At 42.2% G+C, this 72089-nt stretch overlaps 2 protein-coding genes across 3 annotated transcripts in view; both read right to left on the minus strand.

The window, feature by feature from the left end:
- Positions 1-8572: 8572 nt before the first annotated feature.
- On the minus strand, positions 8573-49465 carry EDC3 (enhancer of mRNA decapping 3). 2 transcript variants are annotated; one of them, XM_063449305.1, is made up of 8 exons: positions 49397-49465; positions 38712-38897; positions 27747-28045; positions 21689-21796; positions 21135-21488; positions 15890-16043; positions 13563-13780; positions 8573-9717 (listed from the first exon to the last, which is right to left on the minus strand). In XM_063449305.1, exons 2-8 carry the CDS (start codon positions 38873-38875, stop codon positions 9383-9385), a joined length of 1632 nt encoding a protein of 543 aa, XP_063305375.1. In that variant the 5' UTR covers positions 38876-38897; positions 49397-49465; the 3' UTR covers positions 8573-9382. The 2 variants fall into 2 exon arrangements, with proteins under 2 accessions (XP_063305375.1, XP_063305377.1); XM_063449307.1 differs by lacking the exon at positions 21689-21796.
- Positions 49466-70999: 21534 nt separating this feature from the next.
- Positions 71000-72089, minus strand: part of LOC134603392 (cytochrome P450 1A5) — an 11547-nt gene continuing 10457 nt past the window's right edge. Inside the window, exon 7 of the mRNA XM_063449308.1 lies at positions 71000-72089. This exon is cut by the window's right edge and continues 109 nt beyond it. Within this exon, the coding sequence (XP_063305378.1) occupies positions 71895-72089 (195 nt within the window). The 3' untranslated portion in view covers positions 71000-71894.

Genomic DNA, 72089 nt, shown 5'->3' on the forward strand with positions numbered 1-72089 from the left:
TGATCACTCAGTCATCAGTGGTCAGCCAGTCAGGTCACTAGGTACTCCTTTGAATGTACTGCTATATGATCCGGTCAGATAGGCAGGTCACTGGGTAATCCTTGAATGGGCGGGTAATCCTTTGAATGGGCTTGAATGGGCTGCGCGCTCGGGACGTACGTGTCCCTTCGATGGCCCCTGTTCTCTCCGTCCTATTGAGAATGCAGGTATAATGGTTTATATGTGTTTGAAATTGGCGGCTAATTTCCGCCGCGTCCATCCCATGGACCTACTTCCGCATTCTGACGTCAGCGTGCGTCATGCGTTTTTTTCAAAACAAACTTTATTGTCCATAACTTTTATACACATATAAACACCATAGTACTTTAAACCACCATGCAAATAGCTTTATACTGAATGACTCCACATAATGTTTTATATGCAATAAAGAAAGCATCTAGAGGGAGCCTAAATGGTAAATACATTTTAGTCAAGTTGAACAGTTTATAGACTTTAGTGGTAATCTATGTACAGAGGACAAAATAACTAATGAGGGAAAACAGAGAAAAGACTGTCAATGCAATATTTAGCTAAACAGCATATCTAAATGGCACCATAACCACAACCAATAGCTTTAAAATAAACTCAAAATAGTATAGATTAATAAAGAACACAAAAAATGATAACAGAAAAAATGGAGAAAAGATATTTGATAATAAAGAACAGAAAGAATTCTTTCCAAGTAGTCTCTCTAACTGTTAACCACTAATTTTAAAGCTCACCTGTAACAGATGATCAAGGGTAAGAAACTGCAAAAACTCTGTAGGTATAAGCCAGTTAAACCCCCAGCTATATGAGAGAAAGAAATTATAATTTTAAGAAAAAATATGTTGATAGAAAAAACGTATATACACTAAAATATGAGTATGCAACTCACCTGTCTCACAATGCCCCACAGTGCCCCCGGGCCATGTGTGTGAGGGACCCTGTGTTGCTGGCAGGTAGCGGACCCGATTGGGGTCAAAGTGTTGGCAGGAAAGGGCATCGGACCATGATTGGTCAAGGAGAGCCTCTGTAAGGAGCACAAAATCATAGAGCAGACAAAAGTGAAAATATGAACGTCTTATAAGAAATGTTTGAGATCGTAATCTTCATTAAGTCCTAATGGTGACAGAGTCTCCAAGGTACTTATCCATTTGGTTTCTCTCTGAAGTAAGAGCTTCTGTCTGTCTCCCCCCCTGCGTAGGGGTGGGATTCGGTCTAAGATTTGAAACCTCAATTGGTTCACATTATGACCATGCATTTTAAAATGCCTGGGTACCGGAGCCTCCACTTTGTTATGTTGTAATGCTGCCCTAATGCTCCTTTTATGCTCCCCTATCCCCATGTAAAAAAATCTTTAACATAAAATTTTTTACCTGACCTGGGATGAACAAAATATTCCCCCTTAATCACGCTGTTGCAGTGTGAGCAGTTAAGGCATGGAAAGGTACCCTTCTTGGGTTCAGAAAAGAACCTAGTTTGTCTCTTAGAGCTGCCAATATCTGACCTTACTATCATGTCTCTCAGATTCGACGCCCTCTGATATGAAAAGAGCGAAAAGAGCGACCCAAGAAGGGTACCTTTCCATGCCTTAACTGCTCACACTGCAACAGCGTGATTAAGGGGGAATATTTTGTTCATCCCAGGTCAGGTAAAAAAATTTATGTTAAAGATTTTTTTACATGCAACTCAGACTTTGTCGTATATGCTCTTAAGTGTCCCTGTGGACTCTTATATGTGGGGGAGACCATCAGGCCAGTGAAAGAGCGGATAGGGGAGCATAAAAGGAGCATTAGGGCAGCATTACAACATAACAAAGTGGAGGCTCCGGTACCCAGGCATTTTAAAATGCATGGTCATAATGTGAACCAATTGAGGTTTCAAATCTTAGACCGAATCCCACCCCTACGCAGGGGGGGAGACAGACAGAAGCTCTTACTTCAGAGAGAAACCAAATGGATAAGTACCTTGGAGACTCTGTCACCATTAGGACTTAATGAAGATTACGATCTCAAACATTTCTTATAAGACGTTCATATTTTCACTTTTGTCTGCTCTATGATTTTGTGCTCCTTACAGAGGCTCTCCTTGACCAATCATGGTCCGATGCCCTTTCCTGCCAACACTTTGACCCCAATCGGGTCCGCTACCTGCCAGCAACACAGGGTCCCTCACACACATGGCCCGGGGGCACTGTGGGGCATTGTGAGACAGGTGAGTTGCATACTCATATTTTAGTGTATATACGTTTTTTCTATCAACATATTTTTTCTTAAAATTATAATTTCTTTCTCTCATATAGCTGGGGGTTTAACTGGCTTATACCTACAGAGTTTTTGCAGTTTCTTACCCTTGATCATCTGTTACAGGTGAGCTTTAAAATTAGTGGTTAACAGTTAGAGAGACTACTTGGAAAGAATTCTTTCTGTTCTTTATTATCAAATATCTTTTCTCCATTTTTTCTGTTATCATTTTTTGTGTTCTTTATTAATCTATACTATTTTGAGTTTATTTTAAAGCTATTGGTTGTGGTTATGGTGCCATTTAGATATGCTGTTTAGCTAAATATTGCATTGACAGTCTTTTCTCTGTTTTCCCTCATTAGTTATTTTGTCCTCTGTACATAGATTACCACTAAAGTCTATAAACTGTTCAACTTGACTAAAATGTATTTACCATTTAGGCTCCCTCTAGATGCTTTCTTTATTGCATATAAAACATTATGTGGAGTCATTCAGTATAAAGCTATTTGCATGGTGGTTTAAAGTACTATGGTGTTTATATGTGTATAAAAGTTATGGACAATAAAGTTTGTTTTGAAAAAAACGCATGACGCATGACGCACGCTGACGTCAGAATGCGGAAGTAGGTCCATGGGATGGACGCGGCGGAAATTAGCCGCCAATTTCAAACACATATAAACCATTATACCTGCATTCTCAATAGGACGAAGAGAACAGGGGCCATCGAAGGGACACGTACGTCCCGAGCGCGCAGCCCATTCAAAGGATTACCCGCCCATTCAAGGATTACCCAGTGACCTGCCTATCTGACCGGATCATATAGCAGTACATTCAAAGGAGTACCTAGTGACCTGACTGGCTGACCACTGATGACGGAGTGATCACTGTACATTGAGCAGGAAACTTTCAACACCTCTTTTCATCCCCTTTCAGGACATCACCATCTGCAATCTTCAGCATCCTCCTACCACGGACACCATACAGCTACTGATACATTGGTGAGATCCATCCATTATAAAGTGAAACATATAGTGCACTATATTCTGGACTACTATCTTGTTAGGACTGCATTATTTTTTTCTATTTTTTTCTCTTTTTTTGATTTTTTCATTAATTTTTCGTTTCATCACTACTTTTTTCTACTTTTTTCTACTTTTTAGATTTTTTCTATTTTTTCATTTTGTCTCTCTTTTTTTATTATTCATCATTTTCATCATTTTTTTCTTATCATTTTTTCTCAGTGTTTTTTGGATCATTACCTATTGTACATTGATGTGTATATATTATGAACTTTATTACAGACGAAGGAGGGTCCTGTGTGTGTATATATATGTAAATAGTTTGAAATGAGTGTCACTATGAGGATATACTATTACCTTTATGAATTTATTTAAAACTTACACAATAAATATTTTGAATTAAAAGCGTGATTAGCAATAAGCTTTATTGCCCAAATATCTTTTTGAGTGCGGTATTCATATTTGTTTATGATTATGATTAGGAGGTTATTGTGGGGTTAAGCCTCGAATACCTGCACCTTGCGTAATTGAGTGCCAGCACACAGCGTGTTTTTGTACAGGGAGCTATAGTTCTCACCCGAACAACCTCATTAAGCTGAAGTTGTTCAGGTGACTATAGTGTCCCTTTAAATGAAAATCTTGAGCGGTAACTGGACTCAACATCTCAAACATGCTTGGCTGCTATTTATAGGTGTTGACTATCATTTAATCAGAAGATGTAAAGGGAACAGTTCCTCTACAAATGTACCACACTGTTTGCCAAAGACAGTCAATATGGATTGAGTTCTGCCATTGGTGCTCTGTGTATGTTAATATTAGCAGCTGAGAATCTGCCCGGGAGGAACAAAGTGCATGTGTTTGGTGGTGATGTGGTCATATTAAAGATGTTTTCACTCTGAAAATATACCCATTTTAATATTGGGTATAGGAGTTTTATTGTTTGGTTAAAAGTACTTATAAGGTAACACTAGTTTATGGATATGGTATAATGCACTAAACTTATGTCTGAATTGTAAGATGCATCTATAGGTCACTGCCTGCCAGTCATATGATAAATGCTCAACAAAGTGGAACTAACAGACCGATATGATCCTATAGGGCTGGCTACTTAACATCCAAGTGTGCAGACACCTGATAAGATTTGAATTGATTTTTCCCCTTGATAGTTTCTCAAGAGAAAGTTCTCAACCAGTTTTTTATTTTTTCATTGTGCTATACTGTTTTATCACCCCACCATGCCAGCTGATCAGCCTAGCACCCATCACTTGTAGCTACATCAGGCTCTGCCACCTCCAACTTGGATCTGATTCACAACAAACCTTTGTATTCTGTCTTGCTGGCTTGCTGACAAGTTTCAAAATATCAGGTGCAGGATCATATTTAATTCTGCTGTACACTCACACACCCCCTTCCCCTCACACACACCCTTCCCCTCACCCTCACCCAGTCTCCACTCATTCAAAAAAAATCATATCAATTAAACTGTTAGCAGGTTTTCATCCCACACCCTGCATGACTCCTCTCCTGCAACTGTCAAAAAAATGACCTATTAACCCCTCAGCGAATATTTTTCTAACATCTTACTTCGTACCCCTACTTTTACCCTTTGTGTCACTATACCCCACTACCTCTAGAATGTAAGCTCATTGAGCAGGGCCATCCACCTCTCTGTTCCTGTACGTCGAGTTGTCTGGTTACAATTAAATGTCTGTTAGTCCACCCCTTGTACAGCACCATGGATTCTGATGGCGCTATATAAATAACAGTTGCAAAATAACATTGTCCACAAAATGCCCGAAACTGTAGCATTTTTTTTTACTGGCAGACTGATGTCTCCAATTATAAGCAATGTAATCCTAGTCATATCTTATATTTCCTTTCCGAATGTTCTGTTATCGTGTGTGTGTGTTTTTATATATAGACACACACACACACACAGCCCCTCACCCTAATAACTCCATAAAGGAGCAGTGATGTAATAATACATCATCCTCTCTGAGAAGCATTGCCTACTGTTTTGACTAAGCATTCAAACAAGTAACAGCTGGGAAATTAAGAACTTTAATAAAATACCTAGGGGACATTCAGTTATTGGAAAACTCCAATCACAATAACTACACAGTGTGCCATAGTGGTTATGGTACCCTGAGAACCCTCTTGCTGTAAGTAGGCAGTTTGACTTTTTTTTTTTTAACCAGAGAGCCTCGCTTCCTATAGGTAGAGATGGTGCATGGTGTGTGAGGGTGCTTATAGTATTCCATTAACCTCTAAAGCATTTATGCAAGCGGAGTCTTAAAGGGAAAAAATACATTTACGTGCATAGAATATGCAAAGTTATGGTTTTTAAGCTCAGAAATCCTCTTCTGGCAGCAGCCTAAAAATGGACACTAGAAGCTCCAAAATTGCTTTAGTTTAATGAAGCAGTTTGTGTGTATATAAATTATGACCCATGTAGTCTCCTTGCTCTATTATCTGCCATGTTAGGCAGATAAATCACTTTTTTGTTTCTGTTTATGCAGCCCTACTAACACCTCCCCTGGCTTTGACTTGCACAGTCTGCATGGGAAATGGTTTCATTTTCAATTAGGGGTGACCGCACAGTGTGTTTACTCTAGACACCTTGGTAAGTTAAAGGAACACTATAGTCACCTAAATTACTTTAGCTAAATAAAGCCGTTTTAGTGTATAGATCATTCCCCTGCAATTTCACTGCTCAATTCACTCATCACTTTGTTTCTGTTTATGCAGCCCTAGCCACACCTCCCCTGGCTATGATTGACAGAGCCTGCATGAAAAAAAACAAAACTGGTTTAACTTTCAAACAGATGTAATTTACCTTAAATAATTGTATCTCAATCTCTAAATTGAACTTTACTCACATACAGGAGGCTCTTGCAGGGTCTAGCAAGCTTTTAACATAATTAGGGGATAAGTAAATCCTAATTAAACAGAACTTGCAATAAAGAAAGCCTAAATAGGGCTCTCTTTACAGGAAGTGTTTATGGAAGGCTGTGCAAGTCACATGCAGGGAGGTGTGACTAGGGTTCATAAAGGGATTTAACTCCTAAATAGCAGATGATCGAGCAGTGAGACTGTAGGGGCATATTCTATACATTAAAACTGCTTCATTAAGCTAAAGTTGTTCATGTGACTATAGTGTCCCTTTAAAATTTAATCACAAACAGGAGGCTCCTGCAGACTATTAACCCCTTGTGGACAGAGGCAATTGTACAAGTTCTGAACCAAAACCAAACCTGGAATTTGAGCTATGTGTCTGTTCAACCATAATTTACCTCTTTTATAGTCAATGGATTCTAAAGTCAACAGAACCACTATAGCTTTATGTAGTGGTTCTGGTAGCTATAGCATGTTCCTGAATTTTCAGAGGAGAGGCAGTTTTTTTTTGTTTTTTTAAGATTGCCTAGTTAACACCTCTAGGTGCACTCAGACTGCCACTAGAGGAGGTTCCTGTGTCGCTGAACATTCCCCAGAGAGATGCATTAATTCAATGCATCTGAGGAGATGTGTACTGGCAAGGCATTTTGCTGCACATTTACAATACCCTGCGACTGATTATGTCAGGAATGGAGGAGGTGGCAGCTCTAGGGAGACTAGCTCTAAGTGGTTGAAAAGATAATTTAAATCCTTTCTTCTCCATGGAGAGGGGGCATTTCTGCCCCCATACTTGTATATCATTTTGTTGAGAAATTTGGCTTTTATTACACATCAAATATTTACATATGAAACAATTTAATGGGGTGGTTTTAACACTAAAGGTTCAGGAATACAGGTTTGTATTACTGACCTTATAGTGTTCCTTTAAGTGTAAATGTCATACTGTTCATTTTTCCTGATGAAGAAAAAAAACCTGGTGGCTTAACAGTGCCACCATGGCCCGGTTTTATGGGGTTTTGGAAAGTTACAGGGTCAAACAGTGCTTGCAAATTAAATTATCTGGAGTTTCTGCCTGGGTTGGCAGGCCTCCCACTATATAATCAAGTTACAATTTTTTAAATATACATATATACACACATATAATGAATTGTTATAACATTCAGCAAGAGGGGTACGTATGCTGGCTCCAGGATGGGCAATGCTGCAGGTGGTGTGACTAGGGCTGCTTAAAGTGATAACTCCTGAATGGCAGATAATGGAGTCAAAACCATTGTATTAAGCTCATGTTGCGGTGGTGCTCAGTGTCCTTTTAAATATCTGTGGCTTTCATACTAAGCATACACAAGGCAAGTACCATGTAACTTTCCAGAAATAAATATTTAAATGACCAGTAAAGTCACCTAGCCACATCTTAATGAAGGCTGGGCCCAGTCATTTTAAGCGTGCAATTTATTTATTTTTTGAACTGAGGTTTACATGACAGGGATACATCCACCTCTTTTGGCAGTCTTCCTGAAAGCCAGTTGAGGTGCTTTCTCTTCCAGTACCAAAAAAAGCCATGGACCTTGAATCAAATGCTGCCGACAGCTGTATTTGGCCACACATGCCTGGTTCCAATCCATGGCTTTTCTATGAGAACCTAGATATCAAGGGAGAGGGCAGCTAGAATGGTGACATTAGTGGAGGAGTGCCAGCACTGGAAACTAGCAGATTATCACTAAAGTGAGAATTCAAAGTAATTAAATTTAGGGTAAAAGGAGCAAATACTGAAAAATTATTAGTCAGCTATGCTTCCAGTTCAGCCTCTCTGACCTTAAATTTGAATTTCACTTCAATGATTACCCACCTACAGTTAGTCGCTAGACTAAATATATCAGCACATGGGGGTGGACAGAAGGGAACCTTAATAGTCTCAAAATAAAAGTTTTATAGCAGCTTCAGGTTGAATGGGTACATATGATATCCGTACAGACTTCCGACATTTCCCTTTAATAAATCTATAAGATGGGAAGAGTTATATTCAAGCTTCAGTGAGACTACAGAAAACATGCTTCAGGTTGAAAATGAGCACGTGCTTGACTAAAGTTATACGAAGTAATGTGGAGCTCTATAAATGCCAAAAATAATAACACCTCAACACTAAAATAGGTACTAGATTTAAATAAGCCAGTAGGGCCTGCACATGAGAACTCCTTGAGAAATGGATGGAGAGAATAGTTGTGTGTGACTTACAGGATGTGTGCAGTATGTTACAGCAGGTCCCCAATCACATGGACTTTGTCTTGGTAATAAGTTCAGACTAGTAAAGGACACATTGACATAATGATTCAAATAGACACTTGGATTAGACGATACATTGTTCTGGAGTTAAATATGAAATAACTTGATACAGGTAATTCAGAGCCCTATCCTGTTTATTCATTAAACAATATTGCAAAATGTAGGCCTTTAAAACAGCTGTGCAGCAAATATATTTGGAGGAGGAGCTTGCTGAAGCATTGTGTTCCTTTCTCGCTCTTCCGCTTTGGAGGGACTTGATTCCGTATCGAACTCAAGTTAATTTGTCCGGCAAGGCATTTTATAGCTCAGCTATTTTAGCTAGACACCAGATTTTCAATCCTCTTCTGGGAGTATTCTGAACAAACCTTCAGCTTCCTCAATTCTAAGCATGTTCAAGACGACCCCCATTCCCACCATCCAAAACAAAGCCAGCAACACAGAACGGGTAATGACACAAAGTATTTTCATTTGGTAAAGAACACAGCAGTTATTTCTCAATCCTTCTAGTGCACCGCACAACCCTCGTGCAGGGTTTGAGTATACAGTGAGGACCGTTGAGTTGCATGATAACAGGCATTGGTTACTAAATAGAAAATGCATGAATAACGGGAATTGACAACTAAAGTAATACATGACATCTTTCACATCTCACTGCTAGATGCATGCTTCCTCTCAATAGAGAGTAATCACAGAAAAGGAGGAGGGAAAAAAATTCAATAAAAAAAACCTGTTCCCTAGGTAGTCCAATGCATTTAATACCAGTGTGTCAGTAAGACTGTAGGCATGTATTGTTCAGATAAACATAAGGATCACCATTGGTGTTTAAAAAAAAAAAAAAAAAAAAAATTTCGATGGCAGCTGTGCCCATCTTCTTAAGGCAACAGTGTCAGTCTAGGCATGCAAATCCAATAGATTGTGCCACCCTTAGATGGAATGCAATGGAATCACAAACTTGCATCCAAATGGCGAGTGGTAGCTTATTCCCACCTCCCTGAACACCTTCTGAGGGATGCCAATATCACAGAGGTACACACGTCCTGCCTGCTCCCCCAGTGCCAGAGGGAGGCCCAGCTCCAGTGACCACTTGGCATGTATACCTTGCTCTTGATCATTTACAGGAGGGTCAATGCTAAGCACAGGTGCACGGTTGCCATTGGCCCAGTCTACCGCTGCTCGGTACCACGGCTGGTCACGCAGGAAAGCATTTTCATGGCAGTCCAGACAGTTTATGACTAAATCCACAGGGCAGTCTGGAAGATCTAGATAAAAAAAAATATATATATATATAAGTTACAAGAGAGGATGACTCAGTTGGTACTTTAATAAAATGCATCCTTCTGATATTATTAAAGGTATCACACTATAAACGTGGGAAGCATAATATTGTAAACATCTTAGAGGATTGTAGATTCATACATATATCTTTAAAATAAAAATATCACAACACAAAAAATCCCAATGTAAAATACCTCCACGCAAGAAAAATAAAGAATGCAAAATTAGATTTTTGTGGCAAAGGAAGCTCTGTGTGGAGATCTAGCTCCCCTGCCCTGCATTGTATTGAAACACAGTAAATCATTGTGACCGAGTACAGAGCAACCAAAGGTGGCTACATTTACCTACATTGATGGAGGATTCCTCCCAACCCCCTTTATTTTAGGTATGAAGGGATTCACAAAGATTATAAATGTCAATATGTAGTCATCTTTAAAGCAGTTCTGTCACTTTCTGGGGTTTTTGCACAATCCAGGTTGGTGACATTCTTGCTTGGGAGAGCAGCAGAGACCATGCTCTCTTGTACATGCACAGGAGTACAACTCATTAATGAATGAGTTGTATTAACGCCCACTAGATGGCAATGCTGTGCCATTACCACTTAACCTTAGAAGCCAGAGTGATGCAGAATCACGCTCAGAGTCTATATAGACAGTGTTTCTAAATAATGCTCACATGTCACAGGCAAACCAGTAAATCAGACCAGTTCTAGAACTTAGTGGTACACTCAACAGATAAGAAAAAACTAAAAAATAAACAAAACTCCCAGGTAAGCAGGAGAGGTGTCGTATACAAACAAATGACATTGAAAAAAAAATAATTGTTTGATATAGTTAATGTGGAATGCTTTTAGAGGGCCTTCTCTTCCATCCATTTATGTTCTCTTTATTTTCTTGTGGCCATTTTCAATCTCTCTGAACTTTTTACTTTCAGGCCCTTTTATTGCCTTTTACAGTGTATAATGTATACACACTTTCTTCACAGCAGTCACCATTCTCACAATGACTTACAGCGAATGAGTGGCAATTGCGAAGCTCTAGTGCAGCAATGACATTCAACATCTCCACACAGAGACGCTGAACACTGCCCATGATTGATTCAATGTATCTCTATGAGGAGTTGCTGATTGGTGCACAATTGGCATGTTTTGAAGTGCATGTGCAATAGCCTCAATGCTTCCCTGTAAAAAGCACTGGATTGGCTGAGATGAAAGACTATGATAAACAGCCCAGGAGGCGGAGTGTGTGCAGGGAAAGCCGCAAGGAGTTCTTCACGGCGTTGGAAAACCATGAGCAAAATTAAAATTTTCCACAGGTGGGAGGGCAAGACACCTAAACTGTGTTTTCCCACCTTTAGTGTCAGGAATACAAGTTTCTATGTCTGACACTAGTGTTCCTTTAATCTATTTGTCATCACCAGTGATTTCATATAAATTGTCTGGAATATCATACGGTTTTGCCAATGTATATCTGTGTACATATAACTAGAAATTATCCCTTGATGTGCCCTTACAGTATTACAATATTGTGTTTGTTTCTGGTTATATTTTAGGGTTATGGTTACTTTGTTATATTCTGTGATTTGACATATGAGACAGAGAAGTCTAAACATAGGCACCCTCCCCTTTCCTTTTTTTTTTTTTTTTACCGATGTCCCACATCTTGACAGGCCTAGACAGGTTGTTTGAGGAATTCTGAGCCAGGCTTATAGGCAGCATGGAAGCAAGAGGTTAACCACCAATGCTTACCCGGCATCTTTCCTGCCTGTCGAGCTCTCGCCGCAATTGGGAAGCTGTATCTCACAGCTGGCAGAGTGTTTGGCGCGGACCGAGGCATTTCGACCGCAGCGAACTCTGCCCCTTCACCAACGCCAGTTATACAACCCGAGCACCTGTGCAGCAGGATGCCCCACATTACAAGCCAAGATCGGACCACCCTCATCTGCCCATCGAATCATCATGCCCCTCTGGGTAACATCATTGCGTCAGACTGATTTATGCCCGGCAGGCATAGGCTAGAAGGACATATTGCTGCACCACCTGAAGCAGTCTCCACATTCTTCCCAACATGGAACTCTGCCACTGGTGCAACTCACCCACTCATAGCTTACAATGCCTTCAGTTTCAACATGCATTCAATTTTAACATTGTTTTATCATATATGATGAGCTTTAGCAGTCTACTCGTTTATTGTTAATCCAATATACAAGCATATTCTCTTACTCTGCTTTCCCCCCAAAAAATAGTGCAGTATTTCAGATATCTATTTCAACATTCCGTTTAATCATTTAATTGCAATGACTATTTTTGCAGTGCAAGGTAAACAGAGAAGTAAAGAATTATAACAAATAAAAATATGGATGGGAAAACATTTTTTTCCATAATGCACATTTTTGAGGTTTATTTTCGTGTTTAGTATCCCTTCCCATGACTAACGAGATAATATCTTATTCTCAGTGCACAATGGTATTCATACCAGTTTCACATGTGGCCTGAGTTTAACAGGGATCATTATGCTGGTCTGTTGGTGAATAAAGGAAACACGTGTAATTTAATTTTCCCCAGTGAAGTTAAATAGATTTAAAGAAGAAGATCTACAATATTTCACAAATCACAACAGATTTCCAAGCTTTTTATTTAAATTAAATCTGCAATGTAAAAGGAGAGACATTTTTAAAAATAAATAAATAAAGTTAAACTGTTTGCCAACAAACCTTGCATATATTAGTTCCTTAAGGACGCATGGCGCAAGATTTGTAGTATTTTTCCAGCACTGACTGACTGTTTCCATGCTGGCAACTGGGAACCCCAGGTATAATTGGGCCAGAATTTGTGACCCCAGTCTGACCAATGCTCTGCTTGCAAAGCTCAAAGTTAGAACTGCAAACAGGCATTTATATGGGATTGTTACCAGTGTGAGCAGGGAAACCCAGGTATTCCTGGATACCTGGAGACATTTCTTTAAAGACCCCAGACTTTAAGAGCTGCAAGCAGTGCTTAAAGTCAGCATTATATCTGTAGGGCTTTAACTCCATAGAGAACGATGCAGCTGAGCTATTAAGCTTATGGTTCTTGGGAGACCCCCTAGGGACTTAACAAACCTCAATGTTATTTTAGTCACTACTGAGGGGGTGAGTTCTGAACCTGTCTCACAATGGCGCTGCCATCTTTCTCTGGCAGGTTCTTTTCAGCACCAGGAGCCGACGTCATGCTGTGATCTTGCGAGACCCTCCATAGATCGAGACAATTCCCTTCAGCCATCACTGGTGAAAGCTGTCAGGATTGACACTGTAGCTCCCCCAGTGTCTAAGAAAGGCAGGCATAGGAAAAATACATAAGACAAAAGTAGTCCATACTTTGTAGTATAAATTTTTACTTAGAAATAGATAAAACATAAAAAAGTAGGAAAGAAGAAGTGATTGGGAAAAGGAGTTTGTACCGATCGCTTACTCACTAGGCAAACAGCACCTACCAGGCACACAAAACATCAGCAGTGACAACCCATGGAATGGGTCTCCACAAATGATACATCAAACTCCAAATTCTATATAACATGGCACACTGACACCTGGATATGTGTTAACTAGAAAACATTTTACCCAGCGGTACAGCAGAAAACACTTGTTTCTGAACCGGTGAATGATTTATGGATTACAACATCATCTTCAAACCTTTAGAGAACAAAATACCTATGGAAATTACTTAAAGTATGGAAGGAATGAAAATAAACAAAAACACCTTGGATGAACTTGGCAGTACAGGTAGATCAGATTATAACCTCTTCACTAAAACCAAAGCATTACAGAAAGAGTAGCACAGCTGTCCACTAACCTTTGACATTTGGCACTTGCTTGCCCTGAGTCTGACAGAACAGATTTAACTCGTTTGTCACAGGTTCCAGCATCTTCACGAAATTTGGCAGAAAGAGGATGATGTCTACGTCGTGGTTGGCCAAATGACGTCCACAGCTAATGCCCTGTGCCCCCTTTACATGGGGTCCACAAAGGAGAGCAACAGTAGGTCTCTGGTGCACATTCTTAGGGTTTAGCCTAAAAAATAAATAAATAAACAAACAAACTGTGGTGATCAAAGCAGTTCAAGATTCTAACTCAGAAGAAAAAAAAAAATCCACCGAGATTAACATTCTTTAAGTGTATGTTTGCACATGTAAAAAGTGACGGTCCTTTTCCTGAAATCCCGAATAGCAAAGAAAGGCTGATGGCACTATGGGATAGGACAGCATATAAATGTGCCCAGAGTTGGGTGGCCAGTATGTATATTCATTTCAGATTAGCAGTAAGGGGTTGTGCTGTAGTGGTTGGAATAGATCTGTTTTTGTCCGAATGGTTTCACACAAACTGGAGGAATGGTGCCCAAAAAGCTCTTTGCATTATATCTGCTACAATGAGCTGTAGTACTTAGGGGCTTAGAGTACCCTTTTAAAGCAACTGTTACAGTCTGGGGTCTTTGCATATTTTCTTACAGCGAGGTGGCCGTGAGGTGCACCTGAATCTGTCATGCGTGGCCGCAACCATGTGCCCATGTCAGTGTTGTACTCTGGAATATGCATGAGGTCCAAGGATAATCCTGCAAGACACTCCATAGAGCATGCCCTTTTCCCTAAGTCAGTGACAGATTGTGAAAATGACATGGAGGGAGGGATCCTTAATGGCGGATGTCAGGTGCAGTAAACCCAACTTTAAGTGTTTTTTTAAGCCCTGAATGCATGTCACCTCTCCATCCACCTGGTTATATATTTATTTTTTTAAAGAATAAATAAATAATATAAACATTTACAAAAAAAAAAAAAAAAAACACGCTGCATATAAACTATATACTTAGAATTTAGCATCCATGTATTGGGGGGCAGGGCAACAAAAACACAACACTGGATAGGAGGAGAGAACTTAGGAATCATTTCCTGAAGCCATGAAGGTATTTATCAGTTAATAGACATGTTAAATCCTCAGAAAATGTCAATCAGTTAAATACAATAATAATGATATCCGGTTTATTCACACTTTGCTGACAAAGCCACACCAGGTAATTTATCTAGGCTTGTTTACACACACGCAAGCCTCGCAAAGCACGACCTTGCTAAATTGTGTGCACGGCAGAAACCCTGACGAACTGGTATTGCTAGAGAGGTGTGATAGCATTATGAGAGGTGAGCTGAAGAGTCGCAGCATCGCGTGTGAAGAGTGGAACATTCCGTGCTGCCTCATATCACTTTAACACTGGGAAATTTTGGCCCAGTTGTATAACTGGCCTCATTCCTGAGTTCTTATCTTGCACGCCTGGCGGCCAGGCTCTGTGATCTAGCAGTAGGAAGTGGTTATAATGAGACTTAAAGACACTGAGCAATGCTCTGAAATAAAAGCCTTTTAACACTATGCAACATTTCAGTACAGTCAATATAATCCATCGCCGTAGGCAGAGTTAAGCACACATCGTGAGGTCTTGGAAGATATTAAATAAAAGGTACAAGAAATCGGCTAACCCAGCTCCTATTTGCATTTCCTGATCTGTACTGCTCAGCTTGTTGATAATGTTGGTTCTTTACATTAACAAGCAGGTTCAAGATCTATGGTGGCCATTTTAGTACTTTCAATGGCTACCAGTTAAGATCACTGTTTAACTGCATTTACTTATCGCTCTGAACTGTGCAGTATTTGATAAACCATTCCAACAACTGATTTATGGAGCCAAGTTCTTACCTGGGGTATGCTGGGTGCCTCAGTTACATCTCATTGAAAGCCAGAAGCAGTATATCAGCTGGAAAGCACAGTGGTAATGTCACTGCCTCAGAACTGGCAGCCCACCTTACCAGCAAGTGTTGGTTCCATAAATTGCATACATCCTTTAATTTAATTGTACAGGGCAGCACAGCATATTGGCGCTAAACAATAATTATCTCACGCTAATAGAACATATCTGGGATGATGTAGAACAGGAGGTTTGCAGTAAGAAATTGTGAGGAGAAATCTTTAGCAATTGCACAATCCTAAACACTCAATGTGGACCAAAATTGTTCCCAGCATCTTGTTGAATCCATGGTGCACATAGCTCTGCCTAAATTAAGTTCCTACCTAGTATTAGAAGTGCCTAAATGTTAAGGCACAGACTGTTTATTACATGTACGTACACAAACAACTCACCTGTTGGGTCCGCCAAGAAGTGTTAATGCCATCTGACTAGCACAAACGCCAGACATTTCTAACCGTCTTTCAACAGACAGACCATGCTTCTCAGCCACACAGAGAAGTTTCTTGTGCAAGCTATACGAGATGCTGGGTACCACCAAGCCGGAATCTGCAAGACAAATAGGAAACCTACTCTGAACACATGGAACCAATAAAACAGCCATACTGCAGACATTGTGTGAGATTGGCAAGGATTCTTCGACTGAGACAGTGTTTGAAATTTCTGGGTAGTTCTGCACAACTGATTACACACTACAGTTATTATATTTATAATTCAGGGTCACCAAGTACACCTCATTTCCCCAAACAGCCGTCCCCCCCCCCCCCCCCCACCTGATATGCAGAACATGAAAATGCAACCCTGTATTATAGAATACCAAGTCTGCATAAAGTAAGCCAACCGAGCAGTTTCTTTGTGAATCCTCCTTGATTAGTACACATACATTCCTCCTGCAGCACAGGAATACTACATATGGCATAACTTCATGTACACCACATCAGCATGCAGAAGAGAGGAATTTTCAGGATACATTAGTGGGGCTGGCAATTGAGCCAGCATTAAAGTAATGAACAGAGTGCCAGATCATACGGAATGGGGTAACAGGACAATTTAGTTTTGTTCTAGTCAACAAGGTATTAAAAAAAAAAAAAAACAGAACACGTAACCCTTGACACTTATTGCTATTTTTTTTTTTAACCCAGTCTATAAAGCTTATGAGGAGGTTCAGTTACATAGGTTGTTACAGAATAACAGCAGAGGTAACGGGAGTTTCTTAGTTTGTTTAGCAAGAGAAAACCAGCTTTGTTTGGATCTATACCCGATTGCCATTTAAGAGTGCAGTTTCTCACCAGTTTTGCATTTTATTATTTTACATTATATTGGTCAGGCTCAAGCCCTTAGACAGTACTAGCACATTCTAAATAACATGGGACATATTGACATTTGTTTAGTGTAATTTATCTCATGTTAGAGATAAAAATAAATACATATCAGGGATGTTATGTACTTTCCAAACTTTGAAAATTCTTCAGACTTCATAATGAGAAATCCTCAAAGACATTCAATAAAAGATGATATTTGATGGGTGGTGTCATCTACCAAAGTTGACATTGTATAATAAAAATCAACACTGCAGAGCAGAAACAAGAAAATGTGGCAGATCCCATCTTCAGGAATCGACACAAAGCACAGGACGTACATCATAGCCTGAAACCCATAACCTAACATACTCTATTTCCATGTAAAGCCCTGTAGAGTAAAGCAAAGAAGAAAAAAAAAATGCTAATCTGCATGCAAACATTTCTTTATTTTTAGAAAGGTGTTTTTGGCCCAGATAATAAGCTCTTACAATCCGTAGATGCAGAATGCGGTTTGAGCAGATTACATGGGTCCCTTCCTTGGGTCACCGAGTGTGTCTTGTCACAGGTTACTCCTACAGGCTTGCGTGCAACAAAAAAGGAGAACATGTCTGACTACGGGTGACACCCCAGCCACGTGGAGAGCAGGGAGCAGAGTCTGTTGTTCTATAGCACGAAAGTCTGGCAGCTGCAATTAAAAGTTGGCATGAGAGCAACACGGAGCCCAGGCACCAAGCCAAGCATTTCACCTCAAACCGAGGCAGCTGGTAAACTTCTGGCACCACTACATTTCCTTCTCACGTTATGTACATGGAATTGAACCCATGCCAAGGTGCCTCCTTCCAGTGCCACTTTTTATCTGTAATACTTCTGGAGATTACCAGAAAGCCATGAAGGATAAGACCAGAGACGAGTATGCCCTCGTGGATGTAGTTTACTGCAAAGCGTAGTGTGCCTCAAACAAAACTTTTCATTTCTGCCATTTCAAATTAATTTACAAAAACTACAACAATGTTAGAATATATCACAAATCTTTTTCAGCTGTATTTTTATATTGTCCATGGTCTTACAGGTCTATTCTAAACTAGTTCAAACAAATCGGCTAATTTCAGAGATCTACATTTCGAAAAGGCTAATAAAACAGACAGATCTGACGTGGGTCTGGTGGCCACAGCGTGCAGGAATGGATGTATTTCACTTCCCTCAGGCTGTCCATCACAGGCACCACCCTATACATGATATTGTCCTCTTTGGATCCTGGTGCTTCAGTTATCAGAAGCCACGTTAGTGTTGTCCTCACGCATGTGAATACAACACTAAAGTCTGTGGAGGAACCCACAAGATCCTCCGAAGACCTTGCCAGAATCCGACAGCAGTCTTTTGTGACTGCTGCTGGGATTGAACAAAAGTGGACTGCTTAGGTCCACAAAGAAGTCCCTAATTTTCTTTCATAAAGAAAATATCAAGGGTTTGCACTAGTTATAGTTATTGGGTTTCCGCACACTAGCCCTCTATAGGGTGTTGAAAGGTGGCACAGAATACACTTGGATTCCTTTTACTCAGTCTGTTATGGTTCATCATTGGCCCCTTGGTGCAATATTTATGGAACTTCAACACGATGTGGTCAACTCAATATCTGATAACACTGGATCACACTTTCTTAGCAAATTTTAAAGTCTGCCTTCACTTGCATTGTGTCCCTCATTTTGACTTTTCCTGCTTCACTAGAGTCTTTTGGGAGGCAAGTAGGATCACATTGAGAGTTTATTGTAAACACATTTCATAAGTGTGCAGAGAGCAAGTTTGCCACTGTATGTGGAATGATGACAGATCTAGAGATATAAATATATTTCACAAACAATAAATTAAAGAGAACATGTAGCCAACCAAATAAATGGCTCATTACGTTCCAATACACAAACACACCATGTCACAGGATGCAACAAGTCCTACAGAAATTGAATGGATTACGATTTGTTGACTCCAGAGGCCAAGTTCTAAGCGCTGGCAGACAGAACACTTTGCAGAGCATGAATGAGAGAGCTGCAGGATAGAAAGCTGCCTGACAGGTTACTCTAGATGCACCTGCTCACCCCAGCTGTTCTCAAGTCACACGCAAACCTTTTTAAAGGGGTGTTCATTCATTCCCAAGTCTCCTTTGGACAGCTAAACATTCTACTTAACAACCTCCTGCCTAGGGGCAACATGTTTACCAATTGTACAATAAATGTTCTTAAAATTAACCTGTTGTGGTTTGTTTACTCCACAGTAAATAAGAGATTAAAAACCCAATTTCAAAATGTAGGCAAAAAAATGCAACACGTGCTATAGTCAGAGTATGGACATTTTAGCCTGAATATTCCAGATTTAATTTTCAGTTTAGTTATGCAAAAAAGGAGAATAAAATTCGAATCTATATACGTGTATATGAAGAAGAGTTATTTTAACCTTCTTGGTCTTTACTACTCTGCCACCCACCTAGTAGTAGAGACTCCTGTTTTAGAGGACTACAACGATCAAGCATTTACACCAAGAAATTATGGGATACAGATAAAGTCATTTGAGGACAGGACATCTGCATTCACACTTGTATAATCTACTCCAAGGCGCCATGGTGTGCATGGAGTCAGAAAATGTCAGATGTCTGAAATGTGGTATATAAAAAGTACATCTTTAAACCTATACACATGTGGGTGATATGATATCACCAGCACAATGTACCAAGTGCACTTATCACTATCTGAATGTAAACTCACAGAAGATAACCATTTCCAGGAGTCACGTTTTGTACAATTTATTTAAAAAAATCAATTAAAAAAAAAAATCCCTACAGCTTCAAAAACTTTTTTTTTATATATATATATATATATATATATAAACAGATAACAGTAAACTAATATATTGGATATTCCCAAAATCGGGGAGCGTTTAGCATGATTACCTATTTATTAACCTACTGATTATCTAGCACCAAGACGGGGTCTGCTTCTAATAAGCTTTTTTTTTATAATACTGATCACTTAGGTTTTTAAATGTTATCTGGGAACAAGATGACAAACAAATTAATGTCTGAAGGCTATAGTAAGTATTACATAAGTGTAATAAATAAGTATTGCAGTGTCCCTCTAACACTTTGCGTGCCATGCAGCATTATCTCACTGGCACGCTCACCGTGTACTGGGAACTGAATTTCCAGGAACTGTCAGCAAGTTTAACCCTCTCATTTCCAGGCAAAACCAAAGGTGGGACCATATACACGAATTATAAGGATGTGAAGGAGAGGGGAAAAAAAAATAAAAAATAATGAAGTGTAGGGGCAGAAACCGTGCTCTCACGCAACAAGAGAATTTAAAGCCAATATTTAGACTTCCTTTAATTACTGCTTAACATGTGTGCTAGTGCACAAGGCACACCTCCAAACTCACACACGCGATGCAGATTTGGTTCCACCACGCCTTCCATAAAGGGGAAAGGGTAAAACTATATAAGGGGGAAAGGGGGAGAGACACAAAAGCAGGTTAAATCACCCAAAGAGAAATGCAAGATTAATTGTGCTAAAGGGAATCAAGAGAAAAGCAGGAGAGCTCAAGCACAGCTCATAGCTCTCCCTCTAGGATTTAATTGCAGCCAGAATGGATTGTGGATAGGAAATCGTGGGTTATGGCTGCTCAGGAAGCCAAGTAATTACAAGGAAAGAGGGAGGGAGGGTGGCGGGTTGTTTGCAAAGTTTTACTATGAGATTTTACAGCTGGCTGTGAAGCCAGGCAAGATATCAGTTAAGCAGCTTTCTTAACACGCAACATAAGATGCACGCTGAGCGATCGCTTACAGTGTGGTAAAAGGTGCACAGGTCAGTTGTAAAAAAATAAACAAATACACTGTGCTACATTAACTCCTTAGTCACCTGAAATACTGAGGAACCTGGAACTGTTACCATAATAGAAGCAAAGACATGCAAACATTTCTACCTTTGAAAAACATGTGAATGATCTAAGTTTATAGCATTTACACAAGACATGTGTTTCCTTGGCAACATGGGTGGCCAACAAGCAGCCACACAGCAGGTATCGAAAACTGACTCCCAATATGCAGTGTCACCTTCCCCAGATCACTACAATCCAAAAACCTGCAGATGGTCATGGAAGGTGTATATTAAGAGTCAAGTTCTATACTTTGTGCAAGGGGATTCAGAGATATGTCATGGTAACCAAAGTGTAAATAAGTGAGGAGATAACAGGTTAGCTGAACAATGTCACATTTAATTAATTGCTTTTAATATATAAATACTACAGAAAGACAACCTACAAGTGGTGTAATTTGTTTCTTCCATAGAATCTCTTACCTGTACAATATTCCTTTCCACCAGGCTGAGGGACCAGAATCCTTCTGTATACAATAGGTTCCGACTCTATGATGTTCTCGTCATGCCTGTAAGTAGGAGGTCTTTCATTTGGAGTTCCTCTTGACTTTGCTACACCACCTCCTGCACTCCCACCTTTCTTTTCACGTGTGTCTATTTCCTCAAAGATGGCTGCCTTGTCGAAAAGAGCTAAATTGCCTTCAAAGTCAAAGTCTGTGTCTGGAATCTCTTCTAGTTCATCTCCAAAGCATTCATCATCTCGAGCCTTTAGCTGCCCATTCTTTGGGACAGTCTTCTTTGGGGTGACCTGATTGGGGTAACGACTGCTGGAAGACCCTGAACGATTGGAGGAAAAAAAATAAATGAATAGGTAGGGTAAGATTTTGTATCATTCTGTACTTCAGATATTGTTCACTTACAAAGCTAGAAATCATAACTATAACCAGCCTAACAGCAGAAGCAATAAAGGTTATAAGAAGCAGAACCCAACTTAAACTATTGCAATTTCTATATTTGACTTGCTAAGCCAACCTTACCCCTCCCAATCTCCATCTGTCCAGAGAGGGTACTTGAAATCTCGCTTTCCAATTTGCAGCCAGTGCTCTGCAGGTATCGTAATGACTGCACGGCCAACTGGATGCTGGCTGATTATAGAAGAAGGATAGAAGTAAAAACAGAGGTCTTAATGTAACGCTGCAGTAATAGAATGCTACTTCAAATTGAGGAAGGGGGATGGGGGGTGGAGGGAGATAACACTTTTTAATATTTACAGCATTTTTAGGGGCCCGATTGTTTTTCCTTGATTTTAAGATTAATTGCAATAAAGTCGGTAAGGCAACATTCCTAATAGCAAACACATATTGGATGCTAAATTTGATCGTATTTTATCCAGCGCATATCATAGGACATGCACTGATCGGAGATTTCTGCACGCGTTAACTTGGTCACTGTAACAACACATCTCATACATAAACAGGATAATCTACTCAAACACTTCCAGTAAATCAGAGTGATCAAGCCAAGCCCATGCTGTCCAACAAGACTTGCTGATCAGAAAATATGTGGTGCTACATGATGGGAGAGCGGGATTTGAAAAGAAAATGTAAAATGCTAGCAGTAAATGTTGATAAAGGGTATCTACTATAAAGGAAATCTGTTACTAGTGGGGCTTTGTTAAGAAACACTGCTCTGGGTAAACAAATACTGGTGAGCTCATACTGTAAACTCCATCACATGGGGACCATGTAGTCTTATGTAAACTGGCACCTAAACAAAACAATTCTACACTAAACTAGGCAGCATTTAAAACATGCACTGAAGTGTTTTCTTTACACTTAATCCAGCACATCCTCATCAGTGTCAATAAAATCTCATAATGGCAGGAAGCCAGGATCCTTGCTTGAGCAATAACTAGTTGAATACCAGGCAGTACAATAGCGAGAAGAAACCAAACCGGTAAAGTCATCTCATCTTGTTTGTGGAAATTAGAAAAGGCATAAGGGGGAGGGTGGGGCATGAATTTCAAGAATCAAACACGGACAAATATAAACAATTTCTTAATGGTGCAGCTCTTAAAGTACCGGTAACAGAATTCAAGGGGAAAAAAAGAAGAGCTAATAAAATCAAATTGCTTGCACAGCAGTCTGACCAGACGAGATTTTCTAATGGGAAACCAAAAAACTAAAAACAAAGCTGGCTACTTAAGTATATTCCAATCGAATATGATCAGAAGCCCCCCCCCCCTTAAAGTATTATAAAGCATTTTGAATAAAAGTGCTATATTGGCAATCTATTGTTCAAGCTGTTGATAAATTCAGGAAGGAATTTCAGAAGATAGGAAAAATATAAATAGATTAGAAAACAAAAAACATACAGAACACACAAATTTGTGCCAACACTTTTAGAAATGTTTTTTTTTTTTTAAAATTGCAAGACATCCAAAGGAGCAGGAAGGACAAAGCACGTAGAAGACTGAACAGATAAAAAACACAACAGTAGTAACCTCTATATCACCTTATTTGATTTATTTGAGAGCGCTTCATAAAGTGTGTGTTTATTAGCACTGTATAAAACCATAGAGTTTTACTAATATTTTTTATGTTTAGTAATTAGACCTATGCTTTTGAAAATATCGTCAACATCACTGTAAAAAACAATCCAGCAGATGAGCAATGACAGGTCCATTTGCCCAAAGCAAGTAGTGGAGATCAACTAGCCAGCCATTCCTAGATATCCCTTTGTTCTCAGTGGGTATGTCCCTCTAGCAGAGGCTAGTATGATCAGCCAATACAAGCTTACTGCCTAGTTGTGAAAGACCGTAGCAGAGGTCTGAAACTCCTTATACCAAGAGCTATGCACAGCTCATAGGTTGTTATAGTTCTTTTAAGAACGCTGGAGTGCAGCCTCATACTGGAAAAACCCTTGAATAAGTCTCCTAAATGGGTTACTGCTGCCCATCTAAATAGTAATGTGCATGTACCTACCATCAGCTGTGTGATCGCTTTACTCGTTTTCTCTGTAATTGAAGGAAGGATGATGGGAAGCAATGTGCACAGGCAAGTCTCCAATATAGGATTGTTCTACATGCTTCCAGGTATCTGCATAGATGTACTTTTCTCAGTACCTCTTAGCATGTATTTGTGCATTTACGGTTTAGACAGCAGTCATCAGAGGCTGACACCTTGCAATTGTCCTCTATAGCTAGGAATTCTATACTAATGGCTGCAAGGAAGTTCTTCTTTACTCCTGGATCTGAAGTCCTAAGGCCAATACTCTACCTTTTCCCATTTTTGACCCATTTGTTACGCAGTGTTCTTAGCTGCCATGTATGATGGAATCGTTGACAGAAGTTGCAGATTCTCATGAAATCAAATATTTCACATCTGAAATAACCTTTTAATGGTGACCCCTCATTTTGTCAAATACAGGATTTTCTCCCCTGCTTTGACACTCCATTAGACAACGGCCCACTTGTAATGTTAATGAAAACCAGCAAGTACAGCTTCAGGCGCTAATAACCAATACGCAGGGCACAGAACTATAACCAGGTATCCTAAGCTGGCGCTCTGGCTAAAGATATGGGAGCAGATATGTTTGATAAGCAATTTTCTTTTCCTTCCAGAGCATAATATCTGAGCAAGCAACTGGATGAGACCGTGATGACAATGGTAAAAGCAAATGGTCTTACACACACACACACACACACACACACACACACACACAGCCATGGACGAGGTGAGGGTTTTTCCCTGATATCAGACATGCAATTGAGGTACAATGCCTCCTATTCATTTAAGGGGCACATGAAAAGCCTTAACTGCAGCCATAGCAGGGTCTTTGTATAGTACAAGCTACAGCAAAATTGACCATAGAAACATAGAAAACACACAAACGTAATTTCATTTCCGTGCAACAAAAATCTATAACAGAGGCAGCCGAAACATTTTTTTTTCCCCTTCATTAAATTACAGCGTGCCTGCGGCAGAAATACAAGCAGTTTATATCCCCCATACAGGGAAGAATTCCCACCTCCTAGAGGCAGAACTGCAGCAACACATCTCCGTGATAATGTGACTGAGCTGGGAGGCAGCACACGCTTTGAGACATGAACTTGCTTTACCCACAGGCAAGACAATCTAAACTAATTCTGTTTGTGTTCCAGAAAACTAAGCAGCATGTTCTCAGCAGGAAACGGCCTTCAATGAAACACTGAAGAGAAAGGGGGAAAAAAAATAAAAACAAATTCAGACAGAAACAATCATTAAACAATCCTGCCTAACCGCTACCCCAAACAAAAACAAAGAGAAAAAGAAGAAAAAATGCCCTGCCTCCGTGTCTCCTTTCTTATTCTATGCGTGCAAGCAAGAGTTCCATGGTGAGAAAGGGTGTTGGTTTGTATAAAGCATACAGTAGCCAAACAGACCTGCCCTGGAAGTCATTCTACTGCACACAGAACAGGTTAGAAGACATGGCTCTAAAGCATTGTTCAGTAGTACAGAACAATAATTAAGGAGCATCACACGGTATTATTCTAAGCCAAGCTAAGATCTCTTTAAAAACTCTGCCAGACACCATGGGTATTATAAAAAAAAAAAAAACTACAGATCTTAATATATCACCATCACCTAGATCTTGTACAATAATAGACATATTTACATAAATCATTACTCACTGCACACTCCGCATAATTCTCCATTTTAAATTGAAATCTGTGATCTGTAGTGCACATTGCAGGAGTCTCAAGTTAAAATGTACCCCCCTCCGCAACTTTAACACGGCTAAGCTCTTAGTGAAGGCCACTTCCCTACACTGCAAGCACTAAGCACCTGAGTCCCTTCACTCCACTTCTGGCATGCTAACGAATGTTTGAACTTTACTGATCAGGCTGAGCACACAGCGCAGGCAAGTGCCGTTTTCCCAACAAGCCAGGCTCCACAACCACAGCAAATTGTGATCATGGACCTGATGCAGACAAGCCACTAGCATTACAGAAGACAGACAGAAGTATATCCAGGACTTTGAGACCCTTGTCCGAACGCAATATAAACATTTTAACATACGCTATATGTTAATACTCATCGCCTCTCCAGCATTGCGATTGATGCCTCCTGCACATCTCCATCTAGATTGGCCAAAAATCTAATGGCAAAGCAGGACAATCAGCCGCCCTCCCTTTCTCCCCCAATGACAATGCATAAGAACAGTAACATTTCTCTTTAATTTTGTACTTGTCTAGTAAGACCTGCTCAAAGAAGTAATCACTGCAACTACAGTACATATTGCTTGTCCCATCACACAGTCTTTAGCAAAGAGGGTGTTACTGTTTGCATGAGGGTGCAAATGAGAAGATCATATACATCAAAACATATTTTTCTCTTTACACCCTTCAATATTCACAAGGTATTCAAGTGCAAAATGAGGTATGGCATCAAACATGGCTAATGCTTCTCACAGAGAAACAATTCAACATTTTCCTTTGAGTAGCATTGGATTGGCTGATTGTGGCTATTGCTGTGCATACACCACAGGTCCTCGATGCTTCTCAATGAAAAGCATCCGTGTGGACCAGTGATCAGTTGTTAAAGATATTTAACTTTCGACAGATTCTTTAAATTTATAAATTACAGTTAATTTCAAACACTGATCAATACACTTAATGGAGAACAGTAAGTCGCTGGAATTTAGACCATTGAACATTGAAAACTCACTATAATTTGTATTAACCTTTTCTCCCCCATGAGATTCTCACTTTTCTTTTGACTTTACAGTAGAGATTTAACAAAAATGACAATTCAGGGAATATATTGCACATGAAGGTAAATAAACGTGGTTTAATTTCGCCTCTTCACACTATGTGTGTTCTATGCTGACAACCAGGTACACAAGAGCAGAACTCTCAAAAAGGACTGCCAGGGAGCTACCATGGAGGCGTTCAGTTGCAGGATAAAGGGGTGTGGATTTTTACATTTAAATATTTTCTTACAGTAAAATACATGAAGTATTTGAAGTATACAGATATTATTAGAAGAGGCGTTTTGAGAATTCTGATCAGCATTTTGTGAAAATACATGTTATCCTGAACTGGATAAGTGCAAAAGGTTCCCAACAACAAAATGATGCTGCGGTGTACTGACCTTCTCGTGTTTCACAAAATTCTGCACCCCCCCGCCTTTATCTTTCAGATGTAGAGACTTTCTTCATTCAAAAATGAATAAGCAGGAATATAATCTATTGTTTGGTGGTTTAACTTCAGCCAACTGCACATATGGTTTCTAGTGTAATCACCCACAATTTCAGTTACATTATTTCAAAGATTTCTAAATTGCTGGACCGTCAAGGGTCTCTAAAGGGGCTCCTTTAAACAGTGTGAAAGTATGTGTGAGAAAAAAATAAATACAAATAAAATCTATTCGCAGAGTACCAACATAATTATAAGCATATGGCCAGATCAAGAGAAAAAGATTTACTTTTTTTTATGCTTTGCTCCGCAGTGTCAAATGTAAATTATTCACAGACGTTAAAAAAAAAAAAAAAAAAATAAAGTTGCAAGACTCTAGTTAGCATCTTTTTAGAATGTAGATCTACAAGTGACCAAATACAGATAAGCAGTCGTTGACACATGACTCCGTGTACATATATCAATGTCTTGTCATAAATGAGTTAAAAAGAATATTGCTCTTTAGATACAGGCATTGGAAAAACAGTTCTCCCACTTACAATGGAGGAAAATAAATAAAATAAAAATATATATATATATATTTATATCTATCCATCAGTAAAGTGCTATTGTGAGGCTTCAATCATGCACACAGTTATAACAAAGAAAGATAAAACAGCACAGCAGGGACTACACTCCAATTTGATCCATTTTGCCTGAAGTCAGTAGAAAGAGCCATGTAAGTCTTCATTAACAAATCGTCCGAATATCAAAACACTGACTATTTACCAACAAGAATTGTCTTGTTGGCTATATTGGATAAACGATGTTGGGGTGAACATACTGCAGGGATAAGCCTTACCTTCAGTAATTAGGAAGGAAAACTATTTTCCAAAGGCCATTCTGAACAAAACCATCAAGATTAAGAAGGTACTCACACGAGTTGTGTCTCCGGCGAAAGTTTTTCGGTTGCCCAAGGCCATCAGTGTGCTTGTCCACATGGCTCTTTGAGCAGGGCTGCGGGGAGGTTCCGGCAGGGTCATTGCCCTTTGCATCTGCTCTTCGTGGGATACCCTGGGATGTGCCCACTGTCGTGGAGGATTTCTGCTTGCTCATGCCATTCTGTTGACTGGTAGATACACAGCTGGAGCCTGAAGGATCGTCAGGGAGCTGGTGGTTTGTGCGAGGACTATCCACAGGGATCTCCAGAATTTTTAAATCCACTATGTCTCCCGCTCTAGTCAGGTTTCAAAAACATTAAGACAAATAATGAGAAATACAAAAACAAAAAAACACAAGAAAACAGAATTCCAAATATTCTAAATGCGGTTTTATAACAATGTTAAAAAATATTGTATACATACACACTGCTCAAAATTTTAATTCAAGTAGAAATTCACCACTGATGAGTGTGCTATGTACCCTCCAAGCTTGCGATGGTGAGTAACTAAGACCCCGAGTACTGCAGGGATTTAAATACCGATATAAATCTAGAGATATATACAGCTGTATTCAAAATGATTCAACCTCCATTTAAAAATCAGGTTTATGGTCAAAATGTACAGACCTTCAGCTGTTTGTAGTGAACAAAATCAAACAAAAACAATATAAATAGCTTAACACTAAGCGCTACGGAATCTGTTGGCGCTATATAAATGGCAATAATAATAACACAAATGCAACCTATTTATTTATAAAAGATTTTACCAGGATGGATACATTGAGATTTCCTCGTTTTCAAGTACGTCCTGGGCCCACAAAACATTGCACTGATACAGTAGGGTACAATAAAATACAAAAAATATTAATACACGATATATATAAAATTTAACATAGAACAGGTAGGAAATATATAATCAACCATGACACGTGCATTCTGTTTTGAGATATGTAGAGGTGGATTTTAGGCTTGGGGAAGATTTGAAAGTGTGTGGGAGGTTGTTCCATAATTGCGGTGCTCTGTAGGAAAAAGAGAATAGGGCTGCTTTCTTTTTATACTGAGGTAGACTAAATAAAGTCCTGGTACTGGAATGGAGGTTATAGGAGGTGGGAACAGCCGGGGAGAGCATTCTGCTCAGGTAGGGTGGGAGGCTGGAAAGATGAAGGATGCGTCTGGATTCCAGCGACAGCCAGTTTAGTTCTTTTAGCATGTCACAATGGTGGGTCATGTAATTACATTGTAGCACAAATCGGCAGAACTAGTTATACAATGTATTGAGTTTATTAAGATGGGTTTGCGGTGCAGGTGCATATACTTCATCCCCATAATCAATGATTTGCATCAGCATTTGCTGAACAATCTTTTCCTTAACCGCACGACTTAGGCAGGATTTGTTTCTGTAACTGGCACCTAGTTTTGGGTAAGGTTTAGGTGCAAGTTTTTCTATGTGGAGGTCAAAAGATAGATTGGGGTCTAACAACATACCCAAGTATTTTAAAAAGTTGACTGCAGTCAGTGTGCCATTTGATTTTGTTTTGTTATGACTTCAAGTCTCAAAATGATTCAACCCCCTGAATAGAATCCCTCACATCACAAATATGCACAATAGGCATTGTCTCATGCACACCTGATGCAACTAATCAAGGGCTTCATTAGTTGCACCATGTGTGCTTGAGCTGGAACACTTGAAATACCTGAACTGCCTAGGGGCTTGTTGAGAGTCATGTTTGACTACATGTTAGAATTATGGCAAAGTCAAAAGAATGGTCCGCAGAGTTAAGCTCTTCTCCCTTAACAAACCGATGGAAGCATAGTTCACAAGTTCAAATTTGAAGGAACAGTGGTTATACTTCCTGGATGGGGAAGAAAAATTAAGCCATTAATTGCTGCAACCAGATTTCTGACAAGGCTTGGTTGCAGAAGTAGTCCTGGAAAATTCTACAGAGGCCATTAGTCACCGGACTTGAATCCCATGGAAAATCTCGTGTTTGAAGAAGTCGCAGCATGCAAACTCAAGAGTACTGAACTGGGGGGGGGCGTGGCTTGACCGCTGAAAGTGATGGCCGCTTAGGCAGAGAGCTCTGCACCCCGAACGGTCCAAAAACCACGCCAGAAGCAAAACACCCGCTCACCAACACCTGAAATTGCTAGCAGAGCAACGGAGAAGGTTCCGGAGATGGCCCAGTATAAAAAATCTGGAAACAAAAGGAGAGACGGTACTCCATCTGTAGCCGACCTCCTCACAACGCCCAGGCCGCAAGCGCATAAAGATGGCGGCGGCCACGCAAGCGCGGACTCCCCAAGCTCTCCGGGCACCAGGGACCTGAATGCCCCGACGCAGCAGGCCACCATATCGGATATAATGCGGTCACTAGCAGAGGTGAAACACTTTTTAGCTGGAGAGATCGAAAGGTCGGCAAGAGAAGTGAAGGCCGAAATACAGGCTGTGGGGCAACGTACTGAAGCCCTGGAATGGCGGATGGACCAGGTAATAACGGCCCACAACGAGACTGCCACTACCACCAACACCCTACTGTCCAGAGTAGCTGAACTGGAGGCAGAAATTGAGGATGCTTCCAACAGGTCAAGAAGGAACAACCTGAGGATAAAGGGCCTGTCTGAAAGTATTAAAGACACAGACATCCAGAAGGTACTCACAGACATGTTTAAAAACGCAGCTGCCAGCTATCCCTGACCATATGTGGGTGATAGACAGGGCGCACAGGGCACTTAGGGCCAGGGGACCCCCCAATGGCCCACCCAGGGATGTGATAATGAGGTGGCACTTCTTCTCCACCAAAGAAGCCATCATCAAAAGTGCCAGACATCACACATATACCCTAGACGGCACCGCACTCCACTTATATCAAGACATAGCACCAGCAACGCTTGCCAGGCGCAGAGAGTGGAAACCTATAGCGGATCTTGTCAGAGCCAAGGGCCTGAATTTTGCCTGGGGGCACCCCTTCAAAATGCTTGTGTTTAACGGGCCTCGGCCAGCCGTACTACTGCCCTCGGCGGACCCCAGGGCCTTCTTGAGGGACTTAGGAATTGAGGTCCCGGCAGACTTTCATCTCCCCCAGAGGGGTATCCAGGCGCTAGGACTTTTACCCAGGGAAGGCGAAGCACTGGACGGTATTGCACCTTAATGGACACTAACAGACCCCTTCCCATTACACCGCCCCCATTGCACAACCAAAAGACCGTAACCCCCCATATGGCTCCCCAACCCAGCAACACAAACAAAGCTGTTCCATACAGTATAAGTAACCAGAGACTTCTGGAAGACCACCAGCTACCCAAGCAACCCCACCACGAACTGCAAAGTAAAGTAACCATACAGGCCGGAGCCGGATTTTAGCATGCTCCACCATTGATGGCATATATTGACTTTACCCAAACGAGAATGGACATAAGAATGGTAACAAAGATTCCCCCCCTGTTTTTTTTCTTATTTTTTGCTGCAAAAATTGTTTGAAAACCGGAAGAAAAGACAACTTGGAAAGAGAAAGAAAAGGGGGAATAAGGAAAGAGAAGGAAAGAGACAATTTCCTAAAAACACCTTTCACCAGAACTCTCCGGATAACACCCAAGAAAGAACTACCTATGGAAGAAGCTGACCGCCATAGGTCGACGACACAAGGTGAAAGGAATCTGCCTATGCCTAATGCGAACTGAGGCAATCAAGTGCGGTACATTGATCGTAATGAAACACGAGACTATACAGGCAGTACCGACAAATGGACTGAAAGGACTACCTGACCGTATACTCCTTGACGAACACGGCCCCTACCGGAGTATAAAACGGACTATTATATCCGCCTCGCATCCGACTGGACACGCAAGTTTCACCCTGTGTTGTGTATTTATGTTTACATCCATATTGATGGGGAGGGAGGGAGCAGCTCAGGCGAGAAGTAGGGTCAGTGGGCCCAGGGAAAGGAACAACCAAACACACACCCCCCCACCCCCACCCAACCCACATCAGAAACCGTACACTATCAACCCTATGTAGATAGAGTCAACCACCATAGAGGGGAGTGGGAACCGGCGGGGCCTGAGAGTAACCGCCATAACACTGTGCGGAAGAAACATCCCCTCATTATTTCGAGATAAACCAGTATGCTTGGGTTGGAGGGTAGGCTGGGTAGCCAATGGCAGGAATTCCACATATATCGTACCTCTATGCAAACCACTTAGTAGGGGCGAACAGGGACAGGAAGATTAGGCAGCCCCATAGAAAGGATAAGGGGTGGATGCTCTGAATTTTGTATTTTTCTTATTTTTTCTCGCTTTCGCTCTTAACCTGATTTTGTTAAACCTTCTGATTCAATAACTGTTGCATATAATGTTGTTTATAAATGTTACACGTGACGGGAAACACATGGACGACCTGACTCACGTACGCAGGTGTGACCAAGGAATGGGTGACGAATAATAGTACTATATGGACCGACACCGGGGTGCTCGGCGATTGATTGCCCCCTCCGCGCTAACACAAGGTACCGCGGGGCGGGTAGTCACCCCCCGAGACACCCGGCACTATTTGATAAGACCGGGGTACTTTCCCGGAAACAGTAGTTTTCACCAACTACCTCCCCCCTCCCTCCTCAAGCTACCTTCCCCTACTCCCCCCCCCCCCATCCTTTCACCTTTCCACCCCCCATCCCCCTTTCCGGCCCGACCCCCTACCGGGCTCGAGTCTGGTGGACCCAACGGGTAATACCCGGGGAACAGCAGGGCTCGGGGGGGCGCTCGGCGGGCGGAGCATAGTCTTGCAGCACTAACGATACAAGGTAACCTCAAAGGCTCCACAACATGACGACGCTAAAATTCACCTCCCTTAACGTAAACGGGTTAAATACATCGACCAAAAGACGCTTGCTAATGAGGGAACTGAAACGACAAAAAACGGACGTAGCTTTCGTACAAGAATCACACCTCCTGCGCTCAGCCCGGATCCAGTTGAAGGACCACATATACACCAGGGTATATTCCTCCAGGGCCCTAGTTAAAAAGAACGGGGTAGAAATCCTCCTGCACAAAAATTGCCCCTTTATAGTACAGTCGACAAGCGCGGACACATCGGGAAGATATATCATCGTCTCAGGGACAATACATGCTACCACATACCACCTCATTAATATTTATGCACCCAACCAACCGGACCCAGGTTTCTGGGACCAAATACACGCTCTAATTCAGGCCCTATCGCATGGTATCATAATCCTAGGGGGCGACATGAACGCCACTCACTGCCCAACAGTGGACCGTAGCACCCCTACTGGAGGACAGAGGGCGCAAAGCACGAGGGGACAGGACAAACTCTTAACACAATTTATACAGCAGGCAACACTATTTGACCCCTGGAGGCTGCGGAATCCAGGTGTAAAAGATTACACGTTCTTCTCGGCCGCACACTCCACATATTCTCGCATTGACATGTTCCTGGTGAACCAAACCGGGATCCCATGGGTGCAGACTGCACGCATTAACCTTATCACATGGTCGGACCATGCCGACATAGAACTGACCCTCAGGATTCCAGGACCTAAACCACCCTGGAAATGGCGACTTAACAACACACTATTAAAAGACCCAGAGACAGAGACACTCCTTCGGGACGAAATCCTGACATACTTTAGAGAGAACGACCACCCAGAACTGACCCAATCCACGATATGGGCCGCACATAAGGCGGTACTGAGAGGTACCCTCATAAAAATAGCTACCCGCAGGAAGAAACAGAGAGCTGAAACCCTCTTCGGGCTCCAAAAGGCGCTGAGGGGGGCAGAAGCCAAACACAAACATGATCCCACATCTCAGGGACTACAAGACCTCAGGGAACTCCGACACAAAATTAGGTCAATAGCAGTAGAGGATCTGGGGAAAGACTTGGTTCGCAAAAAACGCTTCTACTACGAACGCTCCAATAAGATGGACACCTTGCTAGCTAGGGCACTGAACCCCAAACCCAACTACCATACCATTTCGGCCATTAAAAATAAGCAGGGCCAAATAACCCAACACCCAACGGAGATTAATCAGATATTCACAGAATTCTTTGCAAACATTTACAACCATTCCCCAACACTCAACAGCGACAATACGGACCACACAATAGAAGTAGCAGACTACGTAGCGAGGACAAACATGCCGAGACTGGCCCCGGAAGCTCTAAACACCTTAGGGAATCCAATAGACGAGGAGGAAATCAATAAGGCGATCACAGACCTTAAGGGCAACAAGGCCCCGGGACCAGACGGCTTTGACGGCTCATACTATAAGGTCTTTAGGGACGACGTATTGACGCCCAGCCTAGTGAAAATGTACGCAGAGTGGATGGAGGGTGGGTGCCCCAATTCAGATATGCTCACGGCTGACATAGCGCTTATACCTAAACCAGGGAGAGACCCAACTGAACCCTCCAACTACAGACCCATTTCCCTGATTAACTTTGACGTTAAGATTTTCGCGAAAATTTTAGCCACAAGACTTAACCAACTCCTGGGCATGCTAGTCCACCCGGACCAGGTCGGTTTTGTACCAACAAGACAATTGTACGAAAACACCAGGAGGGGGGCAGACATCATATGGTGGGCGGTGAGATCTCGAACGCCTTCTCTGATCCTTTCCCTGGACGCGGAGAAGGCGTTCGACAGAGTGCAATGGCACTATCTATTTACACTACTCGAACGACTACAGATGCCAGAAGCCTTTATAAGGGGAATCAAAGCCCTTTATGCCCAACCGAGGGCGCAGACCAAAGTGCCGGGTGCGATCCCGACCCCGTTCACGACAACCAACGGCACAAGACAGGGCTGCCCCCTCTCCCCCCTACTCTTCGTCCTCTCGTTAGAGCCTCTCCTGCAGAGGATAAGAGAGGACGAGAACATCTCGGGTGTACAGGTAGGAGGTGAAGAGTTCAAAGTCTCTGCATATGCAGATGACGTCCTGGTCACACTAACCAAACCCGCTCAATCCCTGCCCCGACTGGTGACAATACTGGAAGAATATGGCAACGTCTCAGGCTACAAAATCAATCTAGACAAAACGGTAGCCATGCCAATAGAAATGGACAAGGCAGGGATGGACAACATAAAAAACACCTACCCCCTCAAACTTACACGATCAGATTTCAAATACCTTGGGGTAAAACTCACGGCAGACCCAGAGAAGCTATTCAGCGCCAATTACACGCCCACCATCCAGGCGCTCTGTAGGGACCTAGAAAAATGGCATGAGAGGCCCATATCGTGGATTGGTAGGATGCATGCAGTCAAAATGACGCTGCTCCCACGTATCTTGTTTCTATTTCAAGCCCTTCCAACTAAAGTCACAAAACAAAACCTACAAACACTACAAACACACATAGACAACTTCATCTGGGCACAAAAAAGACACAGGATAGCTCGACAGACTTTATACCGACCTAAAGCGAAGGGAGGACTGGGACTCCCGAACCTCTATCATTATTACCTCGCAGCCCAACTGGCCCAGATAGTAGCATGGCATACACCGGAGGGCGCACATAGATGGGTCGACCTCGAGACAAAACTAATGCACACTGACCTCCCTCAATTTTGGATTTGGGTGCCTAAACAGGACCGACCATCATTACAAACATCTTGCCCAGCGATCCTCAACTCCGTTAGGATCTGGGACTTGACAGCCACTAAATTCGCCCTGAAACATACACCCTCACCGCTGACTCCGTACCTACGGAACAAAGCGTTTGGGCCCGGGCTGAGCGCTCGAGACTTCAGGGGGATAGAAAGCACAGGAATGCAAAGATATAAACACATGTACATAGGGGACTCCTTCAAATCCTTTGAAACCCTACAAACTACTGCACCCCTAACGACCAAGGACGTCTTCCGCCACATGCAGTTGAGTGACTTTGCCAAACTCCCGAACATAAAGAAAGCAGCCCAGACCCCTATGACATTTTATGAACGGCTATGCGACGCCGAAACAATCCAAAAAGGGATGATTACAACAATTTATGCTCAGCTCAGTGCCCCAGACAGGGGAGCCGCAGACCCAAATTACATACGCCAGTGGGAAACAGACTTAGGGGGAGCAATAGAAGGAGAGGACTGGGTAGACATATGGGAAGCAACAGCGAAGACATCGATATGTGTGCTACATCAGGAGCAAGCCTATAAGATGCTCATGAGGTGGTACACCACACCTGCTCAACTCTATAAGATGGGGAAAACAACGACAGACACATGTTGGAAGGGATGCGGCGGCAAGGGCACCTTCATCCACATGTGGTGGGAATGCCCTGAGGTGACTAAATTTTGGGAAAGAATCCAATCACTACTCCAAGAGGTCCTCATACGACACATAGACCTAGATCCCTGGGCGATTCTCCTATCCAGACCAAATGACTGCCTTTCTAAAAAAGAACAACAACTACTAAACAAACTTACACTGGCGGCTAGAAGGGCACTGGCACAAAAGTGGCTGCAGCCCACGGTCCCCACTGACAATGACGTGATAGTTAAAATCAAAGATACTTATCTGATGGACAAACTGACTGCCCAAATAAGACATACGGAAAAATCATTCCAAAAAATCTGGCAACCATGGGAAATTTACACCAATGAATAATTCCAAAATAACTGAGAATCGCGAGCTGCGGCTTGGCGTGCTTCCGCCTGCCGGGCGCCCCAACGGGCAAAATACCTCCACCTCCTATAACCACCCCCCCCCCCTCCCTCAACCGTAACTCTCACCCTACCCTATCCTACCCCCTTCCGGAACGACCGCTCAGTACCTCAGCTGGCTTGACATACCAGACCGGCAAGACAGCCTCAACTGGGTAGAATAAGACACTAAGACGCAAAAGGCGAAAGGCAACTGTGTTAGTGTAACGAGAACTACCTCGTAAACACAGAAACTCCGCGCCCACCAACAGAATCCCAGACCCACATAAAGTTAACTGGTAAATGTGATGTGAAATGTAGTACTGAACTTCCATAACCATGTCAATAGTCATCTAGTTTTATTTTTTCTTTTATTCTATGTTTAAATTTGATACTTGGGCTACCAACGCCCGGATTACTGAAAACCAGCGCCGAGCGGCATAATCCTTTATATTCATGTGTAATGGCACGATATACATCTTGTTAAAACACTGTATAACATGTATATAAAAGGCCCCTGCGTGGGCCATCTACTGTATTTTTTGATGCCGTTACGGATGCTGGAACAAAAATAAAGAAATTAAAAAAAAAAAGAGTACTGAACTGGAGGCCATTGCTCATGGACAATGAGCCAAAATTCCTAAGGAATTCTGCATCTCGTTTGCAGCAGGTCATAACAGCAAACGGGTGCACTACTAAGTACTAAAAATGTTTGCCATGAAGTCATTTTAAGTTGCATTTTCAGTTGAATTTGTGGAAACCACTTGAAGCATTGATTATGTTGAGCTATTTCATTTGCTTTTGTTTGATTTGTTCATTGTAAACAGCTGAAAGTCAAAATTTTGAGAAACCTGATTTTCAATGGGGTTGAATAATTTTGAATATATATCTCCGAAAGAAGTCTGCACTCATGGAAATACTGATATTGTATGCCTGGTGCTGTAACATGCAGTAATTCCACACAAACTTACAAGAATGGTCAGCACTCAGAGGACTTGTTTCTGTTAAAACTTAGCTTTTATTGCAGTCAATATGTTTAAAAAAAAAAAAAAAACAATTTTAACAGAAAGCAAGTGCTCTAAGTGCTGGCCATCTTGGAAATTATTATTATACATAAAGTGTTCAAGTAGAGATTGTAGCCTTATTAGTCCAATGATGTAGATGTAAAAAAAAAAAAAAAAAAACAGAAAATTCATATCTTGTAATATCTTATTTATTGGACCAACAGAATTTTTAATGACAAGCTTTCGGGAGAACCTCCCTTTCTCAAGTCTGAAGCCAATAGAATTCAAAGTTGAGTTGTGATACATGGGTTAAAGCGACATGAGTGGAGATAAGACACCGGTTTAATAGAAAATAGACAACATTCTTGCATAAACATCTTTCTGAAGATCAGAGTGAGGGGGAGAGGGAGAGAAAAAAAAAAAAAAAACAAGCAGAGAGTGCAGAAGACGGTACACCTTTATATGTATATGCGTATCACAACTCAATTTTGAATTATATGTGTCATCTTGCTCAGAAATGCTTCATACTTGAGAAAGAGAGGTTCTCCCAAAAGCTTGTCATTAAAAATTCTGGTTATGGTGGGGGGGAGGGGAGAACGGTGATTGAAAACCCCTTCCACCTGAAGTCTGTGGGAAAAGCAAGTCTTATGGCTTACCTGGTGTGCAGATTTTTGTTTAACATTGTATTAACTATCCACAGACTTCACAGACTTTTTTGGTTTTTGAGACAGAGACACTTCCTACTGAACCAGACTGAGAGACTATTTAGATAATCTCCACGAAACAGAAAATACTTCAGGTCTAATGGGTGTTGCCACCCCTAAGGTCTTCTGTCTTTAAGAGTGCAGCGCTGTATATTATGTGAGAGCACAGTAAATTACCTGTGATTCAAAGACAATTATCCTTTATATTCTCCAATGTAATGTACATACAAAATAAAACAGAAATATATACAGATAATTGTGCAGTATGTTAAATACTATAGTGAAGAATTAAGTTATATGCAAAGGATAGATAACATGGCATTGAAAACTGCAATATTAGTCTATGAACAGAATTTGGCTATAAAGCCATATTTCAAATAAATGTCTGAGCCAATTAACAAAATACATTTTATTGAAGATTACAAATGTGCACGTCAAAAAAATTTGACACAAACTCACAAAAAACAAAAAAGACAAAACCACTATGGACTGCACCGGAAACGGACAGCAGTCCATATTAGATCCACATGATTTGCATAACAGGTCTTCGTGGAAAATCCCAATAATTGTGGGCAGGTTGAATGCAGCATAATACACTAACCTGAAAGTGACCTCTGGCACCAAGCACTTGACGCCATTGTGGAAAGGCTGGGTGAGAGAGATGGTTTGATTAAGTTGATCAACAGCAGACACGCGGCCTTGATACACCCCCAAGGTGTTTCCACAGTTAATGGATACGATGCTCCCAAGCCAATCAGCAGCCATATTTCATTACCAACTGATACAGCTGAAAAAAAAAGAAAAAAAAAAGGGCTTCTGCAAATTACACTTTAGCAGCATGTACGTATAAAAACTTATTTACTATACAAATATGCAATAGTAGATTGATACAGAAAGAAAAAAACACAGACAGCCCCAGCATTACAATAGTATTCTAATTACATACTAACCAGACTATAAATTCCCACCAGACTCTAAGCTTTAATATAGTAAAGGAAGGTATTGTATACTGGAATAGTACATGTTCATCCTAGTTTAAGCATCTGTTCTATAGAACCTTGAATGCAAATTGTAACTTCCCAGGATTTTTTAGACTATTTATGCCATCTTAAAACTATTCTAAATGGGGGGGTGAAAAATAGTTTTGCTTAAAAACCAACAACTTCTACACAACTAGTGCAACTAAAGAAATAACTCAAAATGCAAATTGTGGAAATGTTTCATACATGGCTGTTCATACGATCACCTGCTTTGTGAGATCACCATACAATTAATTCTGTGATGCCTCATTAGTGAGGTACCCAAAAATACCAATACCGTCACAAACCGCAGTGATCACTAAGCCATTAGTGGTATTTAAACCCAGTTCACATGTGGTATGGAGCCCGTCAAATACTCAAATACATTTGCATATGTGGAGATGTGAAAGATAAAATATAGATATCCATACCGCTCTATGCTGCAACTGGGGATCTCCATCTTAGCTTCCAATTATTGTTACAGACTTAATACTTTGCCACTAGTAATCACAGTACGGGGGTGATTTATAAGATGTGCTATAACGATTTTCATGCTAAAATTTTGTAGCATTTTCGGTTTGTGCCAATATGTTTCTTTGCCCGTGCAAAGCATAAATAATGTAGAAAATGCAGCATAAACCTCAGTGTTTCTATTTCGATTCTACATTTGCATAGTTTGCCCTCGTGTTGCTTTGTCTGAACTGAATTTTGATGTAATTTGCCAAATACTTCAAATTTAATAAAAATAATGCAATAGTATAAATGCCAAAAGTAACCATTGCTCTTTAGCATTCTGGAATCGGACACTAGTAGAATATTTAGATAGTCAAATTTCAAGCCCATAACCAACAAACCTGGATATTATACACATTTTTAAATAGAAAAGCTGTTCTCAATATCCAAGAACAAACTGAATTCACAGTGTTAAAAGGTGTTTAAAAAGTGCCTTATAACCCATCTCTTCAGGAAAGCTTATGGCCTCCCAGAGTAACAGCTACTTCACATACCTGTCCCTGGCTCTTTCCTAAATCGCAGCAATCTACTCTCTCTCCTCCAGCTCTGCCTCACTCCCACCTTTGATTGCCATTTCCTGTCCTATTGTGCTTTATACCCCACCCCTATAGTCTTTAAGCTCCTTTGAGCAGGGTCCTCTTCATCTTATTGTTCCGGTAAGTTTTAGAAATTGTCTCATTTATTGTTAATTCTCCCCCTCCTATAATATTGTAAGGAACTACGGAATTTGTTGGCGCTGTATAAATGCCAATAATAATGAAGAGTAGGTCGCTGTGCACAGCAAAACTGACTTTCATTTATAGATTCCAGCAGGAAATTTTCACTAGGGGAGACTAAGACACACATAATATGTGCCTCACCCAATTGAAAATATTAGATATTGGGTTACTAGTTCAATGACTGGCTTGAAAAAGCTTCTGCGAGATTAAAAATAAGACTATATGATGCAAAATAAATAAATGAAGTATGGTTTCTCACAACACTTACAAATGAATTGACAAGGAGATGGAATCATGAACTCTGACAGTGCAAATGGCAATTTCAGAAGATGTAGGAGAATGACCACACTGCAGGATATTTCGGTGAAATATGCCAAATGATCTCCTTTGCTTGTATTGTCTGTTAGCAAAGCAAATATTCAAGGAAAATAGCCACGTACTACAATAGGATGTGAATTCAACTGAAACGTCCTACTGAGAGATGTCCCGAACGGTTCGCCGGCGAACATAGCTTGTTCGCGGTCGCCGCGGCGGGCGAACATATGCGATGTTTGGTCCGCCCCCTATTCGTCATCATTGAGTAAACTTTGACCCTGTACCTCAGTCAGCAGACACATTCCAGCCAATCAGCAGCAGACCCTCCCACCTCCATGACGAATAGGGGCGGACCGAACATCGCATATAGTACAAAAAAAGGGAACAGGTACCAAGCGCTAATATATAGAACAAAAAAAGTAAAAAACTTCTACAAATCCAAACATGGATGTGCATGGCAACGGCAAATAACAAATTTATATTAAAATGTAACAGTATTTAGATAAAAGGAGAAACTCCAATTGAGATAAAAAAATATATACATAAAAAAATAACTTTTTATGCATATATTTTTTTATCTCAATTGGAGTTTCTCCATTAATCTAAATACTGTTACATTTTAATATAAATTTGTTATTTGCCGTTGCCATGCACATCCATGTTTGGATTTGTAGAAGTTTTTTACTTATCTGTATATTTATTATGTCATTTTTACGGACCTTTTTGCTGCTAGGCATTTCTATAATAATCTCGTTATTTGCCGTCTCCTTGTACACACACATCCATGTTTGGATTTGTAGAAGTTTTCCCTTATCTGCATATGTATTATGTTACCATTACGGACCATTTTGCTGCTATGTATTTCTACAACAATTCAGTTACTTGCGGTTCCCTCGCACACATATATATTTCTATTAGTACTTCAATATACATTTGCTTTATTCATATATGTATCACGTTACTATTTATTATACATTATCATGCCACTATTTACTATTTATGTACAAGCTATGCTTACATTATTACTAGCATTATTCTGTATAGATCCTTTATTCAAGAAGACTTAGTACTGACAATTTAGCAACTATCCCCCTCTTTTTAGGGGACTAAACATTCTCTTTCGTTATGTTTCAAGCATTATGTATTCTGTGGTACATTCAGTTTTTTTGTACATCATGTACCTCTAGAAAGGAGACTATAATGTGAACAATCCAACTATATATATTTTTTTCTGTGCCCTTGAATTATATACACAAACAGTTTTTCCAGTTAATAATACATGTTTCCTTTTCTTCCTTTGTTCCATTTGGTTTATTACAACATCATTTATTGGACATGATGAGTCTCTGAATGGGCAGAGACAGATCTTACAGATTTTATAGAGATCAGTATTTATACTTTTTTACGGACTTCCCCACTAAAGACTCCCGTGACATCATACTCATAGGAAGGAGGCTTGACCCGCACACGATGTCAGAGGTTAGAGGCTTGCACCTCATACGTTTTACCTGGTAGTGGTAATACGTAGAGGCATGAAGCACACCCAATCCTCATTCGTCCATCAAAGAAGGTATTTAAACACAGACCGGCAAACCAGGAGGATACATTCGTTCTTCAACCCAGCTGAGGAAACTACACGCTGTAGTGAAACGCGTCCTGGGATTTCATTGTGGACACTGCTCCGTTTTTATTGTTTTATTTATTTAAAGTGTATCGAATAAAAGCATTTCTATCTTCTACCCTGGTGACCGGTGACGTCTTGCATCTTAGGGAGTGTAGTCCCTTACTACACACTACAAGACTGCAGAGCCATGGGGGCTCTAGGTTTGTAAGTATAATTCTTACATACCTCTTCATCATATTTGGATACATACTGTGCTACCCTATTGCGGTCTCCTTTTGTTCCCATTCTTTTAGGACCACACACAGAATTTCCATATAGGGGTGGGTCGCCTAAACGGACCCGAAGCCATCCACACCAGAGCTAGGTTTATAGCTCTATGTTTGTGAGTGTTCCTACGTCTACTTTTAAATTGTTTTTATGTTAGTAGGATTTTACACTATGTGGATATCTTTTACATTGTTACAGAACCTGACCCCATTCGATCCATTACATTCATACGTTTGTATTTGGGTGTAGACAACCATATACCTTTTAGGTAACTACCACTTTTTATTTTACATTCATAGAAGCGCTACACTATCTATTTTTTCGTTCATCGAACATCGCATATGTTCACCCGCCGCGGCGACCGCGAACAAGCTATGTTCGCTGGCGAACAGTTCAGGACATCTCTATTCCTACTTAATGAATTAAGGAGTTAGAAGTTAACTTATAGAAATTAAAAAAAACACCTCACATTTACCCTAGTTTAGCATGTCACTGAAACACCAATACAAGCAGAACATATACTATTACTTTGTATTACGAACAAGCTGTTTTTTGTAGAATGTGGCAATGGGCAGGTGTTCAAGAAACTTCTGCCACCTTCACTTCCCATTGGGTGTTGGTATCTGATGGGAACAGGCTTCTCTTCCAGAGTAATGCATAGTTGATGTCTGTTTCACTAATTTATTATTATTGGCATTAGATAGCGCCAACAAATTCCTTACAATATTATTGGAGGGGGAGATTTAACAATAAATTAAACAATTAGAAAAACTTACAGGAACAATATGATGAAGAGTACCCTGCTCAAACGAGTTTACAGTCTAGACCAGTGATGGCGAACCTGTGGCACGCCGTGCCCTCTCTGTGGGCACGCGGCCATAGGTTCACCATCAATACAGAGTAGGCACCTGCCTGCCCGAAACGGCAGGCGCCTACTCTGCTTCCGGGTCGGGAGGCATCTGTGAATCAGCTCCCGCGCGATGCTGTGTGGAGCGTTACCATGGCAACGCTCCACACAGCATTGCGCGGGACGACAGGGGAGCTGATTCACAGATCCCTCCCCCTGCAGTGCTTACCACCACCGGACCACCAGGGATGACACAGCACAGCCCCCCAAACACCCCTTCCCCCCCAGCAGTACCCTTATCCCCCCCCCAGCAGTACCCTTATCCCCCCCCCAGCAGTACCCTTATCCCCCCCCCAGCAGTACCCTTATCCCCCCCCCAGCAGTACCCTTATAACCCCCCCAGGCGTACCCTTATCCGCCCCCAGGCAGTACCCTTATCCCCCCCCCAGCAGTACCCTTATCCCCCCCCCAGCAGTACCCTTATCCCCCCCCCAGCAGTACCCTTATCCCCCCCCCAGCAGTACCCTTATCCCCCCCCAGCAGTACCCTTATCCCCCCCCCAGCAGTACCCTTATCCCCCCCCCAGCAGTACCCTTATCCCCCCCCCAGCAGTACCCTTATCCCCCCCCAGCAGTACCCTTATCCCCCCCCAGCAGTACCCTTATCCCCCCCCAGCAGTACCCTTATCCCCCCCCCCCAGCAGTACCCTTATTCCCCCCCCCCCAGCAGTACCCTTACCCCCCCCAGCAGTACCCTTACCCCCCCCAGCAGTACCCATATCCCCCCCCAGCAGTACCCCTACCCCCCCAGCAGTACCCCTACCCCCCCCAGCAGTACCCCTACCCCCCCCAGCAGTACCCCTACCCTCCCCAGCAGTACCCCTACCCCCCCCAGCAGTACCCCTTCCCCCCCACACAGTACCCCTACCCCCCACACAGTACCCCTACCCCCCACACAGTACCCCTACCCCCCACCCACAGTACCCCTACCCCCCACCCACAGTACCCCTACCCCCCCACAGTACCCCTACCCCCCCCCACAGTAACCCTACCCCCCCACAGTAACCCTACCCCCCCACAGTAACCCTACCCCCCCCACGTAACCCTACCCCCCCCACAGTAACCCTACCCCCCCACAGTAACCCTACCCCCCCCCACAGTAACCCTACCCCCCCCCCCCACAGTAACCCTACCCCCCCCCCCACAGTAACCCTACCCCCCCCACAGTAACCCTACCCCCCCCACAGTAACCCTACCCCCCCCCACAGTAACCCTACCCCCCCCACAGTAACCCTACCCCCCCACAGTAACCCTACCCCCCCCCCCCACAGTAACCCTACCCCCCCCCACAGTAACCCTACCCCCCCACAGTAACCCTACCCCCCCACACAGTACCCCTACCCCCCCCACACAGTACCCCTACCCCCCCACACACAGTACCCCTACCCCCCACACACACAGTACCCCTACCCCCCCCCCCACACAGTACCCCTACCCCCCCCCCACACAGTACCCCTACCCCCCCCCACACAGTACCCCTACCCCCCCCCCCACACAGTACCCCTACCCCCCCCCAACACAGTACCCCTACCCCCCCCACACAGTACCCCTACCCCCCCCACACAGTACCCCTACCCCCCCCCACACAGTACCCCTACCCCCCCACACAGTACCCCTACCCCCCCCACACAGTACCCCTACCCCCCCCCACACAGTACCCCTACCCCCCCCACACAGTACCCCTACCCCCCCCCCCCCCCACACACACAGTACCCCTACCCCCCAGCATATTTCAAAATGTGTACATGCACAAGAGAGTTGACAAAAGTAGGGATGTGGAAATGATATTGCCCTATGCCAAGGACATCCAGTTTTGGGCAGTGTCTCGCCCCACACTATTTTAGGGCTGCCCTGAGAAGGACTGGTGCCGGGGGCAGATAGTATTAGCCCTGCACCTCCAGTGGGTGCAGACTTCCGTAATCACTTATTCCGGGACCATCGCTGTCTAGCGAGTCAGAGCGCAGCTACCAGATATTCCCAGCATGCTCTGACATACTCCCAGTACTCTGACTCACTGTATGCTGGGACCATTACTGAGCTTTGCATCAGCCGGGGGTGCAGACCTCACAGTACTCAATTAGACCACTGAGATACACGAATATCTCTACATCACCTGGCAAAGTTTAAATTGCCACTCCATATCCATAAAGCACTTCAGCTTGCTGAACAACGGGTTTCTTCCTGCTTCGGTTCGCTTCCCTGAGCCACAGCGATTTTTTTCCATTATATAGCACCACATAGATTACACACACACTATGACAAAGGGGTATTCTATGAAAGGGAGAGGGGGGCTAGGAGTAGCAGGTGAGACACCTATGGCAGAGTTTGACAAAAAAATGATTTTTTTAGAGCAGATAATATGTGAACTTTCAGGCCGATAGTCGATAAATTGCAGATATTCTGTACATTTACCAATTTGCAAAAAAATAAACTATTTCTAAAGGTAAATGCACAAAATATACATGCCACATGTAGTGGATGTAGTGTGTTTAGACAGGGAAGATGTGTGTGTTTGTCTGGTGAATGCAGGGTGTATTGTGAATGCAGTGAGTGTTTGTGTAGTGTGTATATATAGTGAATGCAGAGTGTGTGTTTGGGTAGTGCATGTATATTAAATGTAGTGTGTGTAAATTGAATAGAGGTGTGTGTGTTTATAATGCAGAGTGTGAGTATATGCGTGTGTATATAATGCAGAGTGTGTGTTTATAATGCAGAGTGTGAGTATGTGTGTGTGTTTATAATGCAGAGTGTGTGTGTGTATAATGCAGAGTGTGTAGTGTGTGTATATATAATACAGAGTGTGTGTAGTGTGTGTACAATGCAGAGTGTGTGTTTCTGAAGGGATGTAATTTGTGTAAAATGGGGGGGGAGGAGCGGCATTTTTTAATTTTATTTTATTTTTAATATTTATATGTTGTATTTATTTTTTGGGTCCCCCCCTCCCTGCTTGTTACCTGGCCAGGGAGGGGGGATATGTCAATCCCTGGTGGTCCGGTGGCATGGAATGTACAGTGGGGGGCCTAGCAAGCTGTTACCTTTCCAGCAGCTCCCTTCAGCTCCCCAGTGTAAATCTTGCGGCCTGTGTGCCGCGCGGAGCGTTACTATGGTAACCCGTGGCAACGCTCTGCGGCCGCGGGAGTCGCAAGATTTACACAGGGGAGCTAAAGGGAGCTGCTGGAAAGGTAAGTAAGAGTTTGCTGCACATCCCCCGTACCCCCAGGCTTGTAATGAGCCCGGCGGTCATGGTATGTATTATCGGCAATATCGGTATCTTTATTGGCCGATACCGATATTGCCAAAAATACAGAATATCAGCCGATAATATCGGTAAAACCGATAATCGGTCGATCCCTACTATAAACAACAGAAGCATTACATTAAGAGACTATAGTATCTCTTATTCCTGTAAGAATTGTATTTTGCCGATGAAAACAAAGTTTTGATTTAATTATTTTTTTTTTTATTATTATTAAAACAAATCCTGGCTCTGGCTCCCAGATTCAAAGCAAATTTGTCAAGTCCTGACCTACGGTATTAAATAAAACTGATATTTCCTAAATAAATCCAAAGCCCCACTACTGCTTATCCTGCTCTAGGTCAGTAAACCAAAATGCTATGGGTGTATGCATTTAATCTTTAGTACTTTATTCTAACCATGTGGTTATGGGACAGTTGTCCTGTCGCACTGTTTATTGCACTCTCTCGTTTGTCATATTAACCTTAGGTGTTGTATTAATAAAATATTTTTTATGATCTCTGGTGTGTCTTGGGTCTATTTTCTATTTTTTTTGCTTTAAAAAGTAGGAATAAACATTGTGCACAAGACTTAGAAAGCAGACATCTTATTTGAAACTGCATACTTTCAAGAGCCCACAACAAAGAAAGTACCAAGAAGTGTTTTGGACCCCATAACTCAAAACTAGACTAAAATCAGCGGCAGGACAAACCGAGATTGGTGGAAATTACACTGCATGGTGGCATCTGATGTTTTGGGCTGTCCAAAATTCAGTACCCAAAGAGGAGCTGGGGAGAGAAAAATGACATTACATATGTTTACCCCATCTCAACTAAAAAGGTGGATGATTCAAATAGCAGATGCTGTCCAAGAGTGTGACTAAGACCAATTTACTGCCAGAAATTAGAAGCCAAACACTGCACAGTTTCGGATGTGCAATGCATTATACTTTATGTGATGTTACCCACTATGAAGTAACAGGAATACAAGTGCTGCTTGTCAAAATAACAGGTAGATCATGTAATTCAATCAATGCTACACAAAACGGTAACAATTAGAAGTAAAATAGAAATTCAAACCCAAATTGGATAGATTTTGGCTATAGTTAGAAAGTCAGATGAATCAACATAACTACACTATAGCTGTCAATTACACCCAAGGCTCCTGCAGACTATTAACAGGAGCAGAAGATAAGAATTTAAACATACTGTGTAATAAAGGAAGTTCAGAAATCTCATATATAGGAGCTCTTGCTTTCTAGGGCTAGATGGGCTCTGCTTATGAATACGTGAAGCAATCATGATCGTTGCATACACAATGGCAAGGATTTCAACTACATAAACTTTTCTGTACCTGTGTCAGTGTGTGTCTAGATGTTGTTTTAAAGATCCTCTGAAAAATGTTTGTCTAGAATTTATTTTAAAGACTTACATTTATTTTTTTTAAAGGATCTCTCTTGAAAGGATGTTTAGGGGGGCTGTATGGGTTGCATTTAGTTGAGGTAAAGCCATGTGAGCGAATTCAGCAGTGAGAGAGCAAGGGGTATGATCTATACACCAAAACTGCTTCAAGCCAAACTCAGCCCTGGCCAATCAGCATATCCTCATAGATACATTGCATCTATGCATGTCTATAAGGAAAGCTCAGTGTCTGCATGCATGTCTATAAGGAAAGCTCAGTGTCTGCATGCGGAGGGTGGAGACACTGAATGGCAGTACTGCCCCAGGAAGCACCTCTAGTAGCCAACTGAGATGTGGCCAGTGGAGTCATCCCTAAACTAATGTAAACACTGCATTTTTTCTGAAAAGACAATGTTTACTGCAAAAAGCCTGAAGGGAATGATTCTACTCACCAGAGCAAGTACAATAAGATGATGTAGTTCTGGTGACTATAGTGCCCCTTTAAGCTGAAGTTATTTTGCTGGTTTGAATATCCCTTTACAATTACCAAGTTATATTAAGGGCCCTTATCCGCAGTACTTTACATAGATTAACAAATTGTAAAAATGGTTGAAAATAACCATGATACTGTGAGTTACAATACAGTCAGGTATAATACTTAAAAAAACAAAGTTCAACTGAACTATAGTATATATTTTCAAACGAGATGGACTTAAACCTGGAGGGAGGTAGAGGAATTAGGATGAAATTATATCAAGGGAATGCAATAAAAAAAAATCAGTTATAGACCGACAACGTTTCAGGTGTGTCTGTAATGAACTAAAACCCACAAACTTAAAAAAAAAAAAAAAAAGCCCCTGGCTGCTCTTTCTGTGGATCTCTGCAGATATTTACTGAGGGGATACCAGGCCAGCCATGTACCTGGTCACAGCCTCCCCGAACACCATGAGGGATTTCCTGTGGGATTGAAGGCGGGAGCATACAAACCAGCTCCCAGGGTTGGACCATTTGTTTTGTTTTGTCCATACATACACGTGGTTTCCGCATGATCCCGAACGCTCGCCGTCCAGGTGTGAAACCCCTGAGACGGCGGGTTCGCCTGGCGTTAGAGGTTAGTAAATAAGGCGATGTTAGCGGTAAATGTGTTTACAGACCTGCATTAACCCTGCACATGCCATGGACACCCAGAGCCCAGCATGAAGCAGTCAGACCGCCATATATCCCCCACCTCCCCCCTGATACACACACTTACACGGAGAAAGGAGGATTAGTGACATTATAAACCCACCTCACACTCTCCAGCGGGTAATACTAGCGAACTTCCGCTTCCGGGCGCTCGGTTATTGACGTCACGTCCGGCTGCGGTTAATCAACCGTTTCCATGGCTACGGGGGAAAGCATGGCTGAATGGGAACCACGTGTTCACATAGAGTTTTGTTTTGTTTTCTCCCTGTGTTGCTACACTGCACTCACTGTCCAGCTCCATTGTCTGTTAATACAAAATAAAGAGAGTTTATAGCCTGACAGTATTATCTCACAATGCCATTATTATATAGGGTACAGTGAGTGGTGGGATAATGTGCCAGGTCCACATGTTTTGACTGGGCATCCATCCATCATCTGAAAAGAGATTTGTTAAAGTTCTGTTTTTGCTGCTGATCCAAAATAAAGCAAAAAAAAAAAAAACAGGTCTGAAGCACTTCCAATTTTGCAGCAAACTAGGGGAAAAAAAATAATTCTTGACCCCAAAATTACAGTCAGCTCTCTCCTTGGATCTGGAAGCTGTTACCTCATTAACGGGACACTATAGTCACCCAGACCACTTCATCTCAATGAAGTGGTGTGGGTGCCAGGTCCCCCAGGTTTTAACCCTTCAGATGTAAACATAGCAGTTTCACAGAAACTGCTATGTTTACATTGCAGGGTTAATCCAGCCTCTAGTGGCTGTCTTCTTGAGGCGCTTCTGCGAAGCTGGATTCGAAAATCGCATTGAGCACGCAGAACATCCATAGGAAAGCATTGAGAAATGCTTTCCTATGGACTGATTGAATGTGCATGCCGCTCTTGCCGCGCATGCGCATTACGCTCCACTCGGGAGCTGACGTCGGCGGGGGAGGAGAGGTCACCAGCGCTGAGGGAGCCCAGTGCTGGATTAAAGTAAGTAACTGAAGGGGTTTTAACCCTTTCAGCGCCAAGGGAGGGGGACCCTGAGGGTGGAGGGGACCTAAGGGTTATATAGTGTAAGGAAAATTAGTTTGTTTTCCTGACACTATAGTGAGGCTTTAATTAAAAATTATATCCATATTTTAGCTTGTCACTATCTAGCTGACCTAGAGAATTTTTCCAGATCACCTATTTTAATCTTAAATTTGAAACTTATTTTGAATTTGCCATGAATTGATCTTTAGTGAATAAACTTGACAGTGTAGTTCTTCCTCAAGGTAGGTATTGTATAATGCACCAGGAATGCCTTATATTTATTTGAGGGACAGGTTTGAATTCTTCATAGGGAGGGGGTTTGCGCCTTTATTAGTTTTTGTGTAATGTCCTGTGTTTGCACTTGGTACCACTGCAACAATAACACAAGTCAATGTGCAAGTTTCATCACTTCCAGAGAAAGCGCTACATTACATCTGATGCTATTCAGTTGTTTAATTGTTGCAGAGCTTCATTGCCTGCAGCTAAGTACTTTTCAGCTTTTTAGATATTCTTGTTGTTTATCTCATCCCTGTTTCCAAATCCTCATTCATTGAAACTTGTTACCTTTGCCTATACTGATATAGCTGCCTACACTGACCTTGTAAATTGCCACAGCAGCCCTATCATGGATTTAAAAAAATATATTTTTATTCCTTATGCCCAACGTATTTAAATGATTATACTCTCCCCTTGACATGTGTCTTTATTTTATATTTTTTTCTTACTTGTACCACTGTTCTATCAAATTCGCCTACACTGTAATAATTCACTACACTCGTCACTTCCGGTGACGCGACCGCACCAGAAGTGAGGCCAAATCAGCTGAAGATCTGCTACCCCGTGTCCAGGTTAGTGGTGGCAGGCGCGTGTGCAGGATCAGTTAGGGTGCAGAGGTGTTTATGCGTATGACATAATAACTGCATGCGCACTCTCGAGTAGGGTTTTCTAACTCTGCCACTGTGCATGTGGGAGAAATTAGCTGATCCAGCGCATGTGCAGTTGCACCATCAAAATACCATAACCTGCGCATGACAGTTGTAGCCTCGACTACCAGGCTGTGTCTACTATAAATCAAACCACAAGGCACACACGTAGTGGGTAGAAAAGGCCACAGCCATTTGTATTTATTAAAACAGTCATTGCCTCCAATTAACATTAAAAATATATTGAACCTTATAACAACATTAGGCAATGACAATGTGTTTTAACACAGGGTTAACATAACCCTTCATAACTTCCAGACTGTAATTAGCATAATTAACAATTAACCATTTAACCTTTCCAGCACCAGCTTACTCTCAGGGTTCCCCGTGTTGGAACCGATCCAACTGCTGGGACAGAACCGTCTGCTTAGCCGCCATTTTGGTTAAGAGCCCCTCTTCCGGCTCAAAACCTCTCACCAAGCCTCCATTAGGCTATCACCACATATTCATTGTGAGGCCATAGCATAGACCATCCCAGGAGTAAGCCACCACCAATGCTGCAACAACAATCTTATCCAGCACTGCCGTTTTTGTGACCCGCTGTCTCTGAAAGAAAAGGAAAAACCGACAGAACGTGGAAGTATCACCCCAACACCAAAAGCCCCATAAACCACCACACTAGGGTGGAGGGGACAACAACAGGAGGGGACTTCTGCAAAACTAAAATGGCATAAGTGTAATTATACATGCCCCCTATTCCCCTCCCTCTTTCTATATCCACCAATCTATACAACCTTGCTCAGCACAACTGTCAAGGCCCTCCTCCACCTATTTATCTCCACGGGCCGGCAATAATCTCATTCACATGGCTGAGGTCTCTAGGGCTGCAACCATGATTTACTCATGGAATGTGGAGGCAGTGAAGGAAACAATGTAAATGTGGGGAATTATTTTATTCTAATTTAATTGGCCGAAATGTCAAAAGTCCCGCTGCCAACCCAGGCCCTGATTGAAGCAGTCTCCTACTGAACATGGAATGACTTATGGAAGCTGATTATGACCCTTCTTGGGGTTATAGCGGATAGTTTAGGTGCCATGAGGCATGGGGATGGAGAGTGTATGACCATAGTGGTGTGTCTCCACAAGTTGGGCTTTCCTTGACTCTGCTTTCTTGACCATATTAAATGTTTTTTTCTCTCTCCTTATTGCTATTTCCCACCTTCTTATTTCTGAATTTCCTGCAATGTTGTCCACCTTGTCCTTGGATTCTCAATAAATAACCGCTGCACAGACAATGTCCCACAAAATATTTATGTCTGTGCTTATTATTGTTATGAATTGATGTACAATGAGGACTAAAAATGTAAAGTACAAAAGTAAATGCATTTTTTAAATTTGCATACTACTTATTCAGTGCATGGAAGTGAGTAAAGTTAGTCACAATGAGGGTGGGGGGGGACGGGGGGGGGGTGTGTTATCAAATTGTCCTGTTCTGAAAAGAGGTGCAAAGTACAAAACGTCACTTTACAAAAAGTCACTTTGGAAACAAATGGAACCAACAGGTCCATACTACTGGTGAACCCTCCATTTTTACATTTTGCATCCTTTTTTAGAACAGAACATGTTAATAAATCTCCCGCAATGTTCTTTTAATGCTTGAAGTACATTTTTTTCTTTGATACAGTACCTCTTAAATGTTTAGTGACTTAACCTAATATAGAATGACTAATCCTCATTGACAATTCATAACAGAGGTCATCTTTTGACTCCTTTAAAAAAAAAATATTGATAAACATAAACGTACAAAAGAGATTAGGTGCCTAACCTTCTATGTGCCATTGGGCTAGGCAATATATCACTAACCCATGTGACAATTAAGGGTTAATTATATCACACACACAAAAGAAAGTCAGTCCACTAAGCAAACTATAAACAAAAAAAGCATAGACCATGAAGTCTAAGCTCATCAAACATTATACCCATTGTGTATTCTGCTTTCTAGAAACTCAGGGTAACTATACAAACACATTGTCTTCAATATATAAACCATATAGTTCATGGATATGTCTAAGAATGATATAATACAACAAGCCGTGCAACAAGTACTTAGATAAAGGATAAACTTAAAATGTAGTATTTGATCATACTGCAAGTTCAACCTGTTTTAAAATAAACTGGCTAAAGTAACCTGTTTTCTTGGAGACAGCCTCAATGAATAAGAGCATTATATGGCTTTCCAGTAAAGATTAGGATTGTCCACCCCCTCCTCTTGTGTCTGGCAATCCTTCCTGATGTGTTTCACCCCCTTATTGAGTCTGTCTTGTACCTACAGCCATATAACAGCCAATTTGTGCCCTCTGTCCAAACTATATATCCTCCCTCAACTTCATTTCCTCCTTCACTTCCCAGTCATGCGGTCTCTCTCATTCCCCAGCCACAGTTATTTCCTCAGTCCATGCCACACTTCCTTACTCACCCAAGTAACGCATTCTGCCTTACGACACCAGCCATATTAACTTTCTCACCCAAGTGTCATATCCTGCTTTAAAACACCAACCATATTGACTTCCTCACCCACGTAGCACTTCCTGCCTTAAAACACCAGCCATATTAACTTCCTCACTCCAAATAACACTTCCTGTATTACAACACCAACCATATGAACCATAGACATAGAATACGTTCTATGTCTATGATATGAACTTCCTCACCCCAGGTAACACTTCCTGTATTACAACACCAGCCATATGAACTTCCTTACCCCAGGTAACACTTCCTGTATTACAACACCACATTATCAACTTCCTCACCCCAGGTAGCACTTCCTGTAATACAACACCAGCCATATTAACTTCCTCACCCCAGGTAACACTTCCTGTATTACAACACCAGCAATATTTCCTTCGTCACTCAAGTCACTTCTGTCCTCAAAACCCCAGCCATATTTCCTCCCTCACTAAAGTCACATTTCCTTCCTCACACCCCTACTCATATTTCCTTCCCTTTCTCCCCTCACAACCTCAGGCCATGTTTCCTCCTGTACTCTTTTAATTCCCTTCAAATTGGATCTGGCTCCCCAGCCTTATTTCCTTCTGAGACCTACCATACTGACATTATCTTGTTGATTCTGAAGCTAGATATACAAGACTCAGGTCTCAATATTTTGGAGTTGGCAACACAGAGAAATGTAATAGAAACTCCGAGTTAACTGTGAAACAGCATCTCATTAACAGACTTTGTGTTGAAATATTGATCAGGTGGTCAGTCTTAAAGCAGATTTTCTATTAAGGTGTCGAGTTGTGTCCCATGCGTGAAAAATTGCAATTTTCCAGTTGCCAATGAAGGTGACATCAAAAACCTAAAAAACAGAGGACAGAGAAAAGTAGCAAAACAAAATAAATAAGAGGGGGTGGTTTACAGGAGCGGAGAAGTCCACTTAGGATCTCATGAGAGGTCACAGTCCCTCAAACTTCAATATCTCCCATCCCAGCACTTCGAGTCACGAAAAAGGTCCATATGGCATTAGTGCACCTTCAGGTACCATTTGAGGCCTATGCATCACTCTTCTTCATCTGCCTCCACCACAAGCCCGTCAGTCAGATCACTTTCCTCAACTAGTTTATAATTTCTTGCACTGTTAATTGCTTGCTAGGACATGTAGGAGCCTCCTATCTGTGATTAAAGTTCAATTTAGGGCAGGAGATAGAAAATTCTAAAGCAAGTTAAAATCTGATTTAAATAAAACTATTTTTTTCATGCAGGCTGTATTAGTCACAGCCAGGGGAGATGTGGCTAATGCTGCATAAACAGTAACAATGTTTATTTATCCACTAAATGACAGAGAATTGAGCAGTGAGACTTCAGAGGCATGATCTATGCACCAAAATTGCTTCATTAATCTAAAGTTGTTTTGATGAATACAGTGCCCCTTTAAATCACTTAATGTATCTTTTTTTATTGTAATTTAGAACACATCAGTCTGATTTACATAAGCAGAAGATACCGGTACATACAATCATCTCCTGTGTTGGAAGATGAGTCCATACTATGAGCCCACCATCTTTTGGAGATGTGTGAACAGTTTCTTAACACACCAGATTTGTTTTATGCCATAGCATATTTGTAGAGATTTGTTTCAATCAACACAGCATTTTAAAGAAAACCTACATCTACTCATGAAGAGCCAAACCAGAGCCTAAACCTACAAATATAAAGAGCCAACCCAGATCAAAACTACTTGGTTTGGGGAGTATAGACTACAAAATTTAAAAGTGTATACAGCTGCTCCAAGCTTTAATAAAAATTCCCAAAAATGTATTGACAGCAATATACCTATCAAACAGCTCTCGATTGGCAATAATACCCATGAAAGTGCTTGGGCTACCCGATTAGCAAATTGCCACGGCCATTTTGGATCGGTGAAATCATGGCGGATCCCCAATTTTGTTCTTGCGGAAACAACGGGAAAACCCTGGCATAGAAAGTAATTTTATTTAGTCTATATATCTCAATTTAGCTTACCCGTGGCTAATTATGATGTAAGGGCTTTATTGCAAAATGATGTAAAGTTTATAATGGGATTCCCAGTAGTAGCAATAAAGCTTTGATACATTTAGAAGCATCTTATTACAGAAATTAGTTTTCCTTCCATCTTCTGATTCTGAATCGCCAATGCCACCATATGGGAGTATATTCATTAAATGTGATGGAAGTATGTGGCCGAGAAATGCAGTTACGCACTCTAAACTTTGTGAATTATCGTTACTATTACGTACATTAACAATAAAACAATTTACTGGAAGAGAACTTGTTATATCCACTAGAATACGGAAGCTTGGAACAATATCCACCTCTCCTCAAGTCAGATTCCAAGCGTAAAGCCAAAGCAAAATTAGAGTGTTTTTTTTAAACAAATATACAAAGTTCTTAAGTGGCTCAAGGTCCTCATCTCAGTTTCACTGAAAATCCGTGGCACTATTCGCAAATGATGGTCCACAAACACCGTCCAAACAATCTAAACTATCTGGAGAAGATCTGGCCAGTGAATGGGCCTGAATACCTACACCACTCTGCATATACAAACCCGAAAAGATTTATACTTGCTATTACTTTATAATTGTTTTGTTTGCTTTATGCCCTGTGTGGCCGCTTCAGGCGACCAGATCTTGACAGGTTACATATCTGTTTATCTTGTGGGAAAAAAAACATTAAAGAAATCTCTATTGGGCGGCTTATAGTGACAGGTATTTACTTGACATTTTTATTAAATTGAATGTCATTATTTTTCTTTTTTTTTTCTTCTTTTCTCATACAGTAGTAGATTAAAGCAGAGATCTGGTGACAGAAAACTGAGAAGAACACGTCTAGTTTGGGGAGAATGCTTGACCAAAGCATGAGGCAGATGCTGTTCGCTAGAGCTCTATGTGACTGCAATTCTGTCTCCAGAAACCTCAGCCATTTCACAATATCCATGCCTGCAAATGGCATTTTTTTTAAAGTTATTATTGCTATTAAGCAACATGCATAACTTCAGCAGAGTAAAATGACACAGGCTACACATTTTTCAAGACACCATTCAACATAGAAACAACTCATTAAAGCCAGGGTAAGGTATTTAAGGATGCAAATTAGTAAAAAAGACACTTGTATTAAAGAAACACTCCACACACCTAAAGCATATTAGCTTGTTGGAGTGCTTTAGGTGTGAGCAGTGTGTCCTCTTTTTTTCATTTTTCAAAAAGTGCAGATTTCTGAATACATTGGCACTTTTATAAATTAACTTGATTACACCCCACTGGCTGTCAGTCAGACAGAAGGTCCTGTTACTTCCTGGTTTGGTTAGCTCAGTGGAGTTAAACTCAAGAGGCCGCAATTGCCCAGAGCATCTGCCTTGCAAAGACTTCTCATCGAGCTGCATTGGGAAGTCTGTGATTGGACAGACACAGAAAGAAAAAGAGAGTGGCTACTAAAAAAGACTGGACACAGAGGCAGTTCTCTAATTAGGCGGTTTAGGCGGTCGCCTAAGGCCTCGCGCTGGCTGGGGCCTTGCGGCCGCCTAAACCGCCTGTGGGCAGACTGTGTCAGGTACTCGGTCACTGACCGAGGACCTGACACCAAGAGGGGGCCTGGCGGCTTGCCCGGTATGCCGGCGGGTGCGAGGCCCCTCCTGGCTGCCCAGCCAGCCACCACAGACACCAGTCTGCATCTCCGCAGTGAGCAGAGCTGCAGACTATGTGTCTCGCAAAAAACGGCCAATCAGAGCGTTGCCGGTTGCTCTCATGGTCTTGCGAGATTACATGGTCTGCAGCTCTGCGGAGCTGCAGAGCGGAAGCAATGGCCACCGGACCACCAGGGAGCCCACTGGACCACCAGAGAGTAAAGGTAGGTTCTCTCTCACCCCACACCACCCTCAGCCTCACCACCCCCCGCCACCCTCAGCCTCCCCACCACCCTCAGCATCACCTCCCCACCACCCTCAGCATCACCCCCCCCCACCACCCTCAGCATCACCACCCTCAGCATCACCCCCCCACCACCCTCAGCAACACCACCCTCAGCATCACCCCCACACCACCACCGTCACCACCCTCAGCATCACCCCCATACCACCCTCAGCATCACCATTCCCTCACCACCCTCAGCCTCAGCCCCCCACCACCCTCAGCATCACCCCCTCACCACCCTCAGCATCACCCCCTCACCACACTCAGCATCACCCTCCCACCACCCTCAGCATCACTCCCCACCCCCTCAGCATCACCCCCACCACCCTCAGCATCACCCCCTTCACCATCAACCCCCCTCCCTCACCTTCAACATCAACATCAACCCCCCTCCTTCTCACATCACCCCCCTCCTTCTCACATCACCCCCTCACTCTCACATCACCTCCCTCCTTCTCACATCACCCCCTCCTTCTCACTTCACCCCCCCTCACTCACACATCACCCCCCCTCACTCTCACATCCCCCTCTCCTTCTCACATCACCCCCCCCTCACTCTCACAAAAGCCAGGCTGGATGAGCCAGTCCAGGGTTCCTGTTTAACCCTCAAAATGAAGTGTCGTCTCGTTCTTGGGGGGAATTGGATTGTAAGCTGACTGCCAGGAGTGTAAGCGGATTGTATGCTTTTCTTGTTCAGCTGTTCCAGTTCGGAGTGTTATCTTGTATCCAGTTCAGGAGTTTGGTGTTCTGCAGTAGCTGTGCCTGTCTCTCAAAAAGGGGATTATCGCCTAAACAGATTTTATTCCCTTTTATGCTGAAACGGTCCGTTACACCATACACATACGGTCTCAGACAAAAACGCAAACATGCTCACAGAGACATACATTCACACACACAAGGATACTCTCTGTCAGACACACTCTCAGGCACATACACAGGTAGGCAGTGCCTCAATGTGTATATGTGACACTTTTTTGTTAGTGGGGCCTCATGTTTGAGGCCTAAGGCCTCTTAAAGTCTAGAGCCGCCTCTGACTGGACATACCCCATTTGCAATACCTTGGGTTGTCTACTATTGCAAATGGTATGCCATCATTGCGGTAATTCTCATTCCTGGGTTACCACATGGTCTCAAAGGCAACATAACCAATCTGGCGAATTTCAATGTGAAAAAACAGAAAAATGTAATATGCTATTTTTGACCCCGTAACTTCCTAAAACACCATAAAACCTGTACATTGGGGGTACTGTTTTACAAGTGAGACATCGCTGAATACAAATCTGTGTATTTCATTGCAGTAAAAGCAAACAGTATTATGACATTCACAGTTAAAAATCTCATGCAGAACTAAAATAAAAATAACAAAATTTCTCTTTTTTATATATTTTATTCAGATTAAATTATGTTTCAAAGCTAAATATTTGATGTTAAATAAAAGCCCTATTTCTCCTGAATAAAATTATATATATAATAAGTGTGGGTGGAGGGGCGGAGCTTGACCATCAGCCTGCACAGACGCCATGCTTGTGAGCTCCTCCACACAAACACACAAAAACGCAAATAACACAAATGTGAAAACCCATCCTGACCCCAAAGGCTACCAGCTACAACGATCAACGTCTCCCGAGGCGATAGATGCCCTTTTTTCAACAAAAGACCCAGCCAAGACGGAAACGGAAAACCGGGGCCTACCCCGCGTTGTCCTTCCCGGGCCTGGAGACGCTACTCATGCGGCAAGTGAGCAACAACTACCCTCAAACCTTGCCCGACAGCCTAGTCCACATGCCAGCTCGCAGAAAACGACGGCGATGGAAAACAAGGATATCGGGACTATGTTCCAACGGCCAGCACAGCCCCAACCCGCTCTTACGGAGGCTCCGCGGTCTGCCCCCACTCACCCAAATGAGCAAACAGGGGCTGAACAATCGGTAGCAACTCACCTGATGGCGCCCACAGCTCCCACTGACTGCACACCGACGACCAGACATGACCTGAAGGTCCTATTGTCAGACTTCCACAAAATATTAGCGACCGAACTCGCTCCTATTAAAAACGACATGAAGGCCATCACAGAACGGGTACAGGCCTCGGAGAGAGACATTGCAGACGTCCAAACGCAGATGACTGAGCTCCAGAACACGGTGCAACAGGTCTGGTCCCATCAAAGAGCCATCACTGCACAAATTACGGCCATAGAAGACCGTCAACGCCGCACCAATATTAAAGTAAGGGGCATCTCGATGACAGTCACAGTAGACGAACTACCCCACTATGTCAGACGATTGCTGACCTCCATCCTGCCCCATGCGGTGGCCAAAAAACTAAACTTTACCGTTTACAAGGGCCCACGGGGGGCATCAACCACGGCGACGAGAGACATCATTCTCTGTAGAATATTGCATATTCTGTATATTCCTATTCAAATACATATTAAGGTGTGGCTGTATAATGGGTTAAACAGAACAGATGGTGTTTCCTATTCTGTACCATGAGGTCTCTGGAATTTGCTGTATAAGAGATTTGGGGTGGTCTTTATATGGGGAATTTCCTTATATGGCTATTCTAAACTACAGGTTATGACGTAATTTGGGCTATAAAGGGCAGAGGACAAAGGACCACGTTCTCTTGCCTTTCCTGCTACGATCCGATGTCCTGAATTGCTGATACAAAGACGACTCTGTAACTCCATTAAGACATACCATCTGTTAAGTATATTATGACTTGCTATTGAAGTAGAATAAATACTTATTTTTTATAAAGAACGTCAGATTGCGTATTAATACTTTTCAATAATATAGACATATATTATTGTGGCGAGCATTTGGCCCAAGACTATATATACATATATATATAAAAGACTTATTCAACTAAATAAACACACAGGCAGATATTACATTCTCCGATGTGCCACGACCCATGACAAAATACTAATAATGTCAGCAATTAAGGGAAAAACACCCCTACAATTCGAAGAAGCCTCCCTGACATTCTATCAGGACCTTACAAAGGCAACCCTCCTGTGGCGTAAAACGCTCAATCCTGTGACCAGCATACTTCGCTCAGCCAACATGAGCTACAGGTGGGGAATGAATGGATCCCTTACAGTGACCCGAAATGGCAGCCTACACACACTTACCTCGGTGGAAGACGCAACTCCGTTCCTGATGGCCCTGGGCCTGGAACACTTGCCAGAAAACACACAAGCGAGAGTGCCCATCCCCACTTCCACTTGGGACCCGGTACACGCACCATCCTTCGTCCCGAGGTCGGCAAATGCGGGGACGGCGGTACCGGGAACAAGCTCAAGGGACAACCCGACATGAAGCTCTAGCTACCAGACCGGAGACCCACTTGCCCGGCCTGCCGGCCCTTACCCAGGGATGTATTTACCACAAGGCAAACAAGGCATTTGCCTAGGGCGGCACTTTCAGGGGGGGTGCCAAAAAATGCCACCCCAAGCTCCCAGACAAATGCCTTGTTTGCCTCATGTTCTGGGGCTGTCCACCTTACTGTGAGTGAGTGAAGCTGTCAGTGTGTGTCTTTCAGTGAGTGAAAGTGTGTGTCTTTCAGTGCGAACGGGTGTGCCTGTGAGTGTGTGTCAGTGTGTGTATGTCATTTTATGTGTAGCTGAGAGTGTGTGCCTGTCAGTGTGTGTGTGTTGGTTAAACAGCGTGTGCCAATGACTGTATGTGTGTGCCAATGACTGTATATCTGTCAGTGAGTGTATATCAGTGCATGTATCAATGAGGGCATGTGCCTGTCAGTCAAAAAAGTGGCCTTGACATGAATTGGGGGGCAAATTTAGATTTTGGGGGTGCCCGAATTTAGTGATGCCTAGGGCAGCACAAATCCAAAATACACCACTGCCCTTACCCCATGGGACTATCTGTCCAGGACTTTACATATGGTTCTCTACCGATAATGTTTACCCTAATGTTATCCCTATTTTTCCCTTCCCCCTTTTTATAACTTACTTTTGCGATTTTGTACTTAATTCACACAAACACTTGGGCAATGCCAACTACCAGGCACAACGACTAGGCTTAGGGACCCAGTAATGACAAATCTCCTCACAATAGGGAGCGTTAATCTTCCACTATGCACAGAACCTGGGGCAACTCTGAACCTCCTCGCACACCTTCCCCCCCCCCCCCCCCCCCGCTACTCGGTAAGGAGTAACCAAACCACACAAAGTGTGACTGGACACGACCACCAGACCTTAGTTTATGGGATACAGCATTTCGGCCAGCACAACATGTATTTACCAAAGCTACATCACACGTCAGTACATGCACACAAGCTGACCACTCCAGCCTCAGGACCCTCTGATTACATCCTCAGCGTATTGAAAATTCACGCACTTGACAGCAAGTGTACACCACACCTGAACACCCAACATCCTAAGGGCAACTCACCAGCTGTCAGGACTTACACAAACACGTTTTAAAAAAAAGGGTGCGAGAATATAATTTGAAACCTGCTTATACTATAACTTCATACTACCCACTCTGTGGAATGCTGTACCGTTTATGCCTTGCACTGGAAAAATAAAGAATAAAAAAAAAAATAATAATAATAAGTGTGGGTGCACTTAATATGAAAGAGGTGAATTACTGTTGAACAGACAATAGTCAGATTCCAAGTTTTGTTTACGTTTTATTTTGATCAAAACGTGTACATTTGTCTCAGTCCTTTAGGGGTTAAAGTGCTGTGGTTAAACTGTTTAAAACTGGGAACTGGATTAGCTGGCCAGTTGGATAGTTAGGAATTCTATTGTTTAGTAAGTCTCCAAGTTGGAGTAGGATTTTTGTTTTGTTTTATTTATTTCTGTGAAGCACAGTATTGTATGCCCTGTAGAAAGTACAAATAAACTGCAATACTATTTTATCGTGACGCTTGCATTTGAAATTTATTGTCAAGAGCCTGGCCATCCTGCCACAATGGTTATACATCTGTTTTGATGTATTCTTCGATCAGCAGGATGACGTATGTGGACGCCAGTTCATGTTCTTCATATAGGTTTTGCACCCTTGTTGCTATAACTTATTTGACCCCTAAACTTTCTACCCTACTTTAAATATTAGCTTTATCCCACTGATGCTCCTAGGTTGTGTTTTGTCCTAATCTTTACTTGCCTCATACGTACAATAAATAGGTGTTTGTCATTGATATAGAGTCTCAATTTCTATTAATTATCGTAATATGTATTTTAAAATTTTTAGATCATAGTACTTACTTATTACTTAAAAATAGTACTTACTTATTACTTAAAAATAAAATTAAAAACAAGTATTTTTCATTTTCTAGAAGCATACATTCAAGGAAAAATATAGGTCTTGTTATTCAGCCAGTGTTCCTTTGCGAGGTGCCTTTTTTTTCGACATATTTCATATCACAGTTGCTGTTATTTAATCACCAAGTACACTATCTTCATTTTCATTACTTGTCTTGTTTGACTTTGTTCTTTAATGTGTTCTTTAATCTGACTTGAGCTACTTTGAAAGATGCTGTGGTATGACATTTAAGAAGCTTTAAGATTGAAATGTCAAACATTAGGATGGTCAAATGGAGCTAAACTGGAATATCTCGGAGTGAGAACAAACTTCACAAACTGCTACCTATACAATAATGATGATCCCATCGGTTTATCCGTACTCTAGCACAATCCCTTTACTATCATACTGTCACGTTTGTGCACCGTGCAGTGTATTTGTGCACAGAAGAAGAATAAGATAAACAAAATACTGACATGGATCATCTGCTACAAAGTTCTGGTGCAGCAATGCTTACAACAAAAAGTGGTCTTCACTTGGAAGGATGCAACTACCCCAAGAAAGCAAGATGAACACTTTCACTTGTGATTTCAGAGAGAATTCACTTAGTTAGATGAGTTATAAGATTCATGACATCCTCCCAAAATATATCAAATGCCTTCTTTTTTTTATTTTTTATTCTAACGCTAAAATCAGGAAACCTCAATTGGTGTAATCAGGGGCGTAGTGGCAGCTTTTGGCCTGAGGAACAGCTACAAAAAAATGGCCATTTTCTTGCACACAAAACTCACAGGTCTTCTCACACTTTGTGTCAGGCCTTAAGCCTCCCGATGTCTCCTCATGCTTCCGGGTTTGACGGAACTTAGCCACACCCCCATTGACGCGGTCTGCTATTTAATGCGACCGCACCAGCTGATAGACGCTGGATTATTGAAACGCGTACCGCACCTAACTCACCGGCTCACATACCTCGCTGAGACGACCACATGCTACTGGACCGGACTGGAGGATTATTCAAGTCCCCAACATCTCTCCTCATCACCGACAAGTGCCTGCACTCTCTGCAACCATTCACTGAAGCAACCGCCTCAGAGGAGAGCTGGGGACACAATCCCTCTACTTCTGGAAGCTAAGTATCTTACAGTCTCTGAGATAAGAGCTAACAATGCTAAAGCTTTATTTCAACTTACTAAAGTCTTCTATCAAGTTGTTCAGCAAGCCTGCTACAGCTTTCCTCAAATCAAGTATTATTCAAGTTCAGCTGTACCTGTCTTGCTACAGATAGTCTTTATTTCAACTTACTAAAGTCTGCTATCAAATTGTCCAGCAAGCCTGCTACAGCTTTCCTCAAATCAAGTATTATTCAAGTTCAGCTGTACCTGTCTTGCTACAGATAGTCATATTTCTTAATACTAAAGTCTTCTATCAAGTTGTTCAGCAAGCCTGCTACAGCTTTCCTCAAATCAAGTATTATTCAAGTTCAGCTGTACCTGTCTTGCTACAGATAGTCATATTTCTTAATACTAAAGTCTTCTATCAAGTTGTTCAGCAAGCCTGCTACAGCTTTCCTCAAATCAAGTATTATTCAAGTTCAGCTGTACCTGTCTTGCTACAGATAGTCTTTATTTCAACTTACTAAAGTCTGCTATCAAGTTGTCCAGCAAGCCTGCTACAGCATCCCTCAAAACAAGTACTATTTAAGTTCTGCTGTACCTGTCTTGCTACTGATAATTCCAATGTATACAATCTCTTATAATTTGAACTGTTAACAAGAATAACGGACTCTAATGAATTCTGAACCTTGTCATTGCTAACTGAAGCAAACCGTTTATTATTTAAAGAAACAGTACCTGTAATTCTGGAACTGAAGTCTCAGTTCCATCTAAGTGTATTAATAAAATATCAAAGTCCTAAGAAATCTGCAGTTGTGTTCCACATCATTTACTGTGAACGTGACACTTTGCAAACAATGGGTCGACAGATGAAGGATGCTGAAGTCATGAGGTGTGACATCATATGTCCCAGCAACCTCCATCATTATGACCTGCACCGCATGAGGTAGAACTCACAGAAATCTGCGCATGCTTAAACCATCAACTTTTTGCCTGTGACCCATTGACACCAATGTCTCATCTCACCCGACATGCACTCACCAAACAGCTCTGCATTATACATGCTCATTGGTCTGACAGCCTGGTTGGCCTAGATAGTGCAGTATCCCGTGAAATATCCTGGTGGTCCAGTTCAGGCCTAAAGAGCAGATTGTGGGCCAAGCTAGTGAAGGTGTTACAGCTACCTTGTTTAAAGCACGGCAATGTTACCGTTTATGCCTTGTGAAAGCATAATATTTGTTTCAAGAAATACGTTTATTCAGGGGCGTTACTAGAAACCTCATAGCTCCGGTGCAAGAATCTGTTAAGGGCCCCACCATCGCTATAGAGCAGAGGTAGCCAATAGGTAGACCCTCAGCTGCCATACAAATCCAACAATGCTTTGCCGGCTGTGGATCTGCTATTTACCTATTCTTGCAGGGTTCAATTTGTATACAGTATCTGCGAATGTAGGCATGTTTTTGTATGGAGTGAATTTGTGTGAATGTTTATGTGTTTGTGTATTATGCTGAAGTTTGAATGCAGGGAGTTTGTTTGTGTGTAGTGTTGATATATAGGGGTGTTTATAGTGTTAGTGTATGAATGCAGGGGTCAGGGCCGGCGCTACCTGTAAGGTGACCTAGGCAGCCGGATCCCTGTGCTCGGTGCTGCTCCTCATGCTGCGCCGCCTGAGCGCTTTACAAGCCTCAGGCGGCGCAGCACTGCTGCATGGAGGGCAGCTGGGTTTGAGTGACCGGCAGGAGGGAAGCACAGAGCACTCCCTCCTGCCGGTCTCTCTATGTAGCGTGGCCGGGAGGCGCGGAACGCGGGACAGGAACCTCTGTTTCCTGTACCCGGCCGCCGTCGGAATGACAGGAAGTGCTCACCGCTACATAGGCAGGAGGGGAGGGTAAGGACCACTAGGGGAGGGGGGGATAAGGACCACTAGAGGTGGGAGGGAGGGAGGGGGGGATAAGGACCACTAGGGGGAAGAGGGGGGGGTATAAGGACCACTAGGGGAGGGGGGATAAGGACCACTAGGGGTGGGAGGGTGGGGGATAAGGACCACTAGTGGGGAGAGAGGGGGTATAAGGACCACTAGGGGAGGAGGGGAGAAAGGACCATTAGGGGAGGGGAAGGTAAGGACCACTAGGGGAGGGGGGAGTAAGGACCACTAGGGGAGGGGAAGGTAAGGACCACTAGGGGAGGGGAGGGGGGAGTAAAGACCACTAGGGGAGGGGGGAGTAAGGACCACTAGGGGAGGGGAGGGGGGAGTAAGGACCACAAGGGGAGGGGAGGGGGGGAGTAAGGACCACTAGGGGAGGGGGGTGAAGGAACACAGAGGGAACGGGGGTGGGGAGGTAAGGACCACTGAGGGAGGAGGAGGGGAGGTCAACTAGGGGTTTGGGAGAGGGAGGACCACTAAGGGGGGGAAGGACCACCAAAGGAGGGGAAGGAGGGAGGACCACTAAGGAGAGGGGAGGAGGGTAAGGACCACTATGGGGGGGGAGAGGATAATGACCACTGGGGGGGATTACCACTAAGGGGGTGGGGGGAGTAGGGGAAGGTCTACTAAGGGGTTTGGGAGAGGGAGGACCACTAAGGGGTTTTGGAGAGGGAGGACCACTAAGGGGGTGGGGGGGTGGGAGTGAGAAGACCACCAAGGGGGGACTGCAGAGGGACAGGGGGCCAAGGGAGAGCACTAAGGGACAGAAGGGGAGAACATGGAGGGACAGAAGGGAAGGGGAAATCAATAATGGACCGGAGGGGAGAGCACTATGAATTTTTTTAAAAAAAATAAAGAGCTGCTCCCCTCTCAGTCCCTATCCTACCCCACAAACCCTCTCTTTTACACTACACATACACAATGCATCCCCCCCCACACACACAGAAACATACAATGCATTCCTACTCACACACAGACACACCCGAAACACACAATGCATCCCTTACGTTCACACAAACACTCATTCTCTTACACACAGAAACTACATTACATACACAGAAACAAACCTTGCACCCCTTACACACACACACACAGACACCCAGAAACATACAATGCATTCCTTATACGCAAACACACACTACATCCCTTACACAAATTGCACACATAAAACATCCCCAACTCATGGATGGGCCATGTAGGTGGATTTATGGGTGGGCATTGTAGGCATACTCACGGTCAAGCACTGGGGGCCCAGACCTTGAGCTGTGTAAGGGGCCCTAAAAAATGGAGCTGCTTCCTGTTCGTTAATTGTTGTGAGCACTGTTAAAAACAGTCTCCAGAGAGCCTCTTCTACACCAGACCTGTGGAGCCAGACTGAGCCCATCATCAGCCTCTTGTCCTCATCTGGTGGTAAGTAGGCAATCCAATATATTATTAGTGGCACTAATCTCTAATTTACCTCACATTAAATGGATACTATAGTCACCAGAAGCACTACAGCATAATGTAGTGGTTCTGGTGTCTATGGCCTGTACCTGTAGGCTTTTTAATGTAAACACACTGTCTTTTCAGATAAAAGACACTTTGTGAAGACTGGCGTTGGCCCATATGGCAGAGCATATGGGCGGGGCATTGTGATGTCACATGGTGGGCAGAACATATGGGGGGGGCGGCAACATTTATTTTGCCTAGGGCGGCAAAACTCCTTGCACCGGCCCTGGCAGGGGTGTGTTTGTGTGTAATATAGGCGATTGCATGCAAACGTGTATTCACAAATACATATGCATTGCCACACTCACACACATACAGGGGCACATTGCAATACATAGAAACACCCATACACTGCCACACAAAGATACCCACAGACACATATACACACTGAGAGATACACAGTTACATTGACTAAAATTCATGCACATATTCACAGACACAAATCTACAAACACTGACACACATGTACAGATACATACACTGGCAGACACAAAAGTGATACACATGCACACATACATACACTAACACACAGACACAGATCCATACACTGAAAAACATGCACACATACATAGATTGACAGACACACATGTACATATACTGACACACTAACACTGACACAAATGTACAGATGCATACAAAAAATACACTAATACACAAACACTGACATAAACACAAATACATACACCAACACAAACACTAACACATATGCACAGATACATACGCTGACACAGATAGACAAACTTATCTTATTCCATCTCTCTTTCCTGTGGTCTCGTAGTGTGCATTTTAAAGGAACACTATAGTCACCTAAACAACTCTAGCTTAATGAAGCATTTTTTGTGTGTGTAGCTCATGCCTCTCAGGTTTCACTGCTCAATTCACTGCAATTTAGGAGTTAAATCACTTTTTTTTTCTGTTTATGCAGCCCTTGTCACACCTCCCCTGGCTCTGATTGACACAGCCTGCATGAAGAAAACTGGTTTCACTTTCAATCAGATGTAATTTACCTTAAACAATTGTATCTCTTTCTCTGTAGGTTGAACTTGAATCACATACAGGAGGCTCTTGCAGGGTCTAGCAAGCTGTTAACATAGCAGGGGATAAGAAAATCTAAATTAAACAAAACTTGCAACAAAGGAAGGATAAACTGTAGATGACTCTTTACAGGAAGTGTTTAGGGAGGCTGTGCAAGTCACATGCAGGAAGGTGTGACTAGGTTTTATAAACAAACTTATTTAACTCCTAAATGGCAGAGAATTGAGCAGTGAGACTACAGGGGAATGATTTATACACCAAAACTGCTTAATTAAGCTAAAGTTGTTTTGGTCACTATAGTGTCCCTTTAATTACCTCCCGATGGATCCCGGTGTGTTTGGCTCCAAAGGAGCCTGCCTCCATCCCTTGTGCGGAGGAACTCCATGGCACCTACTTCCCTGTTGGTCCAGTGCGGCTGATTGCTCTTATACATTCCCTGGTGGTCCGGTGGTGATATGTGATGCCCTGAGCCCCTCCAGGTAACCCTCTATTAGATCCTCTCCCTCACACTTCCTGCACTAAAGTGTGAATCCAAATCAATATATTTTTTAAGTATGCTATATAGTTAGACCTCTTTGAAGATAGAGGCATGAAGTGAATTTCTACGTGACTTGACTTGCAGAATCTTGACGGAGGAACTAATGTGGTGGTTCCTCCACTTCCTCAGACACCTGCCATTACCTTGCCAAAGCTGGAAATATGCTTGTATTGATGTATGGATAGTTTGTATTGGTTATTCTTTGGATTGTTTTAGTTTAACATTCATTAACAAAATACATTATTAACAACATTCGTACAGCATTCACCATATAAATGCATGGACATATTTCTCTACACTCTGGCATTGTTTGAAGGGCTGGTGTCAATGTGACATCTCTAAAAGTACAATTGTGTGAATTCATTTTTTAGGGGTTATAGAGGGCTGGTCTTAGTGATATTCAAAATTTTGTTTTATTGATGAGTTCTGCACTAGTTAGCATGTGTTGGTGAGACTATTAATTGATCCATCACTTGCACTGTATCTATTTCAGATACTCGAGTAACGTGCTTTGTCATTTTATTATCAACAACTCTTAAAAGAAGAAATTTACAGCAGAAAAAATACGAAGAAGAGCTACAACAACGATATACGATTTTCCAGGACGCACCTTATTAGGTTAGACCAATGGATCTTCGTCTATAAACCTGGTGGAAAGACAATGACATCCTTATATGTATAACGGCCTTGAATGTGCTGATTAAACCTAAGCAGAACTATAATTGGCATTGGCTATGATATATAGGCTTTTTTACATCTGTTTTGTAGTGGGTATGTTTGGATTAATTTCATAGCTCGTCTTTGTTCTAATTTCTGATACTGGCGTGTGAAACTCAAAACATTCCAGTAGAGGGACCCAAAGTATTCACTTAGATTGCCCCTTCGAGTGACGATGAGATGTTTGACAAGTTTGTGTACTATGTTGTTATGGTCTATGTGTAAAATGAGAGTCAAACCATTTCAATTATTACTCAGCAAAAACCATTTCAGTTATTACTCAGGAAAACGAACATTAAGTTAACCAGTGAATAAAACCTATAGTAAAGGAAGGATTATTGAATCTCCGTGTGCTGTTTCAGATCACACTCGGGTTTGGAACATGCAATATCTGAATTTTAGAAGATTTCCCCTCTGTATGATCAGTCTAGTAGTGGATATAATTTGAGATTGTTTGCAGTTTGATTTTTTGAAGAAAAAAAAAAAAAAAATGTATGTCGTCCCCCTCATCCCCGGTAGCTGTTTAAATATAAAAAGGATGAATCCGAGTTCCAGTACAGTAGCTCTGACATCTTGCGAATTTTGATTTACCTTAATTTTCTGAAATCTATTCCAGTGAGATTCATGTACCAAGCCAAGAATTGATAAATTGCCACATACAGTAATTACTCTTGATTAGAACGTCTATCATACTATGCAAATGTGGAGTATGTCACTATAAACTGCTACTCTAAGGTAAGGAATTGTGCAAGTCCCATTATATTATGACAGCCCTGACATACTTTGTCTCATGAAAGAATGATATGATCAGTAAACACGCCAATGCAGTAGATCATCATTAATTGTTTAATATCTCACAGAGATTATAGCTTCATACAGGTATACTTCAAAGTATTTTATGCTGGTCATTACAAAAATATGCATTTCATTCACAAACAATATTACAAATTCTTTAGCTTAAAATGGAAGTTCATAGCCGAGTTCAGGCCAAGGAGCAGTAAAAAGATTTATTTAAATCTCAAAGCCAGTCCAAAATGCAAAGGGGTTCTTTATTTGATTTTCAGATTGTTCTATTGCTTTTTACAATAGTAAAGTCATAGGGGAGAGAGGGGGGGGGGGGGCACTTATCAAAGTATTCTCTTCAAAAAATTGGTCTAAAGTACTAAAAGGGGGCAAGGATAATGAAAACCAGTGAAAATTGATGATTCCTCTCCTTTAACATTTTTGCAATACTTTTTTTAAGAGAATACTTTGATAAACCTCCCCTAATGTGTCTTTGTAACCCAGACGCGGCCAAATGTAGCTCTGCAGATATAGAACTACATCTCCCATGGTGCTTTGCCAACCTTACAGTGCAGTAGAGCATCTGACGATCTCCCCAGTGCTGCCCCTGTTGTAATGCTTTAAGGACAGGGGGTTTAGGCAAATCTCTTTAGATCATTTCCCCTCAATTCGTCATGCTTACTAACATTGGCTTATTTATTTCCCTTCGCATTATTTACATGATAAAAGTTGTATCCAAAGGCTACTGTTATTAAATCAAAAATGTCAGCATAATTGGTTGGTACAAAGGTTACATGAGACAGTATTACTGGAATAGTCAGGAATGGTTTGGGATGTGCAATGGTTCTAAGATGCACATTTTAGCATAATCTTTGCTTGCCAACTCAGAAAAAAATAAAAGTGCATTAGTTAATTAATATACAGATTCTGGATTCCTCCACAAGCAATGGATCACAGGCAATCATTTTGCTTGATTATGAATGAATGGACTAAGTTTGCATAATAAACACATCTATCCATAAAAACATAAAATTAAAGCAGCTTCGTTTATAGCTAGAACAGCTTCCTTCACATGTGACAATTAACAAAAACAGCATTGTTTAGCAAATTATTCCCTTTCCATAATATAAAGGGATTTTCTGTTGGTTAATAAGACACATGCACAGAGCTTATATATGATCTGTCAAAACTCATGTTAAAACTAAGCATTAGTTTACCACCTACAGAATACACTTCACTGGCATCTGAGGATGGGACTTTAAATCCAACCTATTGTCCATCTAAGTGTGTCCAATAGGAGTCCCTTCTGGTATTCACAAATCGGGCTGTTGCCCAGGGATATGCATGAATTACTCTGAACTCAACAGAGGAAAGCGCAGTTTGGCTGTAATGTGGCACCGTTTGTGCTTCATGGTCAGACCGTACTGAGGCGACATGTCCAGTTTATCTCCCTCCAGCTTAGAGAACTGCATCTGCTGAAGCAGAGTTGTGAGGAAGAGGAAGACCTCCATTCTTCCGATGGCCTCACCAAGGCATCTTCTCTT

Source organism: Pelobates fuscus, chromosome 3 (genome assembly GCF_036172605.1).
Source record: "Pelobates fuscus isolate aPelFus1 chromosome 3, aPelFus1.pri, whole genome shotgun sequence".
Taxonomy (NCBI): Eukaryota; Metazoa; Chordata; class Amphibia; order Anura; family Pelobatidae; genus Pelobates; species Pelobates fuscus.

Excerpts from the sequence above, each read along its gene's own strand:
- EDC3 (XM_063449305.1), bottom strand. The coding sequence starts at position 38,875 with ATGGCTGCTGATTGGCTTGGGAGCATCGTATCCATTAACTGTGGAAAC. Across the intron at positions 21,489-21,688 it reads ACAGATGGAGATTGGGAGGG|GGTCTTCCAGCAGTCGTTAC; the intron begins GTAAGGTTGGCT and ends CCAATCGTTCAG. Across the intron at positions 16,044-21,134 it reads TGGAAAGGAATATTGTACAG|ATTCCGGCTTGGTGGTACCC; the intron begins GTAAGAGATTCT and ends TTTGTCTTGCAG.